This window comes from Anarhichas minor, unplaced genomic scaffold, assembly GCF_050575085.1.
Source record: "Anarhichas minor isolate MPS153535 unplaced genomic scaffold, ASM5057508v1 ptg000136l, whole genome shotgun sequence".
Taxonomy (NCBI): domain Eukaryota; kingdom Metazoa; phylum Chordata; class Actinopteri; order Perciformes; family Anarhichadidae; genus Anarhichas; species Anarhichas minor.
In genome coordinates, this window is record NW_027466582.1 from 3704983 (window position 1) to 3774713 (window position 69731).

Here is a 69731-nt window from a genome sequence, read left to right on the forward strand (position 1 = left end):
TCATTTTCTGACATGTCGGCGGGTCCGCAGAGATGTTGCGCCTAATATCCAGAGGCATAATGGTTGCAGCAGTAGTGGGGTTAATAAAAAAATAAGTGAGAAGGGCTGGAACTGGAGTGAGCAGGAAAGCCTGCGCTCCGTGCCTCCATCTGAGCTGCTGGGTTTTACACCATCTCTCTCTCTCTCTGATCCTCTCCGGCTGCATCATTCGCACATTCATCCTGAAGAATAGAGCTGCATCTGTCACATTGTCGCTCAGTGAATCATCCTCCGTCTGAATTACCTCCTTCAAATATTCCAAATGGTTGGGGGGGGGGGGGGGGGGGGGGGGGGGGTAGGTTGGTATGAAAAAGTCCTGCCCATTGCTCCAAACCCAACCGGAGGTGTAGAGGTGTTGTCACGGAAATCAGCAGCCACTTTTAACAATCAAACACACGTGTGACAGTTCATTTTCTCTCCTGGATTAGAAGCCAGAGGCACAGCGAGGCCAAACTCGACAACCGGACATTTTCACGACGAGAGGCAACAGTGGCAAGAATTATCAGCCACTGATAAGGTGGCAGCTGTTCTCTCACCATCTTGAACATCTGTTTATTATATCAAACAATTCAGAGGGAGCAATTCTGCAGTGGAGCGTAACAAATGTTTACATGTTGCAAAATAAATGGAAATGGCATATCGATCCATCACTTCTGCTTCTTCTCCTTCTGTCGCCCCCCCCCCCCCCCGGCGACTGGCGTCAAGCATACCGAAAGACATCCTGCTTCTTTAATATGCACTACAATATGATGTTCATGCAAATCCTGCTAAATATTGGCTTCCTCTCAGGCTGTCTCAGAGATTCATGAATGTGGGTAATGAGAAATGTTAGCACGGGTCATATTCAGGCCAGGCGTTGTGAAATCAAAAGGTTAACATCCAAACCAGTGTACAAAAGAGATTGACAGACGTGGCTATGGGGCTGATATTTCCATATTGCATATAAAGAAGTTAAGGTTATGTCTAGTCTCTTGGAGGCCCACAGGCTGATACCTACATACCTTTTGCTCGGTGAATGCATGCTCTTCATGTGCATGACCGTAATGGGAGATTATGGCAAGAGACCAAAGTAAAGTAGGCTATATGGTGTGATTGCCCAGCCGTGACCTGTGTGAGAAATAAATTGCAATGCTGACAGGACACCATCCTCAAAGCCCGAGGAGAGCTGAAAGAAGAGGGTCCTGCGTGACACCATTTCTCTGCGGTTTGCTAAATGCCACTATTTGATCTTTTCCATTTATGAGTAATATTCCCTTCCGACTGCCCCCCGAGCACTGTGCTGTGCAGGCCAGTCAAATGTCGACGCAGCCGCTGACCTCCATCATCGTACTACGCTTCCTGTGAATCTCCGGAGCATAGTTTTCGGGGGTTGTTTTCACCGGCTCAAAGTTGCGACTAACACCTTCCTTCAGCCTCACACTCATTGTGCGTTTTCAAATAAGGCTGAAAATGGTGGCCAAGTGGCACCTCGTTTGTCCTTTCTCCTTCCACTTGTTCCCTTAAAAAAAACACCCTTGACGACAGACTCACAGCCTCTCTTCCGTTCCCACGCCGCCGTCGACAGCACATACGTAAAGACGGTGGGAGATGCTGAGCACAGAGCCAAGATCAGGGCTATCTGTTTGAACATCTTCTGTGTTCACTCTTTGATTTGTCTTTTTGTTTGCCGAAGGCTGCTCTCCCACTGTGCCTGCCCTACGCCGGCTTCTCTTTTCTGCTCCAGCTGTACTCTCGACTTCAAATGGCATGGCGTATTCAATTAGATGTGCCCCGAGCTGACAGCCTGATCGAGGCTGCTTTTTTTTTTTTCCATTTTGCATCTCTCTTCTTTCTCTTCTCCCCACTGCGACTGGAGAGCTCCTCCCCGGAGAGCAGCACCACACCTCCTGTCACCTCACCTCCCAATGCTCCATGTCTCCCTCCCAGTTTCAGCTGTGGCGCAACACTGCCCCCCCAGGTGCGTTTGGATACTGAGTCATCTTTTCACTAGATGCTGGAGGGCAGCAAGGTTCCTAACTGGATGAAAGGACCCGGATGTATATCAGTGGAGATGTTAAATCCTATTTTTATTCATAGTGTAGAAAACTTGAAGTAGGATCTGTGGCATGCATGTAAATCTGTCTGACACGACCTATGTTGCAATTCATGAGGGTCAAGTGGAGCTTATGTCTCATTTAAAAACATGTATAGGACAGTGATGCTACATGTTCATGGCTTTGAAAGAACAAATCATTGTGCCAACCAATACAGTACACGCTGAATGCCAGAAGGCTTTTAATTGGCATACTTTTTTTTTTGGTAAGCAACACATTTCTGGCTCAGCACTTATAACTTCAAATGTGAAATTACACAGCGACTAAGAGGTGGAATTGCTCATAATCTGCCTCGCTTTTCAAAGGGTTGAGACATTTAAAATTCCATCTTTACCTGTTGGTTTAGTCCCGTCCTTTGATTATAATTAATATTCAGGTGCATATTGTTCTTAGACTACAGCCTTTTGTGCTTCATGGGTCTACAATCCACTTTCTTGTTGGTAATCTCTGGAAAGTGTACAAACTGGAAAACTGTAATGCACAGTGTCTACCTATAGGAAGTCTGTACCTTAAGTGAATTTAATTATTCCCCTTGAGAAGACATAAGTATGTAGAATTGTAAGGTAAACAAACAAACATATGTCGGATCTGGGTTTGACTTTCCACTCACTCTCATTGCTTTTAGATGCCAGAGTGTAACAGTATTTTGGTAAACTGTGTCTCCGCCATACGACAACCAACAGCCTGAGGACACATGTGGAGTTTTTGCTTTGGTAACACAGCTTAAAGTTTTAGGCAGAATTCTAATGCTTTTGTTGACTCATATCTTTTCTGTAGGTCAAAAATGATTTCCACCAGTCAATCAGATAATCACCCACCAACTAAAGGAGTGAAAGGAACCAGGTGTAGTGGGGAGCACAATCAGGAAATCGTTTAGTCCAGACGTCAAACTGAAACGTTTCAAAGGTTCAGTAGTTCTTCATGTGGTGTCAAGTGGATCTTGTGCACCTGCAGAGCCACACTAAAGACATCATTTTAACAGCGGCCATTTTGACTACAGGTGTAACTAATAACACTGACAATGGCTCTGTTCCATCCAGGTGTCCCAGTGAGCCTTCGGCACTGAGCCAAGACGCAGCGGGAACCTGAGTGGAAAGCAGCATCGTTAGTGTTATTAATGACACCTGTGCGTTTCCTGCTGTGACACGTCACGCTTTTACTCTGACTGTGAGTCTGATGACATTTTATCCTTTCATGTGACCCCGACCCGAAGACCACAGACATTATGCACATTTTACCTTAGTGTGATTGCTAAAGCAATTTCACTGTTTCCATAATCTGTCCTGAAATCGACAGAGAAATGATTGGCTGCTGAAGTCATCTCAGCCTAACTTGAAGCTCCGGAGGATAATGCTTATTCTGCAGTGGTTTGAGAATCGTGCCCTGTTTGACTGGAATAATTGAGTCAGCCGGTGCTCCATACTGGACTGTAATAAAGCTCAGAGTAGTACACAGCTCGCTCCTCAAGGGAATACACAGAAACAGGGGAAACTATCCCAGAACACTGTAGTCAGGTGGTGTTTGTGGCTACAGATATCGCTGTCTTCTAGTAAAAAGAAACTAATGTACTATTGAGGATTTTCTTAACCTCTCCAGCAACTGTTGCCGAAAGAAAATGAGGGTATCGAGAACAAAACATAATTATCAATACTTGGAGCTGCTTACACCACAGCCTCTTAGTCACTGCATAATTTCACAGTGAGAATAAACTGCTCCCGCCTTTACTGTTGCCTCTCTCTTTTTTCAATTAATATTTCTATTTGTTCTCTCCGTCCCCGGCTGCCGCACTCTTTTTTTTCAATTTTCTTTTTTTGCCATCACTCAGCCAACGGCGAGGCCCACTCAGTCGAAAATTGAGGTAGACCGTGAATGAGCCGCGTGTTAGCCCACAGCTCTTTTTGAGGAACCTTTGCGGCGGGAAGTGCCTCTTGGTCTAACAATTGAAAGCAGATAAACCCGGAGGGATGTTTCCATACCAACAGTGCGCTGTAACATCTTCAATTCACTTATTTTCCCTATAATCTGGGAGATGGGTTGAAAGGCCTGTGTGATGTGCCTGGCAGTCAGTCAGTCAGAGCAGCAGTGACACGTTCAGGTCCCAAGCCATTACACAAGCGCTCCCTTCTGATTTGCTCCGACTAGTGTTTTACTCTGGTTTACCTTTAGATGTTAGCTTGTGGTTGGAACCACAAAGTGTGCTCACTAATATATTTATAAGGGAGCATGTAGCACCTTGACTTGCACACATGGGTGCACTCTTTCAGAGCAATTTATCTTTTTTCCCTGCAAATGTACATCTTTGTTGCTGCAACACACAAGCATCCAAGAGAAGCGGTGAAGAGGAATTGAAAATGCTCGGTTACATTTGAGTCCCCCATTTTTATGGAAATGCAGTAAATGTGCTTCAGCCCGCTTCCAGCTGCAGGCATCGGTCGGTTGTCTTGGCTGTACAAGAGCATTAATACACCGGTGGAAAGAAAATAATTGAAACTGAGCTGAACATCAAAGACAACACCTTTCGGCCTCCTCCGTGGTGGACTGATGCAACACGGAGCACTAGTGTGTTCAGCTCCCCTCTGTCCAAACAGCCCCAGGCTCTGCCAGCCTGCACACACATGGTCAAACTCTCATTTATGCATATGAGTTAGCGCTTACATAACACACGCAGCACATACACCTTTTATGTACGCAGACGACGTTCAATTCCCCGCGTAATGTATTTATGAATGTGTTTGGTTTGAAGTGCACATACTGGATGTCTTGTTTCATTTATTTTCCTTTAGCAGAGTGTATGTGTGTCATCGCTACTGACATTCGTTCCATTTTGTACATTCACTGGATTTTCTGTGCCTGGCAATAAAAAGGTGCTACAACCCCAATTTTTGCACACTACTTTCATCTTTCATCGTCATGTTTAAACAGTTTGTTCTTGAGCTGATATCGTGGGTGCGTTTGTATGAACCTTCACTTTGCTGTGATCTTATTTATTCTTTGCCACAATGGGATCGTTAAGTTTCACCGTAATAATTTACTCGTTGCCTCGGATTAGATGGGACCAAGCTCAAACTGATAAATCATCAAAGTGCAACGATGTGAGCTAAATACACACAAAGATGAATGTCTCAAACGATATATATATATATATATTTTTTTTAAAATCAAAGTAACAGCATATCTACCAGAGTATATATTGTCAGTGTTCTTTCAACCTTCCTGGAACCTCAAATTAACCACACAGTGACAGAAAATACCTTAAATTAAATTCTATAACTGCTTGATGAGAAGGTGTACATGATGTATAAATGGCATTTCTAAGTGCTGTTGCTATTTTCATCGACACTGGTCTTGAATCATGAATGTGAAGTGCTGCTGCCATCTAGTGCTTCACACTTAGCCCACTAAACAAAAAAAATGAATCTTTTCTTGTAAATCCTGGCTGACGTCTATATGGATCTGCATCCCACCTGCCATGGTGTCTATGGAAGTGTATTGATAAAGACAGAGTTGAGAGAGAATAAAACTATTTCTGAGCTAAGCTTATTAATATTTAACGTTTGATCGCCGAAGATACTCGGCACCAAGCAATTAGCCACACTCCAGGGGGCCTATCAGATTCCATTCATCTCCAACAACGATATCCCAGCACGATGTCATTTCCTGGATGTGAGGGGGTGCATGTCGTTTCATGTGAATACATGCTGACCAAGAGAATTAGTTTGCTCTTTACTGGTGCCATTTCTAATTATGTACAGCTGCAGGGATCAATTGTTCTACCTCCTTTCTTGTGACAGGGCTCTGCAAACAGCCTTTTATGGGTCATTAATAAATCCAGTTTTCCACATGGTTGCCTATATTTAGCATCTAAGCAGTCTGGTCAAATTAGAGCAGCAATTATATTATTTATGGTTTTCCCCCCCATCGATCTTGTTGAAGCAGTACATCGTTATCCACCAACTACCTACACATCATTACCCAAATAGTGAAAGTAACACATTTCAAATGTAATGCTTAAGACTGCAATTAATATCTTATGTACAGTAGCACTTTAGTAAACACTAATTTGTGCTGTTATGAGACATTTAGTGCAGTTTTATTAGACTGGCAAATACTTTTGCATTAATTGAATAGTAGACATACTACACCATCGAGGAAAAGGTATAATAAAAGAGCAATGTCACAGCACGCCGCCCCAAACACGAGCTGAAGCAACATCATATACCTTCCTGATGTTCTGGTTGACTTTCAGAGACAAATCACATTATGTACAATGGGATCTCCATATACAAGACCTAATAATCTCTGAACCTTATAAAACATTTAAGGAATCGTGATCTGTTTTAAACCAGCTGTCAGTGATTTTCTGGTAGACTAACCGTAACTGACATGCATTTGTTGTGCATTGTTTTGTGTCTGGGTTGTAATATTCACATTGTCCCTGCACATTACTAGCAATCATCATACATACATACATACATACAGGAGAAAAAAAACACAATACATTTAGCTTGGAGAAAAAAAAACACATTTATTTGCAGTGCTAAATTATCCCATCTTGGCCAGCCATCCAGAGATCACTGGACCCATCCGAGGATGTGACATTTAGTCCAGCTGTGGGGGGAAAAGAGTAATCAAGGCATTAGTTAAGGTGACATGATGTTCAGTCAGCATCAACTGTACTATGAGTGAATTACGGACTTAACAAGGATGCTGAATTCATGCAAAGATGTGCTACAAAACTACAAGTTTCCAACCTAACCCTTAGGATTAAAGCAGCTTTAAATAAAGGAAATACATTTAAACAAAGCTAGTGCTTCACCTGCAACACGGCAGCAAATGCGTTTACAATAAGGCCGTGTTTGACCGTAAAATAACACATAATCTGACGACTACTTGGATAAAAATGGACAGTACTACTTGCCTTGACGAAGCCGATGTCATGAGCGTACTGCCTGAAGCACTGGCGGCACATGTTGAGTCCATATTTACGGATCAGACCGTGTCTGTTCGAGCATACCCGGCTGGAATAGAGGAGAGAGTGGGTTAAACCTGTTATCTTTTACATTTTAATGTCAGTAGTTACCATCCATCCATACAAACTAACGTTACCGGTGCGGAAGTTCACGCAAGCGCCGCAAAAGTTGGTTATCGTTCGGTATGCGGTTCTCTGTACAAACATGGCTAACCCTAAACACAGCACCGTTAGCTCGAATAACGCCAGGCTAGCAAAGTTGGAACAAAATAAAATGCATTTTATCAACTCCAGAACTCCTGTTAGAACATGTTTTAGCTTTCTGGCGATTCAACAAAAGTGGTTCCGTTCCAGAAACTGTGAGCGGCTAACTGAAGCTAGTAAGCTAGCGCGGCGCATCCTCCACCGCCATATTGGCTAAAGGAGCAGCTCGCACGCGGTGCAGGATTAGTGATATATTCTGAAGTATTGGGATTCACAAACACCTTCAAAACTCATCTGCTTTAGCACACGTATTGATATTTGACAATTTTAGAACAGGACTGACCAGGATCGGGAACCCTGTCCGAATTTTCGGGGGTGACTCCAGTAGAGCTGCTGATGGCCCATCTTGTCTCTTTCGCTCGAGTGTTCGGAAAGGAAGAAAGAAGGACGCGCATGCGCAGATGAAACCCTCAGACGCCGTTGTTTCCGGTGGTGGAGTTTTTGTGTGGCGCCCTCTGGTGGTGGAGAAAACTGAGGCGTGCAGCGGGACAGCCGGAAGGTGGCGTTACAGGCGTAAACACAGAGGTTAAATTAATGAGCGATGACAAGAGGCTTTTAAATCGACAGGAATGTATGGCATTAGGCTTAAAAGGAAGCTGTTCGTATATAAAGTGGGTTAAGTGGATAAACAAAAGGTAGAATTTATGTGGAGAAAGGTAGAATTTGACCCCCCAAAAATTGATTAAATATAAGAATATATGCATTTTCTTGATGAGCTAATATAGTTGGTAATTTAACCCAAAATAACAGCAGAACAGTGGTGACCCTACTTTGGCAAATGTTTATCAAATTACATTTAAATGTGATATAAATAATTCAAATCAACAGGACATGTTCATTCATCATGTTGAGGGTGTTTCAACAACATTTTAAACTGATTAACGTACAAGAGAGGAGTAACATTTAAAGAAAATGTTGCGAGACGGTGCCATGTGTTTGTGAGCACATACATTTAGTTCAAACCCGTTTTTGTACCACTTTGACACCAGGCTGCTAAAGCAAATTATATTTAGGGGGAAAGCATTTATTTTAGTAACTCTTCGTTTCAACTTAAATCAACAAACTTTACTCAATCATGATGCTCTGGTTTCCAGTTTAGGGTGAAGCTTGCTGGAGTAGCACAATATAGAGGATATTTAATACATGTGTATTATATGTATAAATGAATCCTTGGTATTTGTTAAATATTTAAAGATACAGTAACCCTATCGCACCCTATGATGAGACAGCAGCACGGATACATGATATTTAGGGTGTCTTGGGTGCCCCCCTCTGGCCCAGTGCATTGTGGGACAGCGGCAGGCAGTGGTGCCGTATTTGGGATATTATTTTTTTTACAGCTAACGCTAGCTGATAGTTACGTCTCCATGCAGCCTGCATGAAGGGAAATGGAGGAGAATGGGACGCCGCCGTACTGATGCTTCTCGGTGAACGGACCTCCACGGGTGCTCCGGTTTTAGGTAAGCGGTGTAACGTTAAATACGGTTGTTGTGGTTGTTGTGGTTCGACATGGACGCTGCTGTTTGACGGGGTTCGGTCCGGTTAAGTTGCTAGCCTAATGCTAACTTACTGTTAGCATCTCGCAGGATGCTTCGCTGTCATAATAAAGCGAAGCTGCGGCGAAAACTGTTATTTTTTTGTTGTTGCAGCGAGAGCGTTTCATAGCACTTAGTGAAACACACGGTAACGTTATCATCATGTTAAAAAAAAACAATCGACCGAAGCTGTCGCAGGCTCTGTGAGCCCGACAGCGGCCAATGCACAGAAACAAACAACAATATAAAACGTTAATATCATCAGCATCGCATGTTTGCACGAGCAAAGGAAACACACCTGGCAGACGACGTGTGTATTAAAGCGGATCAGGGTATAATAAAACTACTGCGGGGGTAAAAACTGCAGTACTTTCAGCTGCAGAACACACGATTCACTTGATTTGGCTTCAACTGTATGGGAACCGTTGAACGTGCAAACATGGCCACAAACTACTGTCCTAATAGTGTGTGTATATATACACACTATATTACCATGTTAAAGTACATGTTTATTGGTAGTTTTATAGTAGTTACCAGGTATATGTTAATTGATGTTATCACAGACTCATAGATATGAAATGTCAGGCAGGGAGGAAACTCATAAAAGGGGGTCAGGTAGTAAAAAAAAACACTATTTAATAACAAAGAAAAGATGGAGGTTTGTTCAGCAGATCTGAGCAGAGAGGGATAATCAATATTGATAATGCAGAGGACAGAGATTTATGCGGAGGGGAATCTAGAAGCATGGGGCAATAATGAACATTGATGATATAACTAAAAGAGGAGGAACTGAGGAATAAGAAGCGTGTATTAAACCATGTATTTGTGGTTTTGGTGGTACTTTTTCATCGTGAACTGAAAATAAATCACTGCTTCCATTAGAGCTTGTAATGATATGATCTCATCACGTTGTACAGATACACGTGTACGTTTCAATCTCACTGAATTAGCTATTGAATTATTGTTTTCTGGCATCACAAGCTTATTGGTCTGTTCCGTAGCTCGCCGCCGCATTTCCAGGTCTTCATTAGCAAATGGAGTTGGCTCAGTTGTGGAGCCGAGACAATTAGTTGATTATTTGATTAGTTGGTACACAGAAAATCAATCAATACCAATTTTGATAATCAGTTAATTGTATAATAATAATAAACCTCAAGCAGTTGAAAGTTCTAGCTCCTGAAAAATGAAGATTTGATCCTTTTCTCTGCTTTATATTATTTTAAATGTCATAAACTTTGTGAAATACAACATTCTGATGCGGAGATCATGGTAATAAAGATTGTGATACAGTCATATTGCCCCGATGCACCTGACTCTATTCATTTATTCATTTTTCATTCAGGTGGTACATGCACACTCCTACCCTGCAGCCTCCCGGCAACCGTCATGCCTTATGGAATATTCATCCACCATCAATGACATTCCAGCGGTACCCATGTTTACAACAACAGTTCATTCTGCCAACAAATAGCCTCATATCAGCTCCTTTCGAATCAGGCTCGCTCCCTTTGCAAAGCACACAATCATAATTGCAAAGCCGTGCTCGCTGTTTCCCCACTACAATCAACTTCTCTCCCTTCGCAAGAGGCTGACCCCCTATCATGAGGTTCCGGGTCTACAAGAGGAAGGTGGTGATACTGACTGTGGTGGTTGTCATCTGTGGCCTAGCTTTCTGGAGCAGCGGGAGGCAGAAGAAGAACGACAGCGTGTCGCTCCCCAAGGAAGCCGAGGCGGCGAGGAGAAGCAGCAGCAGCAGCAGCGTTAGCAGCAGCAGTAGCGTCAACAATCATATCCAGGTGCAAGCTACACCTGCAGTCAGCAGGGCACCTGCTCCGCTCCCCGTGATACAGGCGAACGACACGCACCAGGAGAAAGCAAAGGACAAAGAGAAGCTACCCAAACCAGAGGTAGACAACGCCACGTTAGTCTACCGCGGCATCGTCTTCCAGCTGAACTTCGACCAGACGATAAGGAATGAGGAAAAGTTCAAGGCGGTGCGTCGGAAGGACGATCTGGTTGTGGTGGTTCAGGTCCACAACCGACCCGACTACCTGAAGCTATTAGTGGACAGTTTGCGGAAGTCCCGCCGTGTGGAGAGCATACTGCTGATATTCAGCCACGATTACTGGTCCCCCGAGATAAACAAAGTGGTGGCCACTGTTGACTTTTGCCAGGTCCTTCAGATTTTCTTCCCCTTCAGCGTCCAGCTGTACCCCCAAGAGTTCCCCGGACACGACCCCAAGGATTGCCCCAGAGACATTCCCAAAGAGGACGCCTTAAAGCTGGGATGCATCAACGCAGAGTACCCCGACTCATTCGGCCACTACCGCGAGGCCAAGTTCTCCCAGACCAAGCACCACTGGTGGTGGAAGCTGCACTTCGTGTGGGACAGAGTCCGAGTTCTGAAGGACCATAAGGGCTCGGTGCTGCTGATCGAGGAGGACCACTACTTGGCCCCGGACTTCATCCACCTGTTGAAGCTGATGTCGGCTCTCAAAAGGGAGCAGTGCGCCGACTGCGACATCCTCTCGCTGGGGAGCTACAGCCACATCGGCTACTCCGGCAAAGCGAACAAGGTGGAGGTGAAGGCCTGGAAGTCCACCGAGCACAACATGGGGATGGCTCTGAGTCGAGAGACGTACCAGAAGCTCATCCGATGCACCGACACGTTCTGCACCTACGACGACTACAACTGGGACTGGTCCTTGCAGCACCTGAGCGCGTCCTGCCTGCCCTCCTACTGGAAGGTCATGGTGAGCGAGGCACCGCGGATCTTCCACGCCGGAGACTGCGGCATGCACCACAAGAAGGCCGCCTGCATGCCGATCAGCCAGAAAACCAAGATAGAAAACGTGCTGCAGTCCAGCGGGAACCAGCTGTTCCCAAAGAACCTCCTGATAGCAAAGAGACTGCCGGCCAACGGGGCCGGGGGGGTGGCCCCGCACGTGAAGAACGGGGGCTGGGGAGACATCAGGGACCACGAACTCTGCAAGAGCTATGTTCGATTACAGTGACCTTAATTGCTACGATTATATATTATTCTCTCTTTTGCATCCTCTTTAACGAAAAAAAAAAAAGCCTTTTAAAAGTAAATCTTTATGGACTATTCTTCATATTGCCTGTTTTATTGGACTGTTAAATAAAGACGAATGTTGGATTTCTGGCTTCTTTAACACAAATATGTCTTCACATCGAATTCTTGAAGTAATTCCCTCTTTGTTTTCTAAGTTGTAATTAACAATGAGAATATACTAAACAATATATTTCTCTGCCAGAACTTTCCGATTGGTTATTATACTCAAAATAAAATTGGCGAGAGCTCATCAGGGCGGTCATGAATTTGGTAAATCTGTGGATTTAGCAATCCCACCGTGCATGCATAATTAATTGGAAGATATTTATATCGCATGAATGTGCTGAGATCAAAGGAGATCCTTTGAGACACCTTGTTTCATTAAAAATAATCCCATACATCTCTGACTCTCAACAGGAGTCTCGTTACTCACTTAAGGTACACGCCGTCGGTCAGCGCGTGACAGTGGCTCTGTTGTGTTGCAGTGCATCACTGTCCAGGCCGAACGGCTCGGATAGAATATGCCAATTCAGCCGCCTGCGTCTTTGTGCAGAGATCTTGATTTCACAGACGAATGCACACGTTGCATCTGGAGCGATCCCAAGACACCGATACAACGCTCTCGCTCGTGTTGTCGCTGTTTGAAGGCGCATTTACATTTTAAGTGCTCAGACCTCAGCTCAGTATCGATGGTTTCCGCTGAGGCCCCGAGCTCGGTTGCTTGCATTGATTCCCCCCCCACCCCACACACACTCACACACTCACACTCCAGCAATGCTTAACAATCACCTCTGCACACTTTTCAAAATCTGAAATAACTGCAAAGTTATCGCTGACTGGACTCTCCACACAGTTCATATTAGAGCATATCCTGTGGCTGCTCGGCCTTACAGAGGCTCTCAGCATAGAATACCTAAACATAGCATGAACTGAATATGACGTTCTAAATGTACGGCATGCATCTGAGACGCAGCGCTGACGAAGCCTCACAAAGCCTCCTCTGTGACGAACGGACCTCACAAATCTCTGCTCGTTACATTACGCGTGAAGACATGTGACCGCTGCGCTGAGGTCATGTGACACATCGTGCAGCTGCTCCCACAGTGGAGGCCAAATAATTGGGCCCGCACCTCGAGGGAAACGGCCGAGAATAGAATGGAGAATAGGAGGAAGCGGCGCCGCGCGCTTGGTTCTTGGCGACTAATGGTTAACTGATGCCGGAGCCTCCGGAACTGGAACGTACCGACGCCTCTGAACGCGCTCTACTTAGATGAACATTTGAGGGCAAGAAGAAGAAGAAGAAAAACACTTAAGTTGTGCATGAAATCCTTCGATGACCCAGTTATCTGTACTGTCCATTCATTAGTAAACATAGTTACTCAGCATGTTTTGTAATAGAGGGAAAAAAAGCTAAATTGAAGCATAAAATTACAAATAACACATGAATATAGTAAAAAAAAAAAATGTAATCTTACAGGCAGGTTATTAAGAAGGCTGTTTGAGATGATGAGCAACTGTCTGTTATAATTTAAATGTAATCAATCTCATCACAGCCACTGGGCTGTAATCATTCCTCTGAATGTGAACATGCAGGTGTGGAATAAAACCAATCAATCATATTTTAATTACATAATTGAAGACGTGTTAAGGAGTACACCTTCACTATTACTCTCTTTTTTCATATGGATTTTTGTAGATAATTATAAGTATTGTAGTGTCTTTAGCTGACAAGCTAACCGCCAGCTACCTGCTAGCCACAGAAAAACAGCTCTGCACCAAACAGCAGACAGACAGACATAGTTAGTAACGAGAGTAGATAGTATTATATTGTTCACGAGGTAGCGGATACCAAAGAACAGAGTGAATATTGGATTTAAACACTACTAGTTGGCCAGAAAGACAACTCCAAATAAACGCTGATGTAGCTGTGCACCATTGGCAAGTGTTTGCTAAGAATCAACTTAAATGTGAATAGTTGGTTCAAGCGTTCCAGATCCAAACTTCTGTTCACCTTAATTGGCCCTTTTCACAGCAGCCATTTTGACGTGTCATTGTAGGATAATCACAGGTGTAATAAACAACATTATGCTGCTATGACGTGTCAAAATGGCTGCTTTGAAAAGTATACCCTGTACGTATTTTTGTGTCTTGTCCCTAATTCCCAGATACAGACAGTTATCAAATTATTTTAATGGACGAGGTGCTTTGTAGCCAATTAACCAATACCCTGGAGTCCAAGCTCCCGAAGCTGCCAGTACAGCCAATTTAAAGAAGGAGCTAGGATTCCAGTATTCCATTAATTCATCATCCTGTTCATCCTGTCATCTATCATCCTACTTCCTGACATAACTCATTCCTTCCTTTCTGAACTCACTACAGGTCTTGACAATGGGCTAAATAAGTATCCCTGTGGAATCTGAGTAAAAATAGGTTAATTGGTTCATTTCCATAATCTAGATAGAACTGTTTGTCCAAAAGAAATCCATCAATGACGTAACCAGAAAGTGTTGTTTCTGAACACTTCATTTTTACGCGTTCATTTTCTTTGACCAAAATCTTAAACCGTCTGCTTTTTGCAACACCTCGCCTGCTGCTCATTCTTCATGCTTTTGGCTCTGAGAGAAAGCGTAATTAATCATTCATAGCCATTGCACACATTGCTATGTAAAGAAAACTCTGCATCAATACATATAGAGGTATGCAGACGAGGGAATTGCACCACTGAGAAAATGATTAAAGCAGGACCTCACAGAAGAGAAGAGGATTCTCTGTCAATTCGTTGAATTCCAATCAACTGGAAACCTCCCCCCCCCCCCCCCCCCCCGCGGATGCAAGACACATGTAGTTGTTTTCCACACTCTTACAGCATGCTCCAGACTTTTGATTGCTCTTCAAATGTCCATGTTGGATTAAAGGGTGACTGGGTTTCTATGTCGTGAATGAATGTGGCCGACAGCGCACGTAGTTGTAGAGACAGAAAGCAACATAAAAGTGCATGTATTACAGTCAGTGGGATGCTTGTTTTATGTGAACCATCTCGCTGAGAACCAATCCTGATTGATACCTTGATACCTGCTCAGCATTGATGCGTGCAGCTCAGGGAGGGTGCAGACAGTCAGACAGCGGCTGTCATGCGTTGAGTGACACCCTGACGGGATGATCAGGCCTCCTCCAGCCCCGCTGATCACCTCCTCCACCCTGATGCCACAGGCTGCTGGTTTAATGGCTGTGAGTGCTCGTGATCCTTCTAAAAGTGACTCATAAATAATGGAGGAGCAGTTTTATTCCCCTCTTGGAATATAAAATATATATGAAGTTGTAGGGTGAAGTATTAGGAATACATTTGTAAAGAGGGAGAGGGAGAGAGAGAGAGAGAGAGAGAACAGGATATACGTATATAGACAATGATTTGCCCGTTTGATCAAGAGATGTTTCTTATTAGTGCAAGTTCACTCAATGGCTGTGAGGAATTCCTAAACTCTCATTTGACTGAGCGATACTGCCACCTACTGGCCCCAAACATGCCCCAAACTGGTAATTATGGGCTATATTACAGGTCCAGGTGACAATTTATGTGGAAGAGAAGAAACAAAGTTAAAATCCAGACTAAATGGCCAGTTCAGTAGCATGTTAGTTACACGTACATAATGTTTTTGGCGAGCACGTAAAACCCTACATATATTTGTAGTGTGCGTTGCATATGGCTGTAGGCCTGCAGACAGTTCTCCATTGATGAAAATCCACAGCTCAATGGATTTCAGTCATCCTTCCACCTCTGCTATATTCTCCTATTGTGAAATGTCTAACTGTCTGCCAGGAACGTCTTCGTCTTTCTACAGTGTGTTGTATGTATAGCACCTTGACCATCCTATTAAAGGCCCTTCACGCCTCTGGTCCTCTTATCATGCCTAGTTAGACCTCTTCTCAGGACCGTGAAGTTTGAAATCTCCCTCAGTCTTCTGTCACATATCTTGCAAACACCTGTTTAGGTGGGGACAAATGATACCTTTTCTTTTTATCGTCATACAGATTTTTGTGACCTCACGTAATTCCCAGTATAGCTCCACTTAAATACAATATAAAAAGAGGTCTAATCAACCAGAATAAGCGAAAACACCTGTGTGAGGGTGCAGGGCCCTTGATAAATGCGGTTCACTCCAACACCCATACTAGCATACTATTTAGCATGCCAGAAAAAGATTGGCACTGTGTTCCCAATCGCATACTAAGTAGTATGATATTAAGGGTATTGGAACACACACTTGGTATGTCCCAAATACATAGTATATCAAAGGCAGCATGACAAAAATACCAGGATGTCCTGCTGCCTCTGGCCGTATTTCTGCAGTATGCAAGCCAGCGTGTTTTTTTCTGGCTATTCTGACCCACAATCCTCTGCACAGCAGATTTATGAGCAAGACGGTCCAAATTCAAGGTGCGATGTTATGACTAAGTAGTAAGTAGTATATACTTAGTGTAAAAAATAAATAGTGTGTGATTTGGAACCCAGTCATGGACTTTGGTTTAAGAGCTTGTGTAACTTCCAGCATGGCTCGGTCTAATTAGCTGATAAGTGAGAACACCTGTGGCAGGGCCTTAAACAACTCCATTACAGCCAATAAAAGAACCGATTCACTTCCATTCACATGAATTCCTATGTCCCCTGCCGGATCTCATTTAATACCAGTATTATTAAAAAGTCTTGTGCAGAAATATTTCTGTCTCGTGTATTATGATTAGTTTAATAGCATTGACTGGCTGAGCTAAATGCTGTAATGGAGCGATGCGAGTCATTGTTTTGTCGTCCATTCTGCCAGCAGGGTACCTAATAAATTAGAGCGTCTGGCCTCACGCGGAGGGAAGCATGAAGGTTTATTCCCAGCTAATGAAGACACACTGATCCATGCGGTGAGCACACACACACACACACACACACACACACACACTGAATAAAAGTCACACAAATGGAATATGTAATCTGTCAAAGCTGTTTTTAATAGGCGTCACATGGAGGAAAAGGGCTCCCACTGTTAATATCCTCAGTCTCTCTATGTGGGCGTTTGCAAAAACACCTCGAGCACGCACACCACCGCCAACACCATCACGTGCCGACGTTAGTTAAGTTGGTATTTCAACACAGTGTCAAACGTTTGTTCATCAGTTCAGTAAGTTACTCACAAAAAAACCTCAAAGACTCCCAGATCTCAACACCGTCTGCAGAACATGGGTCTGATTTGTTAGTTAAAGTGAATTCACACACATGTTGATGGATGGGACTGGGGGGGGGGGGCTATGCCAGCGTTATTCTTCCTGTGGTTTACCTGAGCTCGGAGTGATGGCTGAATTAGACCGCTGCATCTGCGCCCACCTGCCTATTGTTGTGAAAGGAGTCTGCAGCGACAGGCTAGCTAGCATTCAGCACTACCTGTTTATTTAAGAGGGTTTCATAGATGTCTCCTATACCAAACGTTTTCATTAATAAAAATACACCTGAATTCTCTTTATGTACAACAGAAAGGAAACATGTTCACCTGCATATTCAAGATTCATTTAATATTAGGTATAGATCTTCTGTATTAGAAATATCACTATTTTCTGAAATAAGGATCTGTGAACTAACGTAATCATGATCATTTCACCCATAAATCATTGAAGTACAATATTTACATATAATACAGAGCCCATTTAATCTGAAACAATATTAAAATAAATGTTCAATAGATACAAAGGTTTCTTTTTTTAAATTCTATTAATATTTCAACCTTGTCAAGGAGTCCTTACACACTCCAAAAAAATGTAAAGCCATTCTCCTCTAACAAACTACTAAGTGCAAACAATTTTTTTTCCATATAAAAAAAAACTATGATTGCAGCATCCAGCGTTGAGACAGAGGGCAATAAGAAGCCGTTTCCCCAAGTGCTTCCAAAGCGGTCTTCCAAAATATTTTGCTCGCGTTCCACAGCCATGAATTCAAAAAAAAAAAAAAAAATGGGAAAAGCAACAAGAAATGAAAGAAAATCTGTGCAAATACACTTTAACGTGTGATACTACTGATTAAAATAGTCGTAGAGGAAGTGAAACGCTCCGGTTTCTCTTGAACAGGTGTCAGGTACTCGGGCTGCACAACAGATCGCCCAGGAAGTGGAAAATGAAAAGAGATGTGGCTGCTGCTCCTTAACAACCCCTCATCTAATTCCCTTTTTCCATGAAGACATTTGAAGAAACAAAAATACAGGAAAAGAAATCTCCGAATTAAACCCACACAAAAGGGTTGGGTTGAGGCATCGCCACAATGCGTACAGCATGTCTAGTCGTTACAGATCTACAGGCACAAAGGGTTGGGTACTAGAGTTTGTTATTTTCAGACTAGACACGACTTGATATGACCATCGACGGTACAATGAGCCAGCAGATCCCCCCCATAAACCTCCTGGACGATTTAAAGCTTGCCATCTTACTTCCAATAGCACCCTTTTTATGTTACACCCAGACAACAGGGCGTCAAGTTTCTAACCGATGGCCTGGCAAACATCGGTTATCGCTAAAGCATGAGCAGTAACACAAAGAGAGCATCTGGATGGCTGTAGTGATGAGAATGAAGGTGACACTGGAAGATCATGTGGTGTGTGTGACAGTATGTGGAGGAGCGCTGCAGGACCTTGGCCTTGGTCATCCCCGTCTCTGTTGCATGGAGCTGTCATTAGCAGCACCAGCACTGGGGCTATACTACTGTTCCACTGGGGGAGTTGGCTGGGTTGTTTTGAGATGATAGCAAACCCTGCGGAGAGACAGATAACACACATTGATAACAAACAAGAGTGTTGCTCGAATGTATTGAATAGCGAGAGGCCATGAGGTTAACTGACGGAGGAAATGTGCTATTAAACCATCAGAATGCTGAGGGCTTAGTGTAAATCTCGCATGAAATAACCAAAAACCTTTGGCTGCACAGAGCGGCGCTAGCAGCTTCTGGATGCAGAGGGGAAAATGCAAGTTAAGAGGTCGTCACATGACAGTGTCCTCGAGAGGCCCGTCACTCACCACTTTCCCGGGCCTAGCCCATGTGCAAACGAAACCCTCCTGACAGGCTGTTACCAGACAGTCCTCAAGGAAGATTAACACAGTGAGTCTCTCGTGAGCGATCTTCTTGCACACCAGCGGCTCGAGCAGCGGCACGTCCTCCATGCGCGGGCACAGCAGAGTGCCCAGAGTCTTAGCGGCCTCCGCTTTTGCCGTCCGTGTCGAGCTCAGCTGGTTGAGCTTGTCACTGCTCTTGCTGCTGATGTGACCCATGCTGTGGTTTCGCTTGTGGTCCTTCTCGTGGCGCTCCTTGCGCGAGTCGTGCAACGACAGAGTTGCGAACTTGCTGACGCCGGTGGCAATGAAAGCGCTGTCAATGATGCTGTTGGCCTTGGTGGTGGTGGTGGAGGAGGCGGCGGCGGCGGCGGCGGCGGTGGTGGTGGTGGTGGTGGTGGTACTGCTGCTGCCTGTGTGACTGTTGGGGGTGCTGCCCCCTGTTAGGTTGGAGGAGTGTGGCAAGCTGTTGGACCGAGGCAGGGTGCTGGGGAGGGAGTTCGGTGGGTTGCCACTGGTGCTACTATTGCTCGTATTGTCTTTACCATTGGTGCCACTGGGATTGGCGGTAGGTACAGTCGCAGTAGCAGTCGCAGTAGTTGTAGTAGTAGTAGTTGTAGTTGTAGTAGTAGTTTGTCCAGTGGCTGGAGGGCTTGTAGCACTCATAACGTTAGTGTGAGTCCTGGTGCGGGACAAAGGGAGGTGAGGGAAAAGAATGTCCTCCGTTAGGTCCCACAGACACAGCTGGGTGTCCTGGCCCACTGAGCCAAACCTGTAGGTGACACTAACAGGCCTACTGTCCGTAGAGTTTCTCTTCGAGAGCCGAGAGTGAGCGCTGTTCGCTCTGTCTCTACCCACACCGAAGTGAATCTGCTCGTGGAATTCCTCGTCACTGCCGCTGAACTCTGCGGGCAGGTCGCCGTCCTCCACACTGGTGGTGCAGTGGTCGAACGCCACCACGCTCACCCACGACTTGTGACCGTGCCCCCGCGCGATCACTCTGCAGTCCGAAAACGACCACACCGTCACCAGGTCGTCCTCCCCTCCGGCCACGATGTACCGTCCGTCCGGGCTCCAGCACACGCACAGCAAACCGCCGAAGTAGCTCTTCATCGTTCCGTGGAGCTCGGCGGCGTCGAAGCCAAACACTCGCAGGAAGCCGTCCTGGCTCGCGCAAGCCAGGAACTTGCCGTCCGGGGAGAAGGCGAACTCGTTGAGCGCCCCTTCGCCCACCGTCCAGCGCAGCAACGGGTTGCGAGCCGACTTGCTCTTGCAGGTGTGGACGGCGTAGTTTTCGCCCTGCTTCAGGAGCTGGTAGTGAGGCGCCGTGGTGCCGCAGGTGTTCTCCACGTTGTACAAATACATGCTGCCACTGGAGTGAGCCACCAGAAACAAGCTCTCTGAACCAGGAACCCATCGCACACATGTTACTCGGGACTTGTCTATAAGTCTCTGGAGGGAGAAGGAAGCAGAGAAAAAAACAAAGACACTGGTCAGCTAGTTATTCCAATATTTACTAATGAATGATTTATCTTCAATATCTTTGAGTGGGATCAAGCATCAGAACATCAGACGTGGAAAGGAACCCACCTCTTCATTGAAGAGTTTGCTCGTTTCCTTCTTTATCGGGTCGATGAGCTGCACCTGGCCTGCTGAGAAGCCCACCAGCAGGGAGACACTCTCTGCCGTCGCTGTGATCGGGTTGAAGTCATGGCACGTGGGCTGCGTTCCTTTGTATATCCTCTTGTCTATGGGCTTACTAAGATCAGCAGCCTACAGCAAACACAAATGCACACAAGTGAGTCAAAAACTGGTTGAAGTGTCATCCGTTTCGACACTGCTTAGAACAGACAAACAGCCGTGACTGTGAAGGACACTCACTTGGCGACTAATTTATTTATATTTTATTTATAATAACTATTAGTCAGATATGGCCTCTCCTTCATGGTGAATCTAATACTGAACAACTGAGCACTTGTGTTTATCTTGGAGATGTACTCAAAAAGACTTATTGTAATTGAAGATTGACACATAATCTATTTAAACGTCAGTCGCAGTAAAGAACACCATGTCTGGTAATTTCATTTGATTCTCTCAAACCACCGGGGGACAACTTACCCCAGATCAGAATGCCAGAAATGGGGTCGATTAAACTTATAGTAGACAGAAAAACACCACTTTTTAAAAACTCAAATCTCTCAATGCTGGAGACAAATATCCCAAGAGCACTGTGGGCTACCCTCTACTCTTTGTTGGTGTCTACAAAGTGCCAAGTGTTCCTGGTGCATGATCATGATGTATTGTGACACACGGAGAGTCATTATCCAAAAATAGAGAGGACGATCCGCCCAGCCGGAGTATATAGGTTAACTGTTTGGTTTGTCTTCCGACAGGCGGTTGACAACTCAATTTAAATCAAACATGACGTGATGAAATGTGATCTATAAGCCACACCACATGACACAAGTTTAAATCCTGTTATCTGTAACAGAATGACATCAATCATTATAAAACCGAACCAACTGAAAACAATTAGCTAAACCTGTAGTAGGTCTAAAAGGAAAATGATCTATAGACCCAATTAACATAATTGCTAAACTGGCAGGAATGTATCTGGCACTGAACCAGTGAAAATGTGATATTTGAAATGGCTTTATGTTTTATTGCTGCAACTCTCTTGTGGTTTATTTTAATGCATTAAAAAGGAAGCAGAGAGAAAGCTTAAAGGATGCATTTTTAAGCTGTCAGTGTTGTCAAAGTGAGGCTGCTCTAAATTAAATAAGCAGACATTAACATTTCAAGTGCTTCAATGATGACGATAAGCTTCCCCTATTGGCTACCAAAAATGACACAATAATGAGACTTCTCTGACTTCCATCAGCAACAGATAATAGTTTGTGTTTACTGCGTGCTATCAGAGCTGCAACGAGGCCTTAAATGTTAGATACCATTATTCAATGACATTTTTGTCAATTTGAAATATTCCAAGGGGAGGAAGGGTAAAAGAAGATGCAGTCACACCAACACATTCACATTCCTGCCATCAGTACAGCCATCACTGTAGGGAATTTGGTTTGGCTTCATCAACTACCGAGTTATCTGGGCTCAATTAAATGTGTTATTGGACCATGATCTCATATTTTACCAGCTATATTGGCTGCTACCTGAATGTTATCAATATACAGTAAGTCTTAGTGTACTAAATAAAATATAGCAGATTCTTATTCGGTTTCTAAACTGTTGTATTATATGCAATTGATAACAAATATAGAAATAGCTAAGTCATAACTGGTGCTGCTGTTAATAGCTAAAGTTGGCTAGCTGATCCTGACTGATGCATATTTGTTTTTGGCATATTTCAAAATAAAATACTATGTTTACTCTGTCTTTGGATGGAAATACAACGTCCTGTCATGGTTCTCTCTGTGCTGTGAGATTGTGAGAGAGCACCTGGATTTGGATAAATAGCAGCAGAGTTCACACAGAGAGAGGCTAGGCTGCTGATTTGGGCATTTCTGTGGCTGCTTCAGGGACAACCACATCATCACCACAGTCACAAGTCACCATCCCTGCTAAACAAGACCCAACGTGGCTTCTTGCTGCAATGACATCACTCACTTTGTGCCAACCAAACAAGAGGATATTGTATTATTACATCACATCCAAACCCCTGACAATGGAGTGCACACATCATTACATCACGGATAACAAACTCCCCCTCACTACCATTCTCCAAACACAGCTCGAACACTTAGTTCCGTGATAGAAAAAACACCAAAGTTGACCCTGCTGGTGAGCGCTGTTGACAACTTGTCACCCGTATGTGGCTTTACAAGAACGAGGATAAACAAACACCTCTCACGGTATGACAAGACGGGGCTTTCCCCAAGTGATCCACTTCACTGGAAAATATAATGTCACGGCTTACCGCTCAAAACAAACTTTGAAGCGCACACAAGTCTCACCGAGGCAAAAAACACCAACTGTGGCGATGTTAGCTTAAGAATGCTAATTAGCCCCTAACTTAGCTAAGGTCTGCAACATGGCCTTGTCTTGACAACCTGCGCACTTCAATGACAGAAGCTCAGAGAGTTGACAGCCAGGGTGCAACACGTCTGAAGACGCCGAATCAACGGCAGCTCATGGACAGCGCGGGCGTTGTCGCCGCAACTCAATATTGTTTACCTTTCTCACGCCTTTGTAGATATAAAAGTACAGTTCCCGGCCCACATTGAAACAGATCCTGTCACCGTTGCCGGACTGGTCGTTTACGTTGACGAAGGAGACCTTGACGGGGTTGGAGCCCTGCGAGTTGAAAGGCACCCTGTTCGGGCGGCTGTATTCGGAGTGAGTGAGGAGTTTGTAGACACCTTCTCGTGTGGTGAATTGAGTTTTAATTTCGTTCATCTCCTTCCCTCCTCCCTCCGCCGCCATCTTGGAAATTGGCGTTCATCCTTGTCCGAGCCCCGGATGTTACCGATTGCGCATGCGTTGAACCTTACGGAGAAGTATATAGTCATGTGAGGTAAACCTAGAAAAATAAACAGATCGTATTATGAGTGTAGAAACCGGCTTCACACACAATAACCCGCAACAAACAGACTAATTATGTATAAATAATACACCTTATTGACAAATTGTATCTATTTAATGACGGTTCTTACTAAACACAGCCAACAACTAAGCAGCTGTCTGATTATTTGAATGCTGGATGTAACAACGCAGATACAATTAAATTAAAGGGCAATATAAAGTCGCAGTTATATTGAAAATTTAAACAAGTTGCTATTTTAAGGCAAGCAACACTTCTGTTGAACATGTTTAGATTCACTGAAATTGTGTAGACTATTTATTAAAGCTGGGGAAAAAACATCCTTTGGATGATCAAAATACAGAAAAAAAACTAGTTTAGTAGGATATACTATTGCTAAAATAAAGACATTTCTGTAGACAGAAGACACAAAGTTCTCATAGCCGAGACCCAGACTGAGATTGACTTTGCTGTAAATAAATTATTAAAATAAGTATATCGGATTATGGACAGGATATACACCGCCACCATCCAGCTCTAAATTCCAGGAACATCCCTTCCTGTATCAATGCTCAAATCACACATGCATGGACTCACCATCTTATTCTGGTAAACTATTTAAACTATGGGGAATCGGGCTCTCCCCTTTAGAAAATATTGGATATGTGCTTGCATCAGTTCTCCATGTTTCTCAATTGCATGAGCTGCTTCTAGTAGTGTGGAAACATTTGGATTATGTAACAGATCTCTAGCAGATGGAATACACTGCCATCCACTGGTCAGCTGAAGAAACTCACACCCACACTGGACCGGAGAATTCTCGTCTTCTATCTGATACAATGTTGTTACTGTGTAGTCCCACGTTTAAAAACCTGGTGTATGAGTTGTTTATGATATATTGAAAATGTTGTGGGGGCTAATGTAGTGAGACTGCACCTTTTCCCTTCTCTTGTGGCTCTGATAGCTCTCATCAACACACTGTTTTGTAAATTTGATAACCATAATTATGTGTAATTACTATTCCCTGTGGAGCATCCCATGGATTCCCTGTACCACCTGTGCAAGAAGTTAGTTTTGACTCCTGTTTCATTTTACCAATCAGGTTCTAAAACTATTCTAGTCATGTTTCCTTCAACTGAGAAATACTGCTAAAACATCAAATCAAATCGGTATAATGAATGACAGTGAATGTAATTTATTAGAGCAGCTCTCAGTTAATTTTACAATAGATTTCGAAATGAACCACAATGCATGCACGCATGTCAAAGCCCAGGACAGGGCCTACATTGCTGAACTTATGAATCCTAAATCCCCTAAATGTTGTTTTTGGTTGTCAGACCGCTTATCCCAAAAAAATCAAAGTTTGCAATAAACGCATCATGTTAAGGTGGCTGATTCTGTTTCCAAAGTCCATCTGGCGAAGAAAGGCCACAAGTTGTGGCTGAAAGTTCTGGAAATTGCATTGTGTTGTGCCAAGATTTTATTAATTTTTTACTGTGAAACCTTTGAGATTCACCCCAATCTTGCATGCCAAAAACATAAATGGGCCTGCTGTCCACAGGAAGCCCCGTGGTATGTCAGTGTGTGGCACCTCGATAGCAGCTGATAGCAAAATCACAGCTGTGACGCTTACAGGGGGTATGGGGCCTAAGAGCTAGACAAGCTATCAGGAAAGCGCTCGATTTGAGTGACAGGCACTCCTTGTGACTCTGAAGCCCTATAAGGGCACATAAACTTTAGGGCTCTGGTGTCTCACTCGCCAACACCCCCCCCCTTCCCGGCCTTTCCTCAACACCCCCCTTAACGTAGTGAACGTATCTTCTGGAAGCTTCTGAATGGAAGCTTCGAGAAACCCCCCCTAAAGTATAAAAAGACACCAGTGTGTCGTGGGGTCTGCGTAGATTCAGTTGAACACACCAAAAGAGACTTACTGCCTACGGGAGGAGCAACGAAGCACACACTTGGAGCTCAGTGATACATTTGAAGACTATCATTAAGAGGCAACTGAAAGAACATATTCTATTCAAGGTAAGACTGAAGATGAAAGTTTATATCTTATTAATTTGGTTGCTTTAATGGTAGGAGCACGGGCAGAGGAGGAAAAATACATGCTGCAAATTAACTGACAGAATTGCACAAATATAAAGTTATAATAAAATATAAAGTCAGTTCTTTGTAGTGTGGCAGAATGGCCCCTTTAGCATTAGTATCATGTTGAGGCTGTAACATGCAAGGAACACATGGCAAGCAGGGTGACCCTGGGTGTGAAAGTAATGGCGGATGAGCAGGAAAACCGGCTGGCACAAAGAGCAGATACTGCAGTTTCACATCTTAGTGCAGAAAAGTATCAAAAACATTGCAAACGTAGGGGCGATGTTTGAATGCAATAAAATCACAAAGATGGCAACTTTGTATGGTCTATTTTAATCATGAATACAAAAGGAACTGAAGAAATGTTCCTACCAGGCAGATTTATTTTGTCCTGACAACAAATGCCTCACTCATGAAAAAAGATAACAGCTGCTCTACAGTTAAAACCAGATTGTCTTCCATCTTTGAATTTGTAGCTGCTGTTCCTTCCTTTAACTTAAAGGTGTTAAGTGACACATGGTGAAGGCTTTGGGGGTTGGGCAAAGCATCCCAACTCCACCCATTTAGCAAATGGCAAGTCTTTGATTGACAGAAGGAACATGTGTTCGTCTACCATCTGCAATAGCTGACCTCGTCATGCCACGAGGCTGCCTTTAACAGGGTGGAGAAAGAGATTTCAAATGTAACAGGAGGAGATTAGTTTTAAGATATCTAACTTCTATTTCACACAAGAAGCATAATTATGAAATATAACATGTGCTTTCTTTCAGATGCCTGCCGCTGGAAACGTTATGGAGGAGGAGGCTGAGACGTTTGCCTTCCAGGCTGAGATCGCTCAGCTGATGTCCCTGATCATCAACACCTTCTACTCAAACAAAGAGATCTTCCTTAGAGAGATTATCTCCAACTCCTCAGATGTAAATAAAAACCATAACTTTATCATATATGTTCCTTTGCTTTTGCACATGTAAGCAGCTCTCACATGTGTGCAAACATCACTATTTTAACAAGCTTATCCCTATCTCACAGGCCTTGGACAAAATCAGATATGAGAGCTTGACAGACCCCAGCAAACTTGAGTCCTGCAAGGACCTGAAGATCGAAATCACGCCCGACCTGCACGCTCGCACCCTGACCCTGACTGACACTGGTATCGGCATGACCAAGGCCGACCTGATCAACAATCTGGGAACAATCGCCAAGTCCGGCACCAAGGCTTTCATGGAGGCTCTGCAGGCTGGAGCCGACATCTCCATGATCGGTCAGTTTGGTGTGGGTTTCTACTCTTCCTACCTCGTGGCTGAGCGGGTGACGGTGATAACCAAGCACAATGACGATGAGCAGTACATTTGGCAGTCTGCGGCTGGCGGCTCATTCACAGTCAAAGTTGACACTGGTGAGTTCCCTCATTGATATAATATTCAATATTTTGCATTATGACTATGATTTGGCTCTGCACTCACCATTGGTTTTATTGCTACCTTTAGGAGAGTCCATCGGCAGAGGCACCAAAGTAATCCTTCACCTCAAAGATGATCAGACAGAATACTGTGAGGAGAAGCGCGTCAAGGAAGTTGTGAAGAAGCACTCACAGTTCATTGGCTACCCTATTACACTTTATGTAAGTACCATTAGCAAACCTAATAATAACCAATGATATTGACATGCTTAGACAAACCAATTCCTAAAGCACCAACTCTTTCCACATATTCAAGGTGGAGAAAACAAGGGAGAAGGAAGTGGACCTTGAAGCGGGAGAAAAGGAAGAGGAAGTTGAGAAAGATGCCGCTGAGAACAAGGACAAACCTAAGATTGAGGACGTGGGCTCCGACGAAGATGAGGACACAAAGGAGAGCAAGAACAAGAGGAAGAAGAAGGTCAAGGAGAAGTACATAGATGCCCAGGAGCTGAACAAGACCAAGCCAATCTGGACCCGTAACCCTGATGACATCACCAACGACGAGTATGGAGAGTTCTACAAGAGTCTCACCAACGATTGGGAGGACCACCTCGCTGTCAAGGTGAGCCGAGTCTAATGACGATAAACATGCCGAAAGGTGCCACCTAACTACCTCTTTGCAAACCTGTTCATGGCTTCATGTGAGGTTTTTCAAGCTGATAAATTCATACTTCATTCTTGTCTCTTGCAGCATTTCTCAGTGGAGGGTCAGCTGGAGTTCCGTGCCTTGCTCTTCGTACCCAGAAGGGCGTCTTTCGACCTCTTTGAGAACAAGAAGAAGAAGAACAACATCAAGCTGTACGTGCGCAGAGTCTTCATCATGGACAACTGCGATGAGCTCATCCCCGAGTACCTCAGTGAGTAACATAAGTGACACATTGCTAATCATTCACATACAATTTCTTGGATACATATAAAGATATGTATGGCTTTGAGATTCTGCATGCTAATTGTTAGTAAGATTATTTTGTTTATAATATTTTAAGTCTGTCTGGCTTTGGAAGGCTAAGCACTCGTTATTGTCTCTATTCAGATTTCATCAAGGGTGTGGTGGACTCTGAGGATCTGCCCCTGAACATCTCCAGAGAGATGCTGCAGCAGAGCAAGATCCTGAAAGTCATCCGCAAGAACCTGGTCAAGAAGTGCCTGGAACTCTTCACCGAGCTGTCCGAGGACAAGGACAACTACAAAAAGTGCTACGAGCAGTTCTCTAAGAACATCAAGGTAGGTTGATCCATCTGAATTTAGGTATTTAACTCTAACCCTTCAGATAGAGAGTCTGAGGTTTCGCATGTTTAACGTTGATTATTTGTAACACATCTTTTCCTGTTTCAGCTTGGCATCCATGAAGACTCTCAGAACAGGAAGAAGCTGTCTGAGCTGCTGCGCTACTACACCTCAACCTCTGGAGATGAGACGGTTTCCCTGAAAGACTATGTTTCACGCATGAAGGACAGCCAGAAACATATCTACTACATCACAGGTTAGCAACTCAACTCGCTCCTTTTCTTTTTACAATTTTGCTTTGAAGTTTCCTCAAAAGGGATTTAGTAACTAGTGTATTGATTCAATGAATTAATATTAACTTCCACAGGTGAGACCAAAGACCAGGTGGCTAACTCCTCGTTCGTGGAGCGCCTTCGCAAAGCCGGCCTCGAGGTCATTTACATGATCGAGCCCATCGACGAGTACTGTGTCCAGCAGCTGAAGGAGTATGATGGCAAGAACCTGGTTTCAGTGACCAAGGAAGCCCTGGAGCTGCCTGAGGACGAGGAAAACCTGAAGAAGCATGATGATCTCAAAAATAAATTTGAAAACATTTGCAAGATCATGAAGGACATCCTCGACAAGAAGATTGAAAAGGTAAAGAAAACATATCTAATCTATCTTAATGTTGCAGAACAATTGTGCTAATATATCATATTTCATCATGACCATAATACAACATTTTATTATTGACAGGTCTCTGTCTCCAACCGCCTGGTCTCTTCCCCCTGCTGCATCGTCACCAGCACCTACGGCTGGACGGCCAACATGGAGAGGATCATGAAGTCTCAGGCCCTGAGAGATAACTCCACCATGGGCTACATGACAGCCAAGAAGCACCTTGAGATCAACCCTATGCATCCAATCATTGAGACCTTGAGGGTGAAGGCAGAGGCCGACAAGAACGACAAGGCCGTGAAAGACCTGGTCATCCTCCTGTTCGAGACTGCCCTGCTCTCCTCAGGATTCACACTGGATGACCCCCAGACCCACTCCAACCGCATCTACAGAATGATCAAGCTGGGTCTTGGTAAGTTTTCTCTTTCTCAGGAATTAGTCTGCTTATTAAATGCCTCCATTAATAAGTGGCTTTGGTTGGTAATGAATGCATTCTCATTCACAGGCATCGATGATGATGATTCTGCAGTCGAGGACCTCGTTCAGCCTGCTGAAGAGGATATGCCAGTCTTGGAAGGAGATGATGACACATCAAGAATGGAGGAAGTTGACTAAAATACTGAGAAGACTCTTTCCTGCTTTCTTAAATATTATTTTTATAATTATGTTGCTTCTTCAAATAGACATGTCACTCTAACACAACTCTCCTTTCGTAAACGGTACTAGTCAATAGAACTTAAGTAATGTAATTAATGTAGGCCACAGTGTGGCTTTGTCGACCAAGCTGCTTATATACAACTGCTGACAACCATTAAGAGAGTAATATGAAGTCACTTGGAATTTGACTTATGTCTCTTTTTGTAATAACTACATTTTTTATGAAACGCATTCAAATTTGTAATAAAAAATATTTAGAAATAAGACTGCAATCTTGCCTACTTGAATCCATTACATGTTCAATTTCATTCCTTTGTTTTGGTTCCTATACTGGTTGAAAAGGGGATACAGATGAAGTAAACGTCAACTTTTATTTGATTCGACGTTCTGGAACTTTCAGTGAACATGGTTCATTTGAGGTCTCCTGCTCCTCCTCGCCCGGTCTCATCCGCCCCCCCCCCCTTCTAAACTCCCTTAGTCCCGCCTCCTCCAGCAAAGAATGGACAGAAGCGGGTGCCCACATCATGATTGACAGCCCACTGGGCCTGTCAGCAAACACCACCCACCGAGCTGTAGCCAGGAAGATTCCAGACGGTTCTGGAAGGCTCAGGACAGGATTTCTCGAACGCTCGTTGAAAGTAGAAAAGCTGCACAGATAGCCGGTCCGCTGCAAACACCCCACTGTAGCCGGGCTGTCTACTGCTCCGACCTCCACACGCCTCACTCCGGGGTTTGCGTTACACTGAGGACCAGGTAAATAAATTATATATCTTTATATAATAATAAAAAATACTACAGGATGCCAACTGATAAAATAAAAAAATGAGACACTTTGACATGCATGGTTCATATTACCTAATATTAGCTTTGTCTTTATATAATGTTAGTTTCACTGCTATTTTGTAATAAGACAATAATATAAACATATTATCACATGCCTGCATGTAAATGGTGACTGTGATTGAATCAAGTTCATGCACATGTTGTTACAATCAGCTTATAACAACACAATAAGCATAGGCCTATAATTGGATTTTACAGTAAGGTTTGCAGCAGTAGTGACAAAGTAATTTTCTTGGCATGTCAGCGTTATTTGCACGCGTCAAAACTTTACTTCCAACCTAATTTTGGCAGCTCACGTTAATCCCGCCCACATTATACCTGTGCGTCGCTCAAAGCTGGAGCGATACCAGTCACATGGAGCGTATTGATGCGCTTGTCGGGCAGGAATTATGTTAAACAGGCGCAGAATCGAATGAACCCGAATCAGATTTACTCAATTGAGAGATTATTTTTCACAGTGCAAGCTCAGTGGAGTACAGGCCGATCCTTCACTGAACCTCCTCGGATGGAGAAGAGGAGGAGATTTGGATTCCTATGGAACCTGCTAGAGAGTTCAGTTCGCCTCTTGGTACCTTCTAGAAACTCGCAATTTACCCTGGAAGCCGGCAGGTGGAGACATTTCTACTGATACTGATGTGTAATCCAAGCCACGCGCGTCTCTCTGATCAACCAGAAACCAATCAATATCAATACACTGTCATGATCTGACTACATTGGTGGGCTGAATTGAGATCTGGGTTGTGTTACCTAATAGTGTGAGACTATCTAGATAAAAAAAAAAAAATCGAAGTACAATTAACTTTCTTCACTCTCTCCCCATATAGTTTTCTTTTTTTTGTATTTGCAGAAAATAACATGTTTATTATGCATCAGGTCGATTTTGTCTGATTTGCCAAAGATGGATTATAGTCAGGTGGAGTGCTGATCAGAGCTGGACAGTCTGTCACACCACCTGCCCACACAATGGATGCATGCTTATACTAACCCAGCATACTGATGCACACCTCCACTGATGTTAGTGATTAGTCAGTGTTTTGATAATGGCACTGACAGGTGATTACAATGTTAATGGCTAATGTTACTCATTAGCATAACAGCCGTGTAATACATACTCAGATTGTGTCAGAGGTATTGATTCAACCATATAAGATAGTTTTGTGGTGGTGGTGTTGAAACGATTCTATTAAGATAAGATACGATCATTTTTTGTTAGTCCCACAGTGGGGACATTTGCAGAATTACAGCAGCAGAGTGGACAGTGCAAATGAAGAAGAGACAGTAAAAAAAAACCAACGAGTATAATAAATAAGTAATACTGGGATACTGGGAGCTGTTTACTAAAGCAGTAGATTCTAGTTAAACCTTAGATAGGACGGTTTAACTTGAATTACTTGAGCACATTGCCCGAGGGTGATTGGCAGTGCTGTGGTTGTTGTAGGTGTGACAGCGTAGTGACTCACTGCGCTGCAGCCGATCCACAGACCAATGAACACACAGGTCCACAACATGCCTGTAGAACTGCAAAACAGATACATGAGAACAAGTGCCAGTTTATAGGAAATACATTTTATTTTGTGTGTGCATGTGTAATCCATGATATAGGCATCATCTAACAATAGTCATTTGTCCCCTCTGCTTAGATGCTGGAATCACACGACCAAACAATGGAGGAGGAGGCTGAGACGTTTGCCTTCCAGGCTGAGATCGCTCAGCTGATGTCGCTGATCATCAACACCTTCTACTCAAACAAAGAGATCTTCCTTAGGGAGCTTATCTCCAACTCCTCAGATGTAAGTTTGTCACAGTATTAGCCTAAAGCAGTGGCGGGCCGTGCATTTTATACCTGGGCCTTCACTGCTGTCCTGCAGCTGAAAAACAGCTACGGTTATTATTTGTTTCGTGTAAAAATGAAGCCAACACCTATCTGCAGAGAATATGCCGGGAGTGTGTCTCCTCTCTGCTCTGACTGCAGCTGGGACTGCTGCGCGAGTTACCACCTGTGAGTGCTTTGGGGCAGCGGAGGGGCAGCACCCGCTGCTCGTTCACGACAGTAACTGTACGGTAGTCCTTTAACGTCACAAAAGTCTCCAATAACACCAGAACAAGTCGCTAGATTTGCCACTAGTAGCTTTTGACAACCATGAGGGTTTAGAAAGTCGCCAGATTTAGCGAGAAATTCGCTAAATTGCCAACACTGGCACCGGCTAAATATGTCCCTAGAGCAACACTGGACGTAACAATGGTTCCTATCACATATTAAACCAAACAAAAATCCAATCTTCATAAAAACAAGTTGTACAAATAAGTTGAGTTGTTTAAATTTCTGTCAAAACTGCCTCCCCCCCCCCCCCCCCAGGCCCTGGACAAAATCCGCTACGAGAGTCTCACTGACCCCACCAAGCTGGATGATGGCAAAGAGCTTAAAATCGAAGTAATTCCCAACAAAGAGGAACGCACCCTGACCCTGACTGACACTGGTATCGGCATGACCAAGGCCGACCTGATCAACAATCTGGGAACGATCGCCAAGTCCGGCACCAAAGCTTTCATGGAGGCTCTGCAGGCTGGAGCCGACATCTCCATGATTGGTCAGTTTGGTGTGGGTTTCTACTCTGCCTACCTCGTGGCTGAGCGGGTGACGGTGATAACCAAGCACAATGACGACGAGCAGTACGCCTGGGAATCCTCTGCTGGAGGCTCCTTCACAGTGAAAGTGGACACCTGTAAGGAATATAAAGGCCATTGTTTGGTTGCTATTGAACAATTCAATTTTATTGATGAAGCGCTACCTATCGGAGGAGGTTTTCTCAAACTCTAACTGACCCATCTTTTCCCCATACAGCTGAGTCCATTGGGCGTGGCACCAGGGTGATCCTGCACTTGAAAGAAGACCAGATAGAATATATTGAGGAGCGAAGAATCAAAGAGATTGTGAAAAAGCACTCGCAGTTTATTGGCTATCCCATCACACTCTTTGTAAGTACTCATTTACGTTGGGTAAATAAGGTAATACAAAAACCACGGCCAGTGACTGAGTCCCATTTTTGTTCAGGTGGAGAAAGAACGAGACAAGGAGGTGAGTGACGACGAGGCAGAGGAGGAGGAGGAGAAGGGGAAGGACAAGGACGAAGAAGAGGACAAGGACGAGGAGAAGCCCGAGATTGAGGACGTCGGGTCAGATGAGGAGCACGACCACGACAAATGTTCAGACAAAAAGAAGAAGAAGAAGAAGATCAAGGAGAAGTACATCGACCAGGAAGAGCTGAACAAGACCAAACCCCTGTGGACCCGCAACCCCGACGACATCACTAATGAGGAGTATGGAGAGTTCTACAAGAGCCTGACCAATGACTGGGAAGACCACCTGGCTGTCAAGGTGGGTCTCTTAATCATTTCTTAGTCCGTATCGGACTTATATCATAAAATAACTGTAACTGACCTGATCAACCCTCTTTCTCACAGCACTTTTCAGTGGAGGGTCAGCTGGAATTCCGCGCGCTGCTCTTTGTGCCTCGCCGCGCTCCGTTCGACCTCTTTGAGAACAAGAAGAAGAAGAACAACATCAAGCTGTACGTGCGCAGGGTCTTCATCATGGACAACTGTGACGAGCTCATCCCTGAGTACCTCAGTGAGTATCAACCCAAATGTTGAATTACTGGCATGTGCAATTTGTTCAGAATCAAATAAACGGCTTATATTTTTCAAATAACAAATGTATCATCTTAGAAATTTGAATATATTGCTGATCAGGTTGTTTTTATCCATCCTATTCAGATTTCATCAAGGGTGTGGTGGACTCTGAAGATCTGCCCCTGAACATCTCCAGAGAGATGCTGCAGCAGAGCAAGATCCTGAAAGTCATCCGCAAGAACCTGGTCAAGAAGTGCCTGGAACTCTTCACCGAGCTGTCCGAGGACAACGACAACTACAAGAAGTACTACGAGCAGTTCTCCAAGAACATCAAGGTTCGTGTCCTCATCCTGCACTGTGGGAGCTGCCGGGGTTCCTAATCTTGTCCCATTCAAACTTTTGGCAGACACCTTGTGTTAAACCCTCGCTTTGATACTTTGTTTTAGCCTGATAGAGGTAATGTTTGCTGAGAGTGCAGAAATGAACAGTTCATGATTACCGTTTGTTACTCTGACCTTGTATGCACCGGCCATCTGTCTGATCCTTTGGCCATATTGTCCTAATGAAAAGCTGCTTTGAGTCTCGTTTTGATGCTCCATACTGTCCTCTGCTGTTTAAATGGAGGCACTCTGGTAATCAATGGCTACACCTTGGAGACCATTACCAGTTCTTTTACATGTTTAGCCAAATGTCAGCGTTTGTATATCTTTAACACTGATACTGCAGCTTATCCTTCAAATGCATCTTTACTCACATTTAGTTATATTCGTCTTTCAGCTTGGCATCCACGAGGATTCTCAAAACAAAAAGCGTCTGTCTGAGCTGCTGAGATACTACACCTCAGCTTCTGGGGACGAGGTGGTGTCCTTGAAGGACTATGTTACACGCATGAAGGACAACCAGAAACACATTTACTACATCACTGGTGAGGACGCCCTTCATTCATGAACTGTTCACGTTAATTAAAAAGCATTTGAGAATCAGGCAGACTGAGTTAATTAATGTGATATTAGAGACCTGCGTGACAACGTTGCCCTGTATTTCAGGTGAGACCAAAGACCAGGTGGCTAACTCCGCATTCGTGGAGCGCCTTTGCAAAGCTGGCCTCGAGGTCATTTACATGATCGAGCCCATCGATGAGTACTGTGTCCAGCAGCTGAAGGAGTTTGAGGGCAAGAACCTGGTTTCGGTGACCAAGGAAGGCCTGGAGCTGCCTGAGGACGAGGACGAGAAGAAGAAGCAGGAGGAGAAGAAGGCTCAGTTTGAGAACTTGTGCAAGATAATGAAGGACATCTTGGAGAAGAAGGTGGAGAAGGTAAGAAGATTAAAACAACCCATGAGGTGTTGTATAACTTAATATTGTATAATCCACTGTTGCGCAATTAAGGCAGAAAATGATCAATTATTGTTTACCTCCACAGGTCTCAGTCTCCAACCGCCTGGTTTCTTCCCCCTGCTGCATAGTCACCAGCACCTATGGCTGGACGGCCAACATGGAGAGGATCATGAAGGCTCAGGCTCTGAGGGACAACTCCACCATGGGCTACATGGCTGCGAAGAAGCACCTTGAGATCAACACTGACCACCCCATCGTGGAGACCCTGAGGCAGAAGGCAGAGGCCGACAAGAACGACAAGTCTGTGAAGGACCTGGTCATCCTGCTCTTTGAGACGGCCCTGCTCTCTTCAGGGTTCACCCTGGATGAACCGCAGACCCACTCCAACCGCATCTACAGAATGATCAAGCTGGGTCTTGGTGAGTATCTGTGTCCGTTGACGCAATCTAAAGCTTCCATGACATTTTTATCGATACTTCTTGCACATTTATGAGCTGTAAATTATTGCAGTGAGATATTTTTACTGTGCAACACATCTGGCAATAATGATTTAAAATATATAATGGCTTACTTCCTATTTTTTAAGGTATTGATGAAGATGATCTGACACCAGAGGAAGTCATCTGTGCTCCCACTGAGGACATGCCCCCTCTTGAAGCGGATGATGACGACACATCCAGGATGGAGGAGGTGGACTAGGCCTGTTTCTACGGCCTGCTGGTGTTCAGAAGTAGTGTTATATAAAAGTTAAAGATGAATGTTGTAAATCTGCCTGGGAATACTCTACCCTCAACCCTCTTTTTGACCAAATTCACATTATTTCCCCTTACATTTACCGGATGCAGTTCAGATTCATTCCTTTAGAACTTTATTTTTTAAGTTGTCACTTTTTGTAACTTGGGTTTTATCAATGCATTTGTTTTGTATTTATTGACATTCCAATGTCCTTTGTGTTCTTACTGTAACTGTAAATAAAGCAAAATTGATACTGTTATTTCAAATGGGTGGGACCCAAAAATAAAGGTTAACCATGTTAACAAGAACCTCACTGATTCTCTGAGAAGTTTAGAGCACGGGGAGAGTGTAAAAACAATTCATAAGGGTATAAAAATTACAGCCAGTGGCAGGAAATATGTATACATTCAGTTAAATCAGTTGAGTGAAATCAGCATTGTCTGTATGAACCTAACTCGCATATGACGTATCCATTAGCTGTCTACTACAGCAGCTGATATGTGAATGTCGGTCTTCCTCACCTCAAATTTATTTATCTAAGTTCATAACAAACATATCAATGCATTGCTGGAAGGAATGAAAATAACATAAATAATTGCATGTCCTCAAGGCGTTCAGGTAACATGACAGGATGTGCACTGTGGGCTCGTGAAATGGAGGATTTGCACTCTAAATTGAGCAAAGATCTCAGGGTTGACTCCACACAGGACTAATGTGAGCTGCTATGCAGTCTGTGGCTGCGACAAGCAAAAAGAAGGCTCTGCCAAGCTCTTTACATATTTTAGAAAATGTAGGAATAGGAAGGTTTACCAGCCCCAGTGAAAGAGATAGGCTGAACATGCTTAAGAGGAATGTGAGAGATATTCAGCAAAGAACAAAGAACACACAACATTCATTATACACTAAAAATAGAACACACATAAATTGCCAAAAGTGACATTTTTAGAAGAACACGATTAAGCGTGCTGTCTCGCTCGTTGTAATAGCTACCTGTCACCGACAGGGGGAGCTCCCACTGACCCGCAGTGCTCGGCGTGTCACTCCTGAGACGCTGGAGTCAGCTGACTGACAGCAGCCAATCACAGGGCGAGGACAGGCTGAAGCGTTTCAGCTCGCTGCCCTGAGAGTTATCAAGGTTTTTTTTGGGGTTGTGGAATATCTCCGAGAGGGGAGCAAGGGCGGCAACGGGTAGTACAATGCCGAATAAAACGAAAAAAGAAAAGGTGAGTTTGAGAACTGCCAAGAGGATATGACGGCTGGAAATATACAGTTGTGCAGTATGTATTTATTGATAAACCGGCATTTATAACGAGACATTTAATATAGTTATCAGTGCAGAGTGCACGTCCCATTAACGTTAGCAAACCGGCTAGCCGCTATTCTGCAGACATGTTAGTATTGTGCTGCCTTGCTATAAATAAGGCAATATGATATACTTTGCGTGCATATGCTTATGGTGATTTGTGAGTGTTTTAAAGTGTTGAGTGAGACCTAAATATCATTAACGTTAGCTGTAAGCCGGCTATTGACTCTGAAGTAACGTTAGCCTGCTAGCAGCAGACATGCCAGTGCATTCAAACCAAACAGGATTGTGAGACTGGGTGGGTATGCATGCTATATTTAGCTTGGATTTATTTTATTTTTTTTTTGCATGGCGGCATTCACTGATGGACTGCTTTACAAATGTTGTCCACCTTGCCTTGTGTATTAACCGTGCAACGTTTTTCTTGCAGGAGTCCCAAAAGTCTGGTAAAGTGGGCAAGAGTGGAGGACAAGAGAACTCAGAGCATGAGGTAACTGAAGGGTTAACAAGGATGGTTTTTATGGAAACCTAGAAGACAATAGGACCTTGTCTTACACAAGTTCAAATGTCACTGATATTAGAGCTTGAAAATGGACTGCGACATAATGAACATTATCAGTGTCCATTACTGTCCTTTGCAGACTGTTAACATGTCACGGTATGCTTTAAAAATGACACTTTCATTCACTATTCACACACTTTTCAAGTATTTTCTAATACTGCTATCATGTGCAATTTCTGATATTTTGCAATATACTGTAAATGTTGTAAATGCATGCCTTTTGTGTACATTAGCACCTATAATCCTGGAGACAGAGAAACTGACGTCACACTAAGCCGATCATAATTGTAAAGCTAGCTAGATGAGCAAATCATTGATTTCAGCTAGCGGTATGTGTCACCTAGTGAGATACTATTGTCCTTGAAACGTGGCGGCATAGCATGAGGCAATCAATGATACTACTTCAAAGGAGACTGTAAAGTCATTGTCATATCAGCGTTTAATGTGGCAAGGAGACTAGATTCTAATCAACAAAAGTGATCAAATTGCACTGGCAAAAAGGACTGGTAATCTTTACTTCACCGAAAAGGAAAACGCTCTACTTCCCACTGTGGTCAGACGTGAATCGACACCTCTGTCATAAACTCTTATCAAAAGATAATGCACCAATCTACATATCCTGTCATGTGTAATAAATCAGTGAAAAAGTGGTACTGGTCTGACTGGCCTTTGACTTTTTTACTTGCATCTGGATTGGCTCGCATCTGGAAGAGCGAAAGGGGGTTTCTTCAGCCGACATTAGACACATTGTGTTGGTCCTGCCATAGCGGAGGCATCTGGTGTGAGTCATCACGTCACATTACTGCACCGCATGGTCCTGAACTGTATTTGTAAAATACTATGAGGGTGTCCAATGGTACCAAAATACTATGAGGGTGTCCAATGGTACCAGGTGCACAGTATGGGTTCAAACACTAAGATAAAATGCATCTGTGAACCAAAAAAAACAAACGGATTTACGTCAGACTTCTTCCATGACCTCTGCAATCACCATATCAACATCACTCAGCCATGATGGAAATAGTTCTCCTTGATGCTTTTCTATTTCACGGGAGTTCAAAAAGCTCGATGCTCTCTTTTCACGGCTGGTGTGACGGCCGACATCTGTTTGTGCAGCAAAGTACAAAGCAAAGTGGTGTCCGCCTCGTTCCTCGACATTTAATATTTATATTGGGAGGGCTGTTGACCACCTGTTCGTATTTGAGTGGCTGATGTAATACACAGTCCAGTTTGTTGTAATATAAAAATGCACACTATAAGGCTTAAAGGAGTTAGCTGCTTAGTGTCCCATTTAAAATACACATTTTATTTAAATATCACTCTAATCTGTTGCCCAAAACCTATATTTCTATCCTCTGACTTATTGCCATTAAGTTATGAATAATATAGAAACATGTTCCCCCACTGTCGACTTTCTGAATTCTTATTTTTCAGCCTCTTAGCTGCCTCTTGCTGGGTAATAGCAACCAATAACATGGCTGTTGTGTTTCAGCAGCCATGCGGCAGATCTACCACTGCCCCGACCTTGTGTCAAATTTAAAATTGCTGGGCTGCAAGCTGCCGTCGTTGCCCACCGCCCCTCCCTTTTGCCTCACACACTTGGTCACCAGAAGTGTTCGAGACTGAAAGGAATGTTTTATAATGCTTAAAGAAATCTCCATTTTCTGTCTTGGTACCAATTATATCAGCATTTAATTAGAAAATCCTAGTTGACAGATGTTTCTGCTTTTGGCTTAATGAACTTACAAGTAGAAGAGTTAATTCCTATCTTTGTGTTACATGAATACATAATCTAGTTCCTAGTAGAGGCCAGCGCAGCTGTATTACCTACTTTACTGGACAGCCTGCTCGTGGCCCAGCTCTTAAGCTCCCGTCTTGTAGCGCTGCAGACTGTGACTAACTTTAGCTGGGTCTTAACTGAATTGAATAATTCCCCTGTGACTCAGACTTACACAGCTCCACGTCTGGTGAAGTAAGCGCTTTGCCATCAGGTGTGTGGATGTGGATACCCAGCAGGCAGGTGAGAACCACATCAGGATTATATCCAGCCCTCCAAACTACAAAACCCTCTTTTTTTTTTTTTAAATTCAACTGAGACACAGCCGGGTGGTTTGAGGAAGGTTTATGGCCTTAGTTGTATAATGAAAGACACTGTTGTGTGTATAATTAAAATGTCCCATCTAGTGTATGGCAGCCAGTCACGTGTTTTTTATCAGATTCCCGACGAGGTACTTGCGCCCTCTTTCACACCGTGTCCACCACATGTCATGTTGGTGTCACTGATGTGGCTTTTTCTCTTGTTTCAGCAGAGCTCTAACAGGAAGGCCAGCAATAATGTTCCTCCCACCACTCAGCTGCTTAAAGGGAAGCAGCCCGGTTCCCAGACACCTGTCAAAAAGGACAAGAGGCAGAGCTCCTCTCGCTTCAGCCTGAGCAACAACCGGGAGCTGCAGAAACTGCCTGCTTTCAAAGGTATTTACTGGTAAAACCACTAAAGGCTGTTATCTAATCACTTATTAATCAAACTACCCAGTGCTCTAGGTTTCTTTTGAGTTGTTGCACATGCATACACACGCATACAAGTGCATCTATCAGAGCTGCTCTGCCAGGCTGGGAGGTTTGGCACTTAGTTGTGGATTTGTAGACAATTAGCCTTTTTGTGGGTAAAAAAAAAAAAAATGAATTTAAGATGTTTTGAAACCTGATGTCAAAACTCAAATCCCCGTCATCTTGACACTGATAAGTGCAAGCCTTGCATACATGCATACCTACAGTCAAGCACACACTTTTAGTGTTAGTATTTTCTTTCCACACTGAAACATCGATGAACATCCCCGGCTGCATCACGCTCATTGTGATACCAGGCTGAACATGACATTACGCAACACATAGAAACAAACAGAGGGCGTACATGGCATGGACTTTGTGCTGGATTTGACCCAAGCGTCTATATTTAGTGGTAATCCAGAGATAAAGCTTTAATTCCATGGTCCTTGTGTTTTAGGATGTTGCCAGTGTCCAGCGGTATCTGCCAGCCGCACTACTATTCCTTCTCTATTCCTCCCTTTGCAGGAGAGATATTGACGAATCTTTGCAGATGTGTATTGACGTTTATTTTAATTACTGAGCTCGGTACCAGCAGAGCACCAGATGGAAAAGTAAGGAGTGGGCATTGCCGTCAGGCCTGCGGGCATACCGTCTATGCATGTGTCTGTGTGTGCATGCATGAATACACACAACAATGTTGTCCCCTGCCCTCTCCCAGCGCCATCCTTATATAACCTGGCAGTGTACCGAAAACAAACCACCGTACATGCATGATAGGTTATTAAGTATGTGGGCAAATCAACATTTTATAAAGAGATTTCCATCTTTTTAATAAACAGAATTTGCAGATGAGAGTGGAAATAAGATTGACCGCATGAGAGTCGGCTAGTCTGTGGGATGCAATAAATAGTTCAATGTCTGGGAATTATCAAACCTCATAAAATATGGTGAAAAAAACCCCCAAAAGCATGGTAGTGTGGCATAATTGAAAACAAGTTAAAAGCCTTTTAGTAGCAACTGAAATATTCCCGATGACTATACATCTTACAAAGTTGTTAAAGTGTTGCCTGCCTGGCAGTCACAGAGAGGCGACGGACTGAATTATACATCTCTCAAAGGCCGACGTTGTTTTGATATTTAAATTGTTTAGTTAACACGGCAATGACATGTCTCCAGGGGGATTGTATTGACTTCAATCTCATTGTTTCGTCCAATAAATAAGTATGTGTTGCTATATGTGGATTGGAAATGATTACATGAATGTCAGAAATTATGATACAACTTCTCCCCTTCTAAAGAGAGACAAGTTCACCTGAGAGAGCTGACTAAATGAAGGCCTTAATATGAGTTGATGTATTCTTCAGAAAAGAGTGCCTTTGTTTTCCTTCCTCGTACTTAAAGTCACTTAAGTTCCTATCTGTGACCAGCAGCTGTTGTGTTTATCGTGTGCCATTTGTTCACCATTCAGTCTTGTGTGATTTAGACACACAATGGAGTTGATTCTACTACAAAACACACCTGTTCCTTAATCTTGGTGAGCCATTACCCTCGTACTGTGTCAAGAAAGGACTAAACACGACTTAATGTCTGATGAAGGAGCTCTTTTCCCACAACCCAACGGGAGCTTTGACAACATTCTGCAAAACATTATCCCACAGCGGCCCGGTAGATGTTGTCACCGAGTCCTGTCCCAACGGGCTCGGCCTGTTTTCGCTCCGTGCGTGTTCACCACCTCCTGATGGAAACGCGTGTCCGAGAGCAGCCTGTCCCGCAGAGCTTCGAGGTTGAGGCGAGACCGAAAAACCCTGACCAGAAGCGGGTCCCATGAACTCGCCTCCAACCCAAGTGTGCTTGTTGTGACATGAGTACATTTTAACGGTCCCAGCATTTACATTCAGCAGCTTCCTCTTAAAGACCTGATATGGTGAGCTTGTTTTATTAGGCCCTACCAAAGTACAAAGATCATGGAATTTGTGTTTTGGATAAAAAGTTTTATTTCTCTCGTGTCAAGTCCAAACAGACTTGCCAAAAACGAGCAGAACACCAGTTGTTGCCTCTGTATGTGTTCTCGTTTAAAGCTTTCCTGCATGAAGCATCTGTCTCTGAGGGTTTGTTGCCATCTGCTGGTTAGTCAAGTATTTGAGTTAATGTTGATTAACTGGAACAAACATTTCAGTTGTCAGGATGTAATATGACCCCCCCCCCCCCCCCCATTAAGGATTAGAAAGATTGTTCTTTAGTATGCGAGAAGACGAGTCTCCGTCTTGTTAAAGCACGATAAGTGACATGAATAAGACACATTTCCTACAGTTCACCAAAACTCTCCAGCTGTTGACCTGTTCCTATGTCCTCAACCAGAGAAAGATGAAAATATAGTTTCTACAGTTTTCATTTGAGGGAATACTAAAGGAAGCCATCCTTGCATAACATCAGTTACAACAGAATTTGCATCACGTACTCTTGAAACTTTAGCCCGTGAGTGTACTATAGTGTCTGCTTATGTGTCGCCTACAGAGTCAAACCTATTGGGCAAGAATGCTTCATGTTGATCTAAAATGTAAAATTCTTTGTGTACATTTTCATTTTTACAGGTTGTTTTTAAACAGCCAGGGTGGAATTTTCTTTCAGCATTGTGGGCAAAGGCATGAAGCAGGATGCCGCAGGGCAAGGCAGGTTTCAGGGAAGGGTTTCCTGGCTCTAGTCCTCCTGCAGGTGCTAAAGGAAAAAACTCCCACACCTCATGACAGCAACTTCCTTTTTCAAACATCTCCCATAAAAGGAAGCATAAACCCCCCCCCCCCCAAAAAAAACCTAGTTCACTAGCTTCGATCAGCTGTTGAAGCTCTCATTGGTTCGGCGTGATTCAGATCTTTAGGAACAGCCTTGAGTAAGTAAATAAAGCGTTGAAGTAATCAAATAGTCTCATCGTCTCAAAATAACACCGATACATTTCAGCTGAGAATCTGAGCAGGTTCTCCCTTTCGGTCTTAACGTGAAGGTACCACAGAGCAGCTATAACCAACATGACGTCTCTCGTTTGAGTAGATGGGACTTTCCAGCACTGGAAGCTGCTTTTGTCTGTGACCACGACATTGAAGATCAGGAGATCTGTAAATGAACCACTCGACTGTGGCTGACCCGCTGCTATAAATGATGAATTTGGAACACAAGCAAATACAGTCTCCATCCTATCCAGGACCGGACTCATGATGCCTCACAAGTTCACCGTCTCTGCCTCTGCCAGAAAAAGCACGGACGCAGTGTAAAAACCTCACGGAAGAAGAGGATCTGTAACAAGTGGGAGTGTTTAGCGTTGTCTTGGTCAGAACAACAGATCTTCTGATGGGAAGTTGCCTCATGACTCGGGAGCCGAAAGGCAAGAAAGAGCCCTTTATACACTCCGTCTAGACCCTGCTGCTGCTGAAATACACCACTGTTGTATACAGTAGCACCAGCGAGACTTAATGTTCTTTTGCGCTGCTAATTTGTGTTGGAGACTAGATCATTATGCTGGGGGAAAGGGCATGTTCTCATTCCCGTCACAGTGTAGCCCAAAGTTTTTTTTTTTTAATGGCGAGAAAAATCCTATAGAGTAAGCTCGCTACGAGTTATCAAGCATTGGACGTGTGTCTCGCAAGCACTAGCCCCCCCCCCCCCCGCCATACATATTATTATGCCAGACCAACTGTTACCTGATGTTATCTGATCTTGATTAAAAGCGCAGTTCGAATACGAGTGAGAACTTGACTCTGGAACATCCAGTTGTGCAAGTTGCAGCCGTAGGGACCCACCGGGAGGAGCTGTTACACACTGTTATGTGTTAATGAATATGTTTTTTTTACTCAAAAATGCAAAGGACACCTCCTTCATCTTTTGGTTTTGCAGGGTGTTCATGAAGTCAATCATATTTCTCTGTGTGTGTATACGTCTGTGTGTATGCTCACGGCCCTTGCAGCATGGCGACACACACACACGCAATATAAATTGGGATTGGTGATGATTGGATGCACACTATGACTTGACCTTTCTACCTAATAGAAATGTCAAGTCCTGGTTCCAGGATTCTGGAGAGCTGTCGGGTATCGAGATGAGCGTGTGTTTGCATTCCACTTCGTATGTGACTCTGGTTTAAGTGCATTTTAACGATCAGCTTTACAGTGCAGGGTTCTGTCCCCAGAGCGAGTGCTGCTCTCCGCTCGTGCACATCCTGTGTCGCTTGCATCAAGACTTCCTGTTTCTCTGTCGCGTACACCTGGGCTCAGGCTGTGCTCCTGAAGAGCCATCTGTCATGCAAAAACTAACAAACGCACACAAAGAAAGCACACGCATAAAAAGGGCTTTTTTTTGTGTTGGACAGTCAATTGTATTGAACAAACTTCAGCTTCTTGTTGATACATCTTGTAGCAGTTTTATTTGAAACAGCTCGTGGTGTGTTATTTTCCATGTTTTGAATGTTTTGCGTTGTAATTTATGTCATTTGGGGTTTGTTGTCGGGTGTTAGGCTGTGATTGAGTAATGGGTACAAACAGCCTACATGAGTGATAGGCATGTGTATTTCCTGGTCTTCTTCTTGTTACTAAATTTAAAAAAAAGGGCTAAACTGATGGCAGATCAGTAGTTTGTGCTTTAAAAGTCTCGACAGATGTAGCTGCTCGCACTCCAATCACAGTCACAGCCCCACCTCTTCCCCCTTCAGCCCACCAGCCAATCCCTTCCCTCCTGTTTATTTATGCTGACACTCGGCCCATGTGATTGCAGCCAGCCAACCGGGCGGCTGCAGTGGGGGATGACATCACTAACTAGCTGGTTCCCTCCAGCAGCAGGGGAGCTTCATTTTCTGCTCCGAGTGTTCGTGCTAAAATGGAGGCTGGCTCCTCGCCTTAGCTCGGGCTGCCCTCTTCTCCCCCGTCTCCTGCCTCGACTCACTGATGTTGGCATGCACTAGAACTGCCAGTGGGATGGTTCTGGATGCACCCAGCACCAATGGGCCTTTCCAGCCTGTGGCCCTCATGCATTTTAGAGGTGAGAATAGGAAGATTTTCCTCCTCCTTGCTGTTGTGTGTTTGTGTTTCAAGAGGAGATGGTCAAAAAATGTCTTTGCCATTTAGCAACTGCAGTTGGATTTTGTAGAACAAAAAGTGTTTGTGTCGGATGACTTTTCTTAAAGTTGCTGCAACAGAGTGAGAGCTTTTATCCCCTGCATGTGTGTTTTTAGAAGAGGAAGCGGGGGAGGGGGGGGTTGTGTTTGTATGTCAACGAGGAAGGGTTTCGCCAAGACATTGCATAGCTTAGCTTCAGTCGCGGAGGCAAGGCGAGAGAGAGAGTGAGAAGGAGTGCTACTTTTGAGTCACCCATCCCCCATCGAGACTGCTGACGTCATAGGAAGTGAGGTCAAAAGCGTGTTGTCGGTGTGTGTGCATCTGTATTGTGTACGGGTATCTGGTGTCGGCTGAGACGTGTACGTTGAAATGCTCTGAGTTACTGTCTAAACACACAACCAGTGTTGTGCAGGGAAAACAGAACCTGACCAGATCAATGCTAACAGTACCTCTGAATAAGAGTTTGTGTCACAAATTCAAGGCAAATGTTTGTTCATATGTTATTTCCTTAATCCACAAACCGATGCGTCGGTGTACATTTAACATGCAGCCTATTAATGCACACATGTGCTACTAACAGTAGTCGAGGTGAATGCAGCCCCATACTAGCCACACGCCTTTGCATTGACACAGAATATGTACAAAGTATTTGCCACCGGTGGCAGTTTTATTAATTGGTTATTTATGAAATATTCACCAGTAGACATTGTGGGATTTTGAGATATGTCCTTGGGAGCAATTTGTGTCCACGCCTGGTTTCCTGTGAGCATGCTGGAGCCTTTAGATGAGCAAAGGTTAGCGGCTCGTCCATGCAGAGAGGCCTGTGTGTGATGTTTGCAGTGGCACAGCATGTCTCTTAATATTTTAGGCGTGTTCAGAAACCCTAGTGCTGTTGTGTAACAGGAGCTGCTAGACCTCTTGGCACTCGGGGGTGGATGAGATGAGGTGCTCATGGGTGGACCGCTCAGGTACTGATGAATGACACCTTAATATCACCAACAGATGATCTACAGATGACACTGTGTTCTTGTATTGAGATCAATATGGAGAGATTTGTTTGCATTTTGACATGGACGTCATGTCTCTTCCTGTTCAGTGTCAAAAAAATGTAGTATAAGTTTTTGCAGGTATTGTATCTGCTAGAGAGGGAGCAGGGAAATAGTACATAAACACACAGAGTAATATTTCTCTGTGGCACCAGCTCCACAGCTTAAAGTTGCAGCTTGTTGGAACGGAAGACAGAACAAAAGAATATACTTAGCTGTGCCTTACATAAACACCGTGTTGTAACATACAGCAGATCTGAGGTTTTCCAGGAATGCGGTAGCCAAAGCTCAGGGGTGACGCAAATCGCCAGCTGTTTGACCTTTTCGATGCGGTCGATTAGATCCCGTCTGTAGCCAGTAGTTTAGACGGAGGGAATGAAGTATGATGTTACTGCAAAGCTACTTACAGACTTGTCACTATTCTACGATGTGTCTGAATATAGACGTAGACATGTTCTGTAACCAGTTGGCTGGACTACTTGTTCCAAGGTACCGCGCTGCACAAGGGAACCATAACGGCTGATATACACTCGAAAAACAGAAAGAATATATAGTCTGCGTGTACAGAAAATACAACATGGCTTTCACAGGTGTAGCACACAGGTATGAATTATCAATTATGTACCCGCACAAAATAAATAATTCCTTTTTATGTTAATAGAATTAGTATGCAACTTTTCTTCTAGGTTACCTGTGTTTGTGGTGAACACGTGTCTGGTGCTACTTTGGGTTGGGTGGTGCACGCTCTCAATTAGCATAACCGCCCTGGCTCTGTATGTGAGGTTACAGCAGTTTGACTTACATCATGCTCAAGCTAATCCGTGTCAGTGTAGGTTCTTGTATAAGTTGAATATTACTATCCTAACCTGTCATATGTATATGTTCAGATATAACCAACCTGATGAAGGGCAGTTGCTTAATTACCTTTAGTTTATCCTTTATTTCTCGTTACATGTGCTTTTATATTAGCTTTTAAGCTCTACCTTTTGCATACCGACCCAAATTCCCACTATGTTTAAATCTTTTTTGCTTAATGACACATAATAGTTTCTTAACAGTAACACCGCAGCATGTTGACCTTTTTATTTTAGGTGTTGACTGACTGGTGTTGGGTGTACTGTTGACTCCCGGCTATTATCCGTGTTTTACCATGTCTGCTCGGCTGACGCGTCGCCTGGTCGCTGCTGATGGGCTCAACCAATCGGCAGCGTATGAATCCATTGTAACAGCAGCAACGTCTTTGATTAGTCCAAAGTCCCGTCTCTGTCTGTGATCCCCATGGCGGCGTACAGTACACGAGACCGACTCACTGTGGTGAAAGAACTAATGCTGCCCTGTGGGTTGGTTTTGTAAGGTGACATTTTGCTTTAAGTCACTAATCCCCATGATTGATGAAAATGAATGGGCACCTTTGCACTTCTTTTTTGGTTTCGGGGTATTTTTGTAGCTTTGGGAATCTGACCAACTGAGGCCCAATGACTTCCAGGAGTAGCCGTCTCATACAGGAGACGTTTTCTCTGCAAAGCAAAATAGTTATTCCCTTATTGAAAGCAGCATGTGCCATTGCAGTACGTGCATCATGACAGAGTTCTTGTTATTGCCACTTACTCGGTGTAATACACAGACTGAATATAGTGTGCGTCTTCTGTCTGGTCTTCTCAACAAGCTGCAAGGAAATGTGTTGCCTGAGTACTGATGACAATGAGGGAGAATATATATTTTTTAGCATTTATTTAGAGTTATTTTTACTTGTTTATTAGCACTACGTGGCCTGGTTCCTTATGTGTCTGAAACATTCTGGGCATACGAGTTGGGAAAGCCCTCGAGTCCTCTGGGAGCAGACTTGAACAGAAGTCCCTGGTGGTTCTGCATTTAGCACCTGAGCTTCTGGTGCAGCCCACAGTATTTGGGGGGGGGTGCTCAAAGTCTTTATATTTTAACACAAGCTCCAAACATACCATTTGGACATAACATTTGTGTAATTATTATATTAGTTCTATTATTTTATAATGTTTATTTGATTGCAGATAATGTTGAGGCTGATTAATGAGTCTTTGTGGCAGCTGTTGTACGGTGATGATGATGCACGCTGGCAGAATGCAGATTGGCTCATTGACACCGATTGTGCAGCAGCTATAAAAAAACGTGTCGTGATTTTTGAATAGCACGTTAACGATTATACACGGACGGGTGTGGCTCAATAATAATCCTGGAGGCAGATTCGGAGCCTCTGCATCGTTGATGGAGTGAACGACGGTGTCTTTTAAAAGGCTGAATTATTGATTTATGAAGTCTTTAAATGAGGTCTCGACATGTCGCCGCATGAACTCCTGTAGAAGAATGAAGCTGAATAACTCTTGAAGGAATATTGATGTATTCCTTTTAAAGCTTTTGTACAAGTCATCACAGACTGCGAGAGAGGGGAAGCGGAACAATTAATCCTGACAACAAACAAAGCTTTGAGGCATACAAGTCGGCATTATGGATGTTTTCCTAAATATGAGACTTTTATGTCTACTTACCTTGTACCTGTATCCTTTCGTGTAGTTTTGGATTACTTTAATCCAGCGTCTGACTTGTGCAGTGTCAAACTTTGTGATAGTTATATGTCGTTCTGTGCCGATAGAGTGAGGCACCATTTCTCAGATACAGCGTTAACATCTGGAATGAGTCGTTCCTGTTTCTTTCCTGTTAAAGCCGAAATCTTCTGTTAATGTCCCCTTTCCTTCCGTTTCTGTCGTGTAGATGTTCCCCCTGCCGACCAGGAGAAGCTGTTCATCCAGAAGCTGCGGCAGTGCTGCGTCCTCTTTGACTTCATCTCGGACCCGCTGAGTGACCTGAAATGGAAGGAGGTGAAGCGGGCGGCGATAAGCGAGATGGTGGAGTACGTCACCCACAACAGGAACGTCATCACCGAGCCCATCTACCCGGAGGTGGTGCACATGGTGAGCGTTTTAACCGTCATACGCAGTGTACATACTCGGGTTAGCAATCCGAGTGCTGTACATTATTCACCTCCAGATTGAAGGTTCCTGTACGTGAGGCGAAGCAGTTGCTTTTGTTGCACGCCCGACACAGAATGTGGTATTTTCATTTCCCTCGCAGCGTGGCCTCCTCTGTGCTGATGCAGGGTGGATGTTGTTTTTAAGCTGCTGTTGCAGGCTTGTGAGTTTCACATTAGTGAGACTATTGTTTTAGAGTTGATTTTAAAGGAAGTCTTTAGGGCAGATGTGGCGTTCAATATTGCAATATATTTTTTTATTATCTTCAGTTATCATTTCATTTACATGTAATATCTTTCAAATATCTTTAATAAGAGGGGCAGTGGCAGTTATTTTTGTGAATAATCACAGCGTGGTGAGTATTTTCAGCCGCAGGTTGCCTTCTTTCTCATCTCCTTCCTGTTATTCATTAAGAACACTAATCACATCATCACTGAGGAAGGCCGCTCATATTTTCAATTGATGGATAACATTGTCTGTCTGGCTGTGGTTATGTTTAATAATGACGGTGACGTTGTCATGTCTCACTGAGGTAGGAAGGATTATATGTCCTTGTCTGTGATACATTTTTGTGAATGCATGCGACCATGAAAGAGCCACATGACTCTGTTGACTGAAGCTATTGCTTTCATGTTCCATTATCATCGGTAGAAGGATCTGCTGTGTGTTAACCTCGATCTCTTCCTGGTTTGGATGTGGACTTTATGTCTGTGCTATGTGCAATGGATGTGCTGTGGTTTCGACGGCTCTGCCAGCAATACTCACACGTTTCAGAACCACTTTAGTCATTATTTTTTGGCTCCCCACAGCGTTCTGCGAAACTCTCAGGAGCATCACTGACCTCGGTAAGAACCGAAAGATCTTTGACACATAAACCCAATTTATCTTCTATCCTTGAAATCATTGGTTAAGGCATTAAGTGGCCTATTTATTTATGTGGTCACTTAGTGGTGTTTGTCTAAAGATGGCCATAAGAGAGTTAAACCATACGAGGTCACTAACCCTAAATCATGTGCGGCTCCATCCTCTGCAGGTGTGAACCGGTTAAAGTTGAGCTGTAGTCGCTGTAGTCCGTGTGCCTGTCACTGAGCTCCTCCTGTATATTTATTAGACATGTGGTGCCAGGTTTGCTGTCCCAAGCTAAATTCTAAAGCCTTTGATTTGAATCAAAGCTCGGCCTCAATGCCACATGGTAAGCTGCAGATAATCAAGGTGCTAATTTCCACCCGTCCTCCTCGTCTTGGCTTCATTTGATCAGTGCTGCAGAAAATGCAACGGAGCTTCCGAATCTGCATGAAAATATCCTCTTATTCCTGACGGGCCCTCTTAAAGGCACGGGCTCTTTGAAGTCCACCGACGGCTTTCATCATCAAAGTATGGAGATCGACACGACTGACATCATATTCGTATGTTAAGGCTGTGCACGTTATTTCCTCCAGAAGCCTTGTTCTCAGGGCGTGTTTGATGCCTCTGTGTCCGAGCTTTAGAACAATATTTTGCCAGGCCTTTGGGATGACATGGCTGTGGTTGTTCCATTAGTCCCGTTCTCTGGGGGGGATGATAAGAAAGGGTTTCTGCTGAGAACATAAACACGATGGTGAGTGAGTGCGCTTTGACCTCTGCTCGACTGCACTCTGGAGGGGCCGTCTTAAGTGTGCTGTCTTGAAAGTGAGAGGACTCGGAAAGGAAAATGGATTGATGCTTCCCAGTGTGGGGAATAGTAACGCAAGCGAAACAGGCTGCTATCTTAGATGAGCACGAGGGGGAATATTCCACCATCGATGCATATTTTCATTCATTCTTTGGCATAAAGAAAACATTTTTGAAGGCAGGTTATAACGATGCATTCACGTTGCATAACATGATTGTACCAGCGTTTGCTTCAGCATGTTTTCACTGTGATCTGTGCAATAAACTAGCCGACATATCTCACTGAAAGACAAGTCACGATCCGCATGTTAATTTACCTTTCTGTTGTCCAGTTTATTGTAAAATAAACTGAATCAGTAATTGATCTCTGTTGCAACATGATGTCCTGACTGAGGGACTTCCCTATTTTCTTCTCTCTCCATAGTTTTCTGTGAATATGTTCAGGACGTTGCCGCCATCATCCAACCCCACGGGGGCCGAGTTTGACCCAGAGGAAGATGAGCCCACGCTAGAGGCAGCGTGGCCACATCTACAGGTACACAAGCGCACACACACACACACACACACTCTAACCTGATGAATAAATCCATACAGCTGTTACTTTCACGTGCCGTAACCTCGTCTCTTCTTTCCACAGCTGGTCTATGAATTCTTCCTGCGGTTCTTGGAGTCGCCTGACTTTCAACCAAACATAGCCAAAAAGTATATTGACCAGAAGTTTGTAATGCAGGTGAGCTCATAATGGTACAGAGAGTGATGGCATCGTGTGTATTTTCATGATGCACGAGTGTTCTCTGTCTTTCAAAGATCTGTATGTGGTTCTTGGTATTTAGTGTCTCGGTAACCTTTTTTTTTTTGTGCACAGCTCTTAGACCTGTTTGACAGTGAAGACCCCAGAGAAAGAGATTTTTTAAAGACCACTCTTCATCGCATCTATGGCAAGTTCCTGGGCCTGCGAGCGTACATTAGGAAACACATTAATAACATATTTTATAGGTGAGTGAGTCTTTAGGTTAGGCACGTTAGTGACACTTTGTGCTGTAAGTAATGGAGTGTGTTTTGTTCAATGTGATTTATCACCATGTTGCTATTTTTCAGGTTCATTTATGAGACTGAACATCATAATGGAATAGCAGAATTACTGGAAATATTAGGCAGGTAAGAAACCTTTGAGAGGTGCATCCATAGAACTGTTGCCTTTGTCTGATCTCTTCAGTGTGTAGACGCCATCAGAGTGTTGAGTTGAACCCTAGCTCTTATTCTTCTTCTGCTCCCCGTTCTCTTCACAGCATAATCAACGGGTTCGCATTACCTTTGAAAGAAGAGCACAAGATATTCCTGCTGAAAGTTCTGCTGCCTTTGCACAAAGTCAAGTCTCTTAGTGTTTATCACCCACAGGTAACCACTTTGTCAGTCTTAAATACTGTGTTCATGCTTATGTCTGCTATAAAGACCTTATAATAATAATTATGATGTTTTATTTCTCCCTTAGCTGGCTTACTGTGTGGTCCAGTTCTTAGAGAAAGATAGCACCCTCACAGAACCGGTAAGATGTCATTTACAAATACAATGATACACAAAGATATACATAGCTATCTGTACTCCTGTATTCCGCTATCTCCTGGAGCTCTTTGTCATTCAGAGTATCCATACGTTCTTCTTCTTCTTCTTTACTAATGCTGCTGTCCCTGTCTTCAGACGGTCATGGCTTTGTTAAAGTACTGGCCCAAGACCCACAGTCCTAAAGAGGTGATGTTCCTCAATGAACTGGAGGAGATCCTGGACGTCATCGAGCCCTCAGAGTTCGTCAAAGTCATGGAGCCCCTCTTCAGACAGTTGGCCAAGTGTGTGTCCAGCCCGCACTTTCAGGTCTGACATTCACCCCAGCACACAAATTAAGTGATTTTACTTCAGTTTGTCATGCACAGGTAATCTGTCTGTCTGTCTACTCCAGTAACCCTGTTCTGAACTCATGTGGTCTCAGGTGGCAGAACGAGCTCTGTACTACTGGAACAACGAGTACATCATGAGCCTGATCAGTGACAACGCCGCCAAGATCCTGCCCATCATGTTCCCGTCCCTCTACCGCAACTCCAAGACCCACTGGAACAAGTGAGTCCCTGAACCGGCTCTCCATCGAGTCCATCTCTGAGTCTCGCTGCCCGATTATCGTTTGTGGTAACACCAAAGGCCCTTGCACACCGGGGGCGGGACCAATACATGACAAAACAAATGCTCTGAGTGAGTTCCAGTTGAAAGGAGGGAATGGAGCTGGTATGCACTGCCTTTGTCAAGGTTGAAAGGAGCAATCGACGTTTTCCGTCTTGGTTCGGACCAAGCATCCTCCGTGTTGTTGTACATTATCGCGTACGCACAAATCGATTCGTTGGTTCCTTTATTCGCGACGCAAAAGCTCAGATAGGTCGCTCTAGCGCCCCTAAAAACCTACTATGCTTTTTTCGCTGCATAATATTTGCGTTCCATGTGAAAATACTATACTATAAGTTATATATATATTTTTTAATTTCATGAAAAAGGACTCCCCCGGTGTGTAAAGGCCTTCAGTACGTAAACACAGTGACCCGTGGTAATCCTTGTGTTTCTGCAGGACGATCCACGGGTTGATCTACAACGCTCTGAAACTCTTCATGGAGATGAACCAGAAGCTGTTTGATGACTGCACCCAGCAGTTCAGGGCAGAGAAAAGCAAGTAAGTCACAAGCCGAGACATCACATCTGAAGTTCTAGTGCCGCTACAAGCTCTCCTGACGTACTTTAGACACAACAGATTTGTGACCTCAGTGTATCATTGAGTACATTCTTCTTTTTGTGTCTCAGAGAGAAAGCCAAATGGAAAGAGAGAGAAGAAGCGTGGCTGAAGATTGAGAATCTTGCCAAGTCAAACCCACAGGTGTGCAAAGGAGCTAGTTAACCGTTGTTATCGAGTAATTAGGGTTGTACCACATGTCTTCTTTTTTTTTTTTTTGTTGTGTACATTCAAAACTATTGATTTTTTTTTTAATGAATTTTCAAATGTCAACAAAATCCTCAACTTGAATAAATGGTTAATCGATTAAATGAGTTGACCTTTCTTTAATGAATACAACATGGGGAAGCAGTTTTCATGACTTTGTGACTACAGTCTGTGACGTTCAGGATCGACGGTGCGCCGCTGCAGAATGAATAAAGGAAAAAAGTGACCAGTTTAGTTCTAACTCCTTTCATTGCGTTGGTCCTCCTCTCCCTGTACAGTTCCTGATCTACGTCGACTCGATATGCTCAGGCTGTCCGATGGACATGGAGACAGACGGGCCGCTGCTGGACGACGTCAACATGCTGAAGAAAGCAGTAGAGGAGGAAGCCACACAGGTAAGGAGGGTAGTGTAGCAGGGAATAGTACACTGGTCTTAGGTCTAACATTGCTTATTGCCAAAGTAAAATCATTGTGGCCCAATTTTGTATCTTTATATTTTAGTATTTCTATTCTGTCTCCATGTGTCCAGATCCTAAAAGATCAGCGTCGAGAGCGCCCGCTGATGAGGAGGAAATCGGAGCTCCCCAGGGACATCTGCACTGTCACCGCCTTGGAGTTGCACCGGAGGGCCGACGAAATGTTGACGACACACGACGGCCACTAAGAGACCACCCCCGGATCCACCGTAAACCAGCAGCAGCATCCACAGAGGAACCACATGCGCGCCCCCCCCCCCCCCCTCCCCCCCACCCCACCCCCCCAGAGGCCAGCACAACAACAGACCTCTGGCCCAGCACAACACAGAATTGAACAGTCTCAGCTCCACCTGACGCAGGAAATGTCTAACGCCGCTCGTCTCAGCCTCGTTTAGGCTTTTCGGGACAAGCGGTGCCCCCCCCCCCCCCCCCCCCAAACTCCCTCTTTTATCTTTTATCTGCCTGGTTGTCGGCCGGCAGATACGTCTGTGGTGCTGGACGGTCCCGCATGACCACGACATGAACTTCACCCGAGAGACTGTAGTGTCCTTCTTTTTCTCTCTTTCCTCCCTCGTTTCTTCTTCTCCTGTCCTCTCCACTCGTTGTGTTTTCGGGGTGCTGTGCTGCCCCCGTCTGGTCATTTCTCTCAGGTGTTCTGTTCTGTGTGTGAGCGGTCTTCTCTTCTTGCCTCTTCTTCACGGATGTCCAGGTGCTTGTACAAATAATATGAGCCTTGTTCGTTTAAAAAAACAAACAAAAAAAAAACACATCGGTTGATGAGAAAATGTCAGTTGTTTCTATATATATTTAATATTAATTATTATTCTCATAACAGTTCAACTAGACGGCTGTTTATATTTTATTTTTTCCTACATAGTATATTAGGAGCTCTTCTCAGAGTAAAATACACTTCTTATCTGTAGACCTGCTCGGTTTGGAGCTTGCTATTTCCCCCCCATTAGCTGTGAAGATTCATTGGTGGTTCTGTTAACCAGGACCGGGTCATGCGGGACTACAGTGGGTCTGGATTAACGGCAAACAGTGCGGGCCTGACAGAGCTCTAAGGTTCTTCATCCAACAGTTCTTTGCACTTGTGTAGAAGCCTACTTCTCATTCATTTAAAAAAAAAAAAAAAACGCTCCTTTTTTAAATTGTGTCTGCAATAAGTGAACACAGGCTTGCGGTGCGTGTCGGTGGCTCAAACAATGGTCAGATAGTTTATTACGTGTTCGGATCCATTCTATTGGTTGTTGGGATGAGTCCAGCCCCGAGCGCCTGGGGGGTTACATGAGGGGGGATTGTGAGGTTTATTTCTGGTCATTAGCATTCAGTACAAGTCGCTGTCATTCATGTGAGGCTTACGAGAGGTCACAGAGACATATAGTCGCTCGTCTGGGGTTCAGCGCAACGCCGCTGTGTGCCGAGAGAAGTCAAACGGGAGCAGAAAACCGTGCTGATAGCGACCACTTTTTCTACTCTTCTCAAGCAAGACCCTTTTATTTCTAAAAACACTCGGTAGAGACTAGACTGCTCCGTAGATGAGGTGTGTTTGGTTTGAGGAGGTCGAACATAAGCCTTTCTTTTCACAGTGCCTTTTATAGTCTAAGGGGATCAGCCGAGAATCGAGTAGGAGCATGAACTAAGATGCCAGATGAATTTAAAAAAACAAATAATCGTACCATTAGTTTCCAAAAAAGACCCGATGCGTTCAAGTCCGTGCTCGGCACACCTCCAGCCGCTCGGACTCCCTACACATGCCTTGTTGAAGCTACACAGAGAGGAGAAGCAGAGTGGTCGCCCCCAAGCCACTTCAGCGATGAAGCACTTCCTGATAAAACTTGAAAGAAAATAGAAACACAACTGAAGGAAAAAAAAAAAAACAAACGAGTAAAGAATTGAAATCCGTGATGCTGTCTGTGTTGTTGGGCCGTTCAGAGCTGATCGTGACTTTCCCATTCTGCTCCCCCACTGTCCCATTCATTGATTTGTACCATTGTTTGACACCCCCTCTGCCCAGACCTGCACACTGGCTGTAACCCCCCCCCCCCCCCCCCCCCTTCAGTAAAAACCTACTACCCTGTTCGGACATCTGTTTGATCTGCTTCTGGATGCGTGCGAGTTCTGTTGTATTCTTCCTTTGCCTGCAGAACCTCTCGTCAGTGTTTCAACCGAATGTGCAAATTGTAAATAATAGCGCAGCCAACGCTGTTCCGTTCATGTTTGTCCTGAAGAACAACATTCACCAAGTGTCGTCCCCACTGCGGCGTGTCCGGCGGTGGTTCCATCCCCTCAGTCGGCCTACTGTGCCCCCTCTTGAGTGTCGGCGGTGCGGCTTGTGTCCCGCTGGTGACTGTTGTTCTCCTTGAAATGGCTTTAATGTCGGCTTCTTTGGAGCTCTCTTCATTTTACATGAGCCGTCTTCTTTGTTTCTTTGAAAAGAATGAAGTGTCCTTTTAGTACACGTCTCCTACTAAACGGCTTCATCTAATATTGTACATATAATGTACTTTTACTTTATGTTCTAACTATTATTAAATGGTAGGTTTCATACTTTGTACCAAACACCCCCGTGTACAGAATACAGAGGTTATTAGCAACAGTTGGTATGTGGCACAGACTTCAACACGTGACTATTTAGAAACCGTTTAGGATTTGGATAGTTTTTTATCTATTTGTAAACCGACATCTTTTCCGCATTTGTGTTTGTTTTTCACCTTCAGACGTGTGTTGAGACTCCACATACATGAGCTTTTTGTGTGTGCTTTTATCCAAATCTCCAGTGGTGTACATCTATCTATATACAGCAAATAAAGAGAACATGTGAGTTTTATATTTTCATCCTAAAAAAAAGACAAAGTTCTGCGAGTCGTCATTGTGTTTTTTCCTCTCTTGATGAACACCAGCTCACCTCCGGCTCTGGTTGTTTGATTAAAAACTCAAAGGTTTCTTTGTGGTGAGGTGACATGTTGCAGCTTTCCGTGACTTCGTTGTCGAGTTAGCATGAACATGGGTTTCCACGTCTGGAGAGATGTGGCACTTGGACTCTACTCCGTCTCCATCAGTTGTTCCATTCAACCCTTTACCCGTGAAGTAAGAGCGGGAGCTACACAAGATCATGTAACGGAACTATTGTAAACATGTAAATGGGGAATATAGAAACCACAGCTTGTTAATTAACTTTGTAGTCCAAGTTCTGGTACAAGCGTTCATATAAATATGATAGATTTCATAAAACGAGAACACAAATCATACATTGTATTTGTAATCTCTTTGATTCATTTAAATGGGAATGTGATCCTTTGCCGCCACCTGCTGGCCAGATGTGTTAAACATTCAACACCCTTCAAAGCCTGATGACGCTTATCCTCATAAATACGTCCGATCGCTGCGGTGTTCACTGAATCCTACTCAAAAGATGTACATCCAGTGTTTATGCATCTCTGTACAGTCAACATAGACTATGTTTCTACCTCACAATGGAACCTTCAAATGACGGCAGTTTAAACACAAACACGTAGCAGCTCATTGAGTTCATGCCTTAGGCCTACTGACGAAGCTGGCATTGGTATTAATTACATTAATGTAGCAGCAAACTATTTGCTATGTAAAGATATAGAGTAATGTCTGAGGTCATTTAGATATGTTTTTTTCTTTCTTCAACTCAAATGCATCAGTCATTGTCAGGAATTATTCATTTTTTTCCAGCAACCAAAGATCTAAGACTGAACACATTTCCGACACAATTTGGTGGTACTTCCTTTCTAATTTATAACATGTTTCTACTTATTCTGAATATATTCCAGTTAATCTTACTTCCATATACATACGTGGTAAATGTCCTTTAAATGTCCACACATGCATCCTTCCACTAACTTCACCAAGTCATCTCTGTCAGCTCAATCTCGCCCATTTGAATACAATTACTGCCGAATGATTTGACAGAAACATTTTAAGTGACGGGAGGAAACAACCTTTTGTTTTCTCGTAATAACAAAATGAATTATGTCGTTATCTTGAGCTTGTTTTCTCAAGATAAGGATGTTAAAAACAGATGTTTGAATGATGCCAGTTAGGGTTAGGGTACATAAGCAGTCATGTTTAAGCAGAATAACTTGAAGCACACTGCTCACTCTTCTTCAGATTTTGCTAGGCACTTGCCCTGATGCTCTCCAGACGGGCTTGTCTGAGGTCACTGAGGTTCCTCTATTCATTTGAAGACAACAGCGAGGTTTGGCCCCCCCGCCAGCCCTCTTATGTCTAGCACCCCTGCTGGGACCTGCACTGAACCCAGAACCTGTGGGGGATTCAGAAAAACAAATGGATTTCGCCATTAAAACACAAATAGCTGACGGTGACGACGACACAGTGGACGAGACGTTGCGACCCCTGACTTGTGAGCATCCTTCTCTGAACATTGTTGTGTAAAGTGCTGCATATCTGATCTGATGGATTCCCCCCCGCTGCTTTCCACAGATCCTATATTTCTCAGGGCCAAACATAAATTTACGACTAACTCAAAACGAGCAAACTATTGTGGCATCATAGCCTTTGTCTCTAAATGACTGCCCTAATGAGGATGCAGATTGTCTCCCACCAAAATATAAAAAACAATTTGCCTCATTATCAACACATTGCACCCCAATTATCTAAGAGGAAATATTCTGCTGGATGATACATCATTGAAAATCAAAATACATCAGTGTTTTCAGTGTGTGTGTCTCTCTCTCTCTCTCTCTCTCTCTCTCTCTCTCTCTCTCTCTCTCTCTCTCTCTCTCTCTCCCTGCTCTCAGATGAGGTCACTTGGGTTCATTGTTTTTCGGACCGCTGTGTTGTCGATCTTGACTTGGAAAACGTTGCGTTGCTTCTCTCTTCTTGTGATCAGATTCCCCCCCCCCCCCCCCCCCCCCCCTCCCTGGTCGTCTTGTCACGACAGGGGATGTCAGAACCTATCGCCATGGAAACAGAGCTCAAAAGTTTGGAGCGTCGACCCCCATTGTGACCACATCCAATCAGATTTAAGGAAAAGCTTTCAACGCTGCACATTACTTCACTTCTGAAGTGCAGTGTGGGTACATCTGTATGGACCTGATTCTGTGCCTGGGTCTGTGTGAGAGTGTAGGTGTGTGTGTGTGTGTGTGTGTGTGTGTGTGTGGAGGGGGTGGTGGTGTTTGTGAGGATTGGTAGCTAGGAAGTGACTCATCACACCACCCCAGGGGTTTGAGATCTGACTTAGCTTCGTAGTCTTGTATCCTTCCTCTTCTTCTTTCCTCTCACGCTGAAGCTCCGTAGCACCTGAAGTCCTCTCGAGCAAAGCGAGTCACGCCTTGCTCTTCAGCCAAGTCCCAGTTGCTTTGATGCTCGACTCTCGGGCTTCAAAAGTCCTCGGCATCAAAGCCGGGGGACTTGGGATCAGGCCCAGCGGCCCAGCATCCTGCCTCACGCACACGAGACAGAGAGACATCCGGCTTTAACGAGGGTAGCTCGGTGCTTCCTTACATGGCGGGACAAAGTTGGGGAAATTACACTTTAGGACAATTTTTTTTTTTATAATCCCAAAGCCTGGTGAAAGTAGCTTTCTCAGAGGGATTAAAAGATAGAAGAAGTTGTACCAAACTACAAAAACATTTAATAAAGAGAGAAAATGAAAATCCTACAAATTTCTAGGTAAAACTCTTTAAGTACAAACACTACCAAATCCTTCTGTCCGTGGCTAACAGTGAACTAAACTACCAGTACACACACTGCTGAACACTGTATTATACGCAGTGTATTATACAACGACTTCGAGCCTGTTGCTTGTGTAACGTGACGTTGCTGCTTGTTTTTGAGTTTTAGAGCAAAATGACTGCAGACATGTACAAACGCTGTCAAGATGAAGTAAATACAACTTTACAAAGCCCACTTTGGGGTCCCACATGTTCATATTTGTCGTCTGTCATTACATCTTGAACCAGAAGGCAGGATTTAGTTTCAGACACCTGCTTCGCTTTCTACGGCGGCTTGAGGCTGACAACACAAAGCTTGAAGGAATAAAAGGTGAGAAGGGCAAAACCCAGAAGGCAGTATGAGTTGTGATGGACGACAGTGAATGCAGTTCACTGCTCCTTCTGCTCACACCAGTACAAGCTGTTCCTGAAGCTGCTCACACCCTGGATGGCTGCAGGATCCTTTTCCTATCATGACACAAAGGCCACAGAGAAGCTGGTACATGTTATAAACTGACTTATGCAGTTGCTACACGTTGAAAATAAATTTATGTTTTCCGGTGTCACGACCATGAACAAACGTTCCTACTCCATTTCTTCCAAAGCGAGGACAGACGATGACCCAGAGAATCCATTGGATTTAAGTTGGAGGCTGTCAACATCCTGCAAAGTCCAAAGAGAAACCTTACTTAAGGGGCAGTGTGTCAAAGCGTTTTTATATTCAGAGCAGAGTTTAAACATGATAATGATGCAGATGTACGGTGTTAACCTCCAGAGTATCCTGGTGACACTGTAGGATGAAACTGCTCTTAAATCATAACCGCTGAACTTTCATGTACGGTGTGTTCTTGATTTTAGTGTAGGGCTTTCAGTTATGGTTCGTGAATCTTTGGAGCGTTGGTTGGACAAAACATAACCTTGGGCTATGTACTCGGCATTTTTCACTATTTGTTTTTAAACGCTCATCTGGAGCTGGAGACGACAATGATCATTGCCTATTAATTTACGTGTGGATAAGTCTTTATGACTTTAAGAACAGTCCAGTTATCACCCGACCCTAAATGCCACTTCTGTCTGCCTGATCAGAAATATAAAAGCTGTGGAGTGTTGACATTGTTAGTCTGCTTTTCATTAAAACGTGTGCTTATATACGTGCACCACATGCATATGTGCATTTGAAAGAAAAAACTGTGGTAACCTCTTCAGCAGTAATCCTCCTGCCTGTCAGTCCGAGTCACTCTTCCACTGCGACTGTCTGGAACACACCCACCCACACACAACCTTTATTATCTTCCAGTACCTGGGGTAGCTGGGGACAACCCCATTGTCTGAAGCCATGCAGACACATAAGCCTTCGTCTGTACAAGGGACACAGGTAGCTGTCTGATTATGTGTAGGGCAGATGAACACAACAGTGCAGACATGGCGGCCTCGCCTGACTGTCTGGAGCGATCGCTGTTGACAGCACACAAGGTCAGCACACGGAGGGCAGAAACCACGGATCTAGTTAGCCTGATCTCTGGAAGCCAACTGGGATCAAGCTGATTTAGTGCATACTCTAGGGTGACTCATACAAACACACAAAAAAGTGCTTTATTGATTTTGTTGCAGGTGGTGGAGGGAGGATTATCTGCTGGATGTTCACCCAGGATATGGATTGTGTCCCAGCTGCTGCTTGCACAAAATAATTCACCTGTCTGCACGCTTTGAAGGGAAAAAAAAAAAAACTCACTCTTTTAAAGCATGTTGCCTCAGCTTTTAGGAGTCTTGTGAAAGGAGCTGGATGAGTAGGCTGTTGGTCCTTGAACACTCCTAGTTCGAGGACATCCAAAGCGTGCACTGGACTGTACTGTGCATCTGAGCTTAATATGTCATTTTTATTGATTGTGTCAGATGCACGTGGGTCAGAAACAGAACAGCAGGTTCAACTTAGGTACAACTGTTATGACGCCGACCTTACTTCACATCCTGTCGTGCATCTTGGAGAGGAGTCGGGTTATTTCTAAGGAGGCGCTCTTAAGCACACGATACGCCATCGCATGCACTGAGATTTCCCTTACTGTCGCTACATTATTGTACAAGGACATCTAATAGAAATAGCACTTTACTGGGTGAATAGTGGATACAATGGACCACTAGTATGGAGTCAATCTGCATGCATGTGTATCTAAGTTCCTTTAAAGAAGAATCAGGATTTTGTTGATGTGGCTTGAATCTAGAAATTAAGGACCACCAGTTTAGGAGAAATAGATGAGATTAGTATTTGGTTTCTTCTTCACATGCGACAGCACAACAGTGTGTCCATTGATCCGATGAAACCTCTGACACTGTCAGTTCCACATTAATCTCTCCACGCACTGGCTCAACCAAATCAATTCCCCATTACGTGAGATGATTAAGTCCAGTGTCAACACGACATGAACAATCTCAGCTTCTACAGTGAGCTGCTTTATAATAATAAATAATAATAATACATTTTATTTATATAGCGCTTTAAAAGGCACTCAAAGACACTTTACATGTTAAAAACAGAAACAATAGAAGCATTTATAATAAGAACAAAATATACGACATAACAGTAAGAAAAAATAAATAAAATAAAATAAACATGAAAAGAAAGAAAGAAAACATACATGACTGACTTTAGAGGTTAAAAGCAGATTTGAATAGGTGAGTTTTAAGTGCAGTTTTGAAAGTGGCAAGTGACGAAGAATGTCTGAGGTGTTGGGGCAGGGAGTTCCAGAGGGAGGGGGCAGCAACGGAGAAGGCCCTGTCCCCCCAGGTCCGATGCTTGGACAGAGTAGGGGGGGTAAGGAGGTTGGCGTCAGCAGATCTGAGGTTGCGGTTGGGAATGTGATGGTACAGGAGGTCCGAAAGGTATGAAGGGGCAAGGTTGTGGAGGGCTTTGTAGGTGATGAGGAGGAGCTTGAACTGGATTCTTTGCTGTATGGGGAGCCAGTGGAGGTTTTGAAGGACTGGGGTGATGTGGTCTCTGGTGCGGGAGTGGGTGAGCAGACGGGCAGCTGAGTTCTGGATGTATTGTAGTTTATTGATGATTTTGGTGGGTGAGCCGTACAGGATGCTGTTGCAGTAGTCCAGTCGAGAGGTGATGAAGGCGTGGATGAGTGTTTCAGCGGCTGCGGAGGAGAGGGAGGGACGGAGACGGGCGATGTTTTTGAGATGAAAGAAGGCGGTTTTTGTGATGTGATTGACGTGGCGTTCATATGAGAGAGTTTGATCGAAGATGACCCCGAGGTTACGGACATGTGTGGAGGCAGGAACAGTGATGCCATCGATGCAGAGGGAGAAGTCGTGGTGGGAATTGTTTAATGATTTGGGGCCGATGATGAGGACTTCAGATTTGTCGGTGTTGAGTTTGAGGAAGTTTGCTTGCATCCAGGTTTTTATGTCTGTGAGGCAGTTGGTGATGGTGGAGTGGATGGTGGGGGTGATGGATTTGGTGGAGATGTAGAGCTGGGTGTCGTCAGCATAGCAGTGGTACTGGAGACCATGGTGGCGTATGATGTCACCAAGGGGGAGCAGGTAGAGGATGAAGAGGAGGGGACCGAGTACTGAACCTTGGGGGACACCTTGAGAGACTGGGGCTGTGTCAGACTTGAATTTGTTGATGCTGATGAACTGTTCACGGTCGGAGAGGTATGATTTAAACCAGGAGAGGGCTGTGCCAGTGATGTGGAGGGAGGACTCGAGACGTGAAAGGAGGATGGAGTGGTTGATGGTGTCGAAGGCTGCGCTGAGGTCGAGCAGTATCAGGATGTTGAGGGAGTGTTCATCAGAGGAGAGGAGGAGATCGTTGGTGACTTTGATGAGGGCAGTTTCTGTGCTGTGATGAGATCTGAATCCGGATTGAAATGGTTCATATAGTTGGTTTGAGTCCAGGTGAGTTTTCAGTTGATGGGCAACAATGCGTTCCAGTATTTTAGACAGAAAAGGGAGATTGGAGATGGGTCTGTAATTGTTGTGAATGTCGGGGTCAAGGCCAGGTTTTTTGAGGATGGGTGTGACTGAGGCGAGTTTGAGGGCGGGAGGGACGGAGCCAGTAGACAGGGAGGAGTTGATGACAGAGAGGAGGTGCGGGCGGTGGGCCGGGAGACAGGCCATAACTAAAGTGGAAGGGATAGGGTCGAGGTCACAGGTCGGAGTCTTCATGCCAGAGAGTGATTTATTGAGATCCGAGGGGGAGATGAGAGAGAATTGGAAGAGTGACCGGTCAGTTAGTGGAGGATTTGCAGATACAGGGTTGGACAAAGCAGGGCTGGAAGTGGCCAGTTGGTTGTAGATGGTGTCGATTTTAGCTTTGTAGAACGTCAGAAAGGAGTTGCATTTCTCTGCTGTGGAGGAGTGGGAGAGATTGTCCATAGGTTTGAGGAGTTTGTTTATTGTGGAGAAGAGGACCTTGGGGTTGGTGGAACCAGAGCGGATGATGCCAGAGTAGTAGGTGGAGCGAGCAGAGTTTAAAGCCAGTTTGTATTGCTGTATGTGTTCCTTGTACGCCAGGGTGTGAACTGTGAGGCCGGTTTTTTTGGAGAGTCGCTCTAGTCTGCGTTTCCGGGATTTCATGAGGCGGAGTTCAGGGGTGAACCAGGGAGCAGTGTGGGTGAATGAGACAGTTCTGGTTTTGAGAGGGGAAAACCATGGTGTTTGCAATGTAGATGCAACGTCCATTTCACCATGTCGAGCATCTCTGCTTGGACAGGCGGGCTGACCCTGGCACCTGCAGTGGGCACAGCTGGAAGATGACAAAGGTTTCAATGAATAGTCCAGCTGTTTTTCAAAGGCAGTGCACCACAGTCCTGTTGTGTGGTTAACAATAGGAATCATTCAACAGTTGTGAATAAACTATTTTAAATGGATTCTGCTATTGATGGCCACTGTAATCACTGGACCAGAAGCCTTGAACCCACTCATTAATAGAAAGTCATTTTTTAGATGTCTACAAACACACCAATAGTGCTTTTAACCTAGATATGGGTATTTGAATTGTATGCAGATCTGACACAAAGCTACATCATTTGTGCAGAATATTGGTTTATTTGGGAAAGGAAAGTAAACCTTGGCGTGTTGTATAGTTATGAAAACAACTATCCAAAAAAAGGTCCTGATAATAACAAAACATTTAAAGATCAAGCAGACTATGCAAATTGAAATCAATGACAAATGCCGATACAGAATTCATAGAAAATACTAGAATAAAGAATTTTACAAAACAACTTTCACAAACATCACTGCTCTGTGCTGAAGAGCATCAATCATGGAGAGACGAGGCTGCTTTGGAGGAACGGTAAGTAATTAGCGTGAGAAGAACAAGGCAGGAAACGGTATGATGCAGACAATAATTTAGGGATGGAAACTATATGAATCATGCAGTTATGTTTCTGTCTGTCTGTCTGGCAGCCAGTCACTCTGCATATCACCTCAGCGTGGCATCTGTATCCCGGTTGCTGTGGCAACCCGGTTGCTATGTGATCAATTTATCTGGAGATCTGGCTGTTGCAGATGTCACCGGGTGCCGCTCTCCATAACAAAGCCTCGGTCAAATTTCAGTCACGGCTCCCAACTCATTTCTTATTCTGACTAAGAAAATACTTGTATTCTTCTGATCATCCCGTGAAAAACACTGAACCAAATGCACATTGTGAGGTGTTCATCGTCTCAGATGAATACCTCGAGGTGCCGGTTAAGAGGCCTGTCAAGTGCAGCTTGACATACAGTCCCTCCCCGCCAACCTCCCGCTTCTCCCCCATCCTCCCCCTCTTCAGAGCCTACCGTGTATCCCCTGCATGACGCATGTTTCTGCACCTCTGACGTGTGGATCTGCACAGCAGCGGGAATACCACCTCCTTGCTTTCCTGTAGTTAATGCCCCTGAGCAGCATGAGAAAATATGTCAATTGCTCTTCTGTTTTCACCACAACGTGGCTAAAATCTGTTTGAATCATTGCATGTGGGAACAGAAATCTATCGGAACAGAAATCTGTTTATTAAATTAGGGTTAAGGCTTTGTTTGGGTTGTAGAATTATGACAAGGGTAAGGTTAGTTAGATTGCAGATGATAGCGAAGTTTGTTCTAGGGTGAAAATGGCTTGAATTGTACTCGGATGTGTGTATCCTCTAAATGCACTGTAAACACACATATTTCAGTGTTTACAGACATTGTTAAGATTGTACTAGTCTAAATATACCATGTATATTAAGAACAATATTTTTTTTCCATCTTTGAAACTGAAAGTGATGTTTAATTGTTGCACAGTGTAGCACAAATGGGAGTTACACTTGCATCTCTAAACTGATAATGAAAAATTGTATGCAAACTAAATGTTTTTATTTTTAATAAATTGTTATTACGATTTGGATATAATGGTGTTTGTTGTTTTCACCCCTGCAAACATTTTTAGTTTTATTGTTTGAAGTGTTAGCTGACATGGTAAAGTAGAAAATGCAAAACTCTTAAAAGTGTTCTGTTGAAGAGTTAAAAAGGAGTAAATTGAAAATAACGTGTTGCGTAAGAATTACACTCAGGGAGTAAATACAAGAGGAAATATGTTTTAACACTGGCAGGAGTCAGTTCAAAATCAACACTGTATTTGGAGTAATTTCGTAATCAACACTTAGTGTCAAGTAGGTCTAACACTCATGAAGAGTAACTTAATTAGAGTTAAAAAGACCGAGTGTCAAATTGAAATAACACTACAAGTGTTATTTACATCATAGTGTCAAATTTGAGTAACACTTCTCAGTGTAGTGTAGTGTAAAATATTAACTCTAACCAGAGTTAAATTGACTCTAAAAATGTAACACTATGTCCAGTGTAACTTTAACACTCTGTAGATAGGGACCGTATGTTCACTCAATTAGTGTTAAAATTGACTCTTTAAGTGTTTCATTGACACTGTCGATTTTACTGTGTACGGTTAGCATTAGGCTCTGGGGAGGGAATGTAAGTCAATACAATCTCCTCACAAGTATAGTAGTGGAACTGTGTGTGTGACAAGAGAGAGCAGTAGCTCATCAGGTCCAGCTGCATCCCATTACTGTTGACAAGGCTCTTCACACTGGCCAGCTGTTAGCTGTGAATGGAAGCTGAGCTTCTTTTTGCCATGCTAGGCTGCATCATAGAGTCTGTGGCAAAATAGTGGAAAAGCAACTTTGAAGTGCCGCCTGTAGGTTTAAGGTTGTGTAGGTGGAGAGGCTGTGAGAAAGCTGCTTTGTTGAGGGAGCGTTGTAGCTGGTGTGTCAGAAACAATTGAATTAAGGTAGGGAAACACGTCACATGTTGGAAGTTGAAACTGTTGCGTATGTCGACTGCTGGACTGTTTTTGCTGTGCCTGTTCATTCTGTAGATTTATGAAGGGAAGTCATAAAGTTTCGGCGTAGTGGTACATTTTTCGATGAAGCAGAAATTTGCTTCACTCCATAGACTGTAGAACTTGATGTAGTCACCGTGACTTCACCCATTGGTTTGTGGACTGCTGTTTTGAAGCCTCAAGTTTGGCTTTTTGGCCGTCGCCATCTTGTTTTTGCAACCAGAAGTGACACGAGAGGGTGGAGCTGAATTACAATTAACGTTGCCGAACTGAAAACTATGAAAGAGTTAAAGACGTGACACGGATAACTCCAAGACCGGACAATACTGTGGTAGCGACCTGTCAATCACAAGGTAGCCCCGCCCTAAAGCATACCCTGCTTTATCATCTATTTTACTCTAAAAGTCAACATAATTTACGAAATGAACATCATGCTCTATTGAAGAAAACTGAAACTAGCAATTGTGACCATAAACTTGTGTTTATAATGTTTACTGAGGGAATAAATCAAGTGAGAAGTAGAGTCATTTTCTCATGGACATCAACCAGACTTCTTTTCTCAACCAGATGAGTCGCCCCCTGCTGGCCAGTAGAGAGAATGCAAGTTTTAAGGCACTTCCGCATTGGCTTGACTTTTCGGACCTGGTGGTTGCAGCCTGGTGGAGCGATAAGGAAACTGTAACGTTCCTAATATGAATGAAAGAACAATAGATGCTGTGTTTTTATTCTGGTCTCTTTAGGATTATTCAATGTTCGATGCAGCCAATTACTAATATTTGTATAAAAATAGTGGATAAAAAAAGCTCATTAATTTCTGTTTTCTGTTGCTGATTTTTTGGAAAAATATTTACAATTTGCTCAAATTATGAATGGAAGCTTTACTGTAAACTTATACAGTATTGAGAGAAGGAATGATCCAGGACTTCTAAAGTCGTACATTTGAGTAGCATTTCAGGAAAGACGTGGAAAATGTGAACTCGTCTTGTAAATGCATCAACAGTCAAGAACTGAACACTCTTTCATACATTAGTTTAAACTTATATGAACTTATATTAAACTCAAATAAGAGCAAACTGTCATCTCTGGTCAACTCCCCACTGGCAATGACTCCTCACGGTTCCTATGCTTTTTCAATAACAATATTATTGCTTATGCTGTGTGCATAGTTTATGAAACTGAGAGTTATTGTCTAGTTCATTCTATTTATATTTTGTGCATTTCTATACACTATATGAGACTTCATCCTGAGGAACTAATATTCACAAGGCTCAGACTATATTCTATTAAAATGCTGTCCTGTTCAGTACAGGTGCGGTGAAGCCGCTTGCATGCCATTTGTTTTCTTAATACCTTTTTTTTTTTACCTGTATGCAATTTATTGTTGATTACATATAAGGTGATCCTATCACTGATAGACAGCCAAAGGCCTGTCTTCAGTCTAACACCAAATAAAAGGCTCCTGTCTGTATCTAAAATTGTAATGGACACGCTGTCCCATGGAAACAAACCTTGCTTTCTACATCATGTGACTTCAAGGGTTCGCGGCTCAACGGAGAGTCATGGGATTGGCTCGATGAATAGAAATACATTTGTTATGTCCTGTTAAACTGGACCTTGTCTCAAACCGCATAATGATCATTTTCATTTCATGAAACGTAACTGAATCACGATGAAGGCCAGAGTGTATCAAGGCTGAGATAAGACCAAGACTTTGACGGGGTGGGAACGAGGCAAGACCAAGATCCGACCACGCTGCATGACACGCTTATGATAAACTGTGGGAAATGTGCAAACCATGTAGGCACTCCTCAAATATATCTGAAAGATCCA

General features: G+C 43.9%; 6 protein-coding genes across 13 annotated transcripts; 4 read left to right on the top strand and 2 right to left on the bottom strand.

The window, feature by feature from the left end:
* Positions 1-6637: 6637 nt before the first annotated feature.
* rps29 (ribosomal protein S29) lies at positions 6638-7806 on the bottom strand. The gene is made up of 3 exons (XM_076084686.1): positions 7649-7806; positions 7051-7150; positions 6638-6740 (listed from the first exon to the last, which is right to left on the bottom strand). The coding sequence occupies exons 1-3, from the start codon at positions 7708-7710 to the stop codon at positions 6732-6734; spliced, it is 171 nt and encodes a 56-aa protein (XP_075940801.1). The 5' UTR covers positions 7711-7806; the 3' UTR covers positions 6638-6731.
* Positions 7807-8641: 835 nt separating this feature from the next.
* On the top strand, positions 8642-12057 carry mgat2 (alpha-1,6-mannosyl-glycoprotein 2-beta-N-acetylglucosaminyltransferase). Its single transcript, XM_076084210.1, has 2 exons — positions 8642-8825; positions 10243-12057. Exon 2 carries the CDS (start codon positions 10502-10504, stop codon positions 11912-11914), a length of 1413 nt encoding a protein of 470 aa, XP_075940325.1. The 5' UTR covers positions 8642-8825; positions 10243-10501; the 3' UTR covers positions 11915-12057.
* Positions 12058-16947: 4890 nt separating this feature from the next.
* On the bottom strand, positions 16948-23536 carry wdr20b (WD repeat domain 20b). 2 transcript variants are annotated; one of them, XR_012951498.1, is made up of 4 exons: positions 23233-23536; positions 20638-20820; positions 18912-20499; positions 16948-18751 (listed from the first exon to the last, which is right to left on the bottom strand). XR_012951498.1 is itself a non-coding variant. In XM_076083617.1 (4 exons), exons 1-4 carry the CDS (start codon positions 23479-23481, stop codon positions 18695-18697), a joined length of 1974 nt encoding a protein of 657 aa, XP_075939732.1. In that variant the 5' UTR covers positions 23482-23533; the 3' UTR covers positions 16948-18694. The 2 variants fall into 2 exon arrangements, 1 of the variants encoding a protein (XP_075939732.1); XM_076083617.1 differs by having other exon boundaries at positions 19015-20499; positions 23233-23533.
* Positions 22829-29912, top strand: hsp90aa1.1 (heat shock protein 90, alpha (cytosolic), class A member 1, tandem duplicate 1). Its single transcript, XM_076083616.1, has 11 exons — positions 22829-25606; positions 26440-26586; positions 26699-27065; positions 27157-27290; positions 27385-27690; positions 27820-27985; positions 28162-28352; positions 28464-28611; positions 28723-28991; positions 29091-29424; positions 29518-29912. The coding sequence occupies exons 2-11, from the start codon at positions 26440-26442 to the stop codon at positions 29625-29627; spliced, it is 2172 nt and encodes a 723-aa protein (XP_075939731.1). The 5' UTR covers positions 22829-25606; the 3' UTR covers positions 29628-29912.
* Positions 29913-30280: 368 nt separating this feature from the next.
* LOC142942024 (heat shock protein HSP 90-alpha) lies at positions 30281-36521 on the top strand. 3 transcript variants are annotated; one of them, XM_076084180.1, is made up of 11 exons: positions 30281-30422; positions 32153-32302; positions 32869-33235; positions 33355-33488; positions 33565-33888; positions 33975-34140; positions 34287-34477; positions 34920-35067; positions 35189-35457; positions 35564-35897; positions 36065-36521. In XM_076084180.1, the coding sequence occupies exons 2-11, from the start codon at positions 32153-32155 to the stop codon at positions 36175-36177; spliced, it is 2196 nt and encodes a 731-aa protein (XP_075940295.1). In that variant the 5' UTR covers positions 30281-30422; the 3' UTR covers positions 36178-36521. The 3 variants fall into 3 exon arrangements, with proteins under 3 accessions (XP_075940295.1, XP_075940296.1, XP_075940297.1); XM_076084181.1 differs by lacking the exon at positions 30281-30422 and adding an exon at positions 32443-32568 and having other exon boundaries at positions 32173-32302; XM_076084182.1 differs by lacking the exon at positions 30281-30422 and adding an exon at positions 32443-32511 and having other exon boundaries at positions 32173-32302.
* Positions 36522-37371: 850 nt separating this feature from the next.
* ppp2r5cb (protein phosphatase 2, regulatory subunit B', gamma b) lies at positions 37372-57728 on the top strand. Of its 5 annotated transcripts, none has more exons than XM_076083802.1 (16): positions 37372-37436; positions 37947-38006; positions 40385-40550; positions 49516-49715; positions 51847-51957; positions 52060-52152; positions 52288-52418; positions 52521-52580; positions 52712-52820; positions 52915-52968; positions 53121-53291; positions 53407-53534; positions 54031-54132; positions 54261-54333; positions 54675-54791; positions 54926-57728. In XM_076083802.1, exons 1-16 carry the CDS (start codon positions 37410-37412, stop codon positions 55058-55060), a joined length of 1737 nt encoding a protein of 578 aa, XP_075939917.1. In that variant the 5' UTR covers positions 37372-37409; the 3' UTR covers positions 55061-57728. The 5 variants fall into 5 exon arrangements, with proteins under 5 accessions (XP_075939917.1, XP_075939918.1, XP_075939915.1 ...); XM_076083803.1 differs by having other exon boundaries at positions 40388-40550; XM_076083800.1 differs by lacking the exon at positions 37372-37436 and having other exon boundaries at positions 37808-38006.
* The last annotated feature ends 12003 nt before the right edge of the window (positions 57729-69731 follow it).

Excerpts from the sequence above, each read along its gene's own strand:
- LOC142942024 (XM_076084180.1), top strand. The coding sequence starts at position 32,153 with ATGCTGGAATCACACGACCAAACAATGGAGGAGGAGGCTGAGACGTTT. Across the intron at positions 35,458-35,563 it reads TGGAGAAGAAGGTGGAGAAG|GTCTCAGTCTCCAACCGCCT; the intron begins GTAAGAAGATTA and ends TTACCTCCACAG. Across the intron at positions 35,898-36,064 it reads AATGATCAAGCTGGGTCTTG|GTATTGATGAAGATGATCTG; the intron begins GTGAGTATCTGT and ends CTATTTTTTAAG.
- rps29 (XM_076084686.1), bottom strand. The coding sequence starts at position 7,710 with ATGGGCCATCAGCAGCTCTACTGGAGTCACCCCCGAAAATTCGGACAG. Across the intron at positions 7,151-7,648 it reads GGACAGGGTTCCCGATCCTG|CCGGGTATGCTCGAACAGAC; the intron begins GTCAGTCCTGTT and ends CCTCTATTCCAG.
- wdr20b (XM_076083617.1), bottom strand. The coding sequence starts at position 23,481 with ATGGCGGCGGAGGGAGGAGGGAAGGAGATGAACGAAATTAAAACTCAA. Across the intron at positions 20,821-23,232 it reads TCTACAAAGGCGTGAGAAAG|GCTGCTGATCTTAGTAAGCC; the intron begins GTAAACAATATT and ends TGTTTGCTGTAG. Across the intron at positions 20,500-20,637 it reads GCAAACTCTTCAATGAAGAG|AGACTTATAGACAAGTCCCG; the intron begins GTGGGTTCCTTT and ends TTCTCCCTCCAG.
- hsp90aa1.1 (XM_076083616.1), top strand. The coding sequence starts at position 26,440 with ATGCCTGCCGCTGGAAACGTTATGGAGGAGGAGGCTGAGACGTTTGCC. Across the intron at positions 27,291-27,384 it reads GCTACCCTATTACACTTTAT|GTGGAGAAAACAAGGGAGAA; the intron begins GTAAGTACCATT and ends CACATATTCAAG. Across the intron at positions 27,986-28,161 it reads GCTCATCCCCGAGTACCTCA|ATTTCATCAAGGGTGTGGTG; the intron begins GTGAGTAACATA and ends GTCTCTATTCAG.
- mgat2 (XM_076084210.1), top strand. The coding sequence starts at position 10,502 with ATGAGGTTCCGGGTCTACAAGAGGAAGGTGGTGATACTGACTGTGGTG.
- ppp2r5cb (XM_076083800.1), top strand. The coding sequence starts at position 37,821 with ATGCATGCTATATTTAGCTTGGATTTATTTTATTTTTTTTTTGCATGG. Across the intron at positions 38,007-40,384 it reads AAGAGAACTCAGAGCATGAG|CAGAGCTCTAACAGGAAGGC; the intron begins GTAACTGAAGGG and ends CTCTTGTTTCAG. Across the intron at positions 53,292-53,406 it reads TGTCCAGCCCGCACTTTCAG|GTGGCAGAACGAGCTCTGTA; the intron begins GTCTGACATTCA and ends ATGTGGTCTCAG.